The sequence below is a fragment of the Enhydra lutris genome, unplaced genomic scaffold (genome assembly GCF_002288905.1).
Source record: "Enhydra lutris kenyoni isolate GAN:26980312 unplaced genomic scaffold, ASM228890v2 scaffoldscaffold13, whole genome shotgun sequence".
NCBI lineage: Eukaryota > Metazoa > Chordata > Mammalia > Carnivora > Mustelidae > Enhydra > Enhydra lutris.
Genome location: NW_019154097.1, coordinates 8,646,030 through 8,706,977, shown reverse-complemented (window position 1 = coordinate 8,706,977; position 60,948 = coordinate 8,646,030). Strand labels below are relative to the sequence as shown.

The window sequence follows — 60,948 nt, the reverse complement described above, 5'->3', positions numbered from 1 at the left end:
CTTTGTAACCAACAACAGAAATTAAATTATATAGATTTTAAAAATCTTGTTACCTCTGGTGTTTACCCTGTATGATCAGTTCCTACCTCTTTGCATGTTCTTATTTAGGGATCAAACGCTTGAGACTCACTGAAAGCTCCTGGGGCTTGTGAATGAACGTGTCGGTCAGCTGCTATTAACTGAAGCAAGTTTAGGGAAGTCTGTCTGGATTGACAGAACACAGCTGAGATGGCTGTATGCATTCTATTTTGTGATCTGAGCCCCTTGCAGGACAGCTGGACAAAGATCTGGATCCATTTAGAATGACCCAAAGTCTTGGATGGACTGTACCTCAGAAGGGTTCTACAGATGGACAAAGCCTCGCTAGGAAAATTAACATGTGTCATTTGCCAACACGACTGCCTCCTTTTTTTTATCTCCATACGAAATAAAGGAGAGTTAATAAACACGATTCAGCAAGACAGCACTTTAAAAATTGCACTTGTATATGGAAACGAACAGCCGTTATCATTTTGCTATGTCTGATTTCTAGGTAATCGTCATCTTTCACCTTTTGTTAAAATAAAATAAAGGAAGAGAGAAATTAAGAAGAGAGAATTTCTGCCTCATTTGCATCACATATATACCCTTGATACAGGAAGTGTATTCTAAAGATCAACGTCAAGATACCTCCTACCCTGGCGAACAACCCTTGGCTGTTCTTGTTTTTAAATACAAAGCAACTCTAATTGTATTCCCCAAAAAGTTTTAAAACAGTTGTATTATCCTTTTTTTTTTTTTTCTCCTGCTGGGATAGCATCGTCCAAAAGTGCTTTGTTAGCAATTTCTTAGAAAACCCTCATGAACTATACCCTCCCCTCCCACACCAACCCCAAAGCCTAAATATAAAACACAACCCCAACACAATACTCTGCAAGTTTTCTGGCTTTAGGTTGTAAGGAAAAGTGCCAGAAAGAAAAAAAAAAAAAAGTCTTTTCTACAGGAGCTGCTTCTCCTCTTAAGGAAGGACAGAAAATGGTAGGTGTCCAGACCCATTCCTCTGCTGCTTAGCAAGAAGGTGCTGGCCACTGAAGCGGCTCCCCGCTCTGGCTGCTCCTGTTCAGAAAGGCAGGGTGTCCAGGAAGAGCTTGTCGATGATGGAAGGTGGAGACACCAAGTCTTCCAGCTTCAGGTAGAAGATGCGCTGGAGGCCCAGGGTGCAGAGCTTGCGCAGTTCCACCAGCGCGCCCAGGACCTTGGGCTCGCTGGGCTCCAAGGCCTGTCCCTTACTCTGGTGGTCTTTCAAGCTGCTTGTGATCTTGTTGCATAGCTCCTCCACTCTCTTTGGTTCTTTTAACCCATGTCGTTCTGCAGAGGGAGAGAAAAGGATAAGTTGAGGAGGTGGTGACATCTTAAGAGACTTTGTTGTTTTGTTTTTGCTTTTTTCTTTTCTTAAAAGTAGGCTCCACACCCAACGTGGGTCTTGAACTCATGACCCTGAGATCAAGAGTCAGATGCTCTACCGACTGAGCCAACCAGGCACCTCATTTTTTTTTTTTAGATTTTATTTATTTATTTGAGAAAGAGAGAAAGGGAGGGATAAAGCATGAGTGGGGGTGGGGAGGGGCAGAAAGAGAGAGAGAGAGAAAGAGAGAAGTAGACTCTCTGCTGAGCAGGGAGCCCTATGTGGGGCTCGATCCCAGGACCCTGAGATCATTACTTGAGCTGAAGGCAGATACTCAGCGGATTGAGCCAGCCAGGTGCCCCAGGCATCCCCATCGTAAGAGGCTCTGAATCTCGAATAGAGGCCCATGTCTTCTTCCACCAGTTGGGATGGCATTTTACAATCCAAGTGCCTTCCTCTTAGAGGTCACTCATAGCCTTTGGTATCAAACGGCACCAGGCTTTGAATCCCAGTCCTGCCACTTCCTCGCTGTGTTCCCCTGAGTTAGCCTCTTAATTTCTGAGCCCCCGTTTCCTTATAAAATGAAGATAATAATTGTTCTTAATTTTCTGGCAGTTTCTGGGAGTACCGGCTTAGGGGAAGCACACCGTTCCTGGCACACAGTCACATTAAATGAATGACAGAGAGGTAATTACTTTGCATACATCGTCCTACAAAAGCCTGGTCAGGAAGCAACTCTTTATCAGAGTGATAGAGAAACACATCCAGGCAAATGAATTAATGTTCCCATCTTAACAGGTGGAGGGGGAGGGGTCCTGTTAGCTCCATTTGCTAATGCAAAGGCTGCCCCATGAGATCCAGCACAAAGCACATTTTTTATGTTTTCATGCTAACCAGCACTGAGAGGAATCCGGCTTTTCTCTTCCTTGTTTGTGGCCCCCCCTTGAAACACCTATTGACCGACGCCTGGCGCCCTGTACAAAATACACGTCTTCCTCCTGTGGAGATGGAAAAGTCAACAAGAAGGGAAGAGGCCCAGAAAGAGGCGCAGCAGGCATTTTACAATGTAGCAAGACATGAACACCTGTATCTCGTATTTTATAAAACAATACAGAAAAGGATCCCCATGTTAAATATTATGATCTCCTATTTTATTTTAAGTGATTTTCTCAAAGTCCCAAAGATTTTGTCCTCCTCCTCCAGAAAGGACTTACTCGCATCCAGTACCAATCACTTTGCTCTCCCTCAGCAATTAGATACCAAAGTCTCTTTCCTGAGAGAAGGGCTTGGCCCTACTTATCTCAGTCAGGGATTTTTATCTCTAAGTATATTTACATGTAAAACAATAACTCTTGTGAGATGGAAGACATCTTTCCAAAGGGAAATCAAGCAGTGGTGTCTCATTTTTCTTACAGTTATTTTTTTCAGTTGGATATATATATATATATATATATATATATATATATACATATATATATATTTTAATTTTTTAAAAAATTCCAGTATAATTAACATATCGCTTTATATTCGTTTCAGGCGTACAAGAGTGTTCAGCAATTCATCAATCCTACATGTTACTCAGTGCTCATCAAGATAAGTATTCTCCTAAACCTCAGTTGGGGAAATTTTTGTTAGGGAAGTTATTTCCTTAAAACAGAAACAAAAAAATAGTCAATTAGTAAAATGAAGCAAGATCCAGACATTTCTTCTCTTGCCCTAAATCAAAGGAGGCCGAGGGACCCGGAGATCCGCACTCTTCCCCAGGCTGGCTGGTTGTGTATGAGCTGGGTTGAGTCCCTCCCTCTTTAGGGCTTGTTTTAAAAGAAGGAGGTCAGACTTAACGACCTTTAAGGTCCCTTCTGGCTCTGATGTGTCGTATTTACATTAAACGACAACCATGAAAACTGTCAGCATCTCAGTTGGATTATAACTTGCAGGCATCTCATCTCCGTGCACCACAATATAGAGCAAAGGGCACTGGACGTGCAGCCAGACAGAGCTGGGCTTCAGGTCTGGTTCTGTTACGTACTAGCTATGTGACCTCATTTCTTTGAGGCTCAATGTCCTTCTAGCAAAATGGGGATTCCAGGGAGGTAGACATACAAGTCTTTATTGTATTCTTCATTTCCTTCTGTGTGTCTCTTTTTTTAAGATTTTATTTTATTTTATTTTTAAAGAGAAAGAGAGAGTGCGCACGTGCATATGCACGTGGGTGTGTGAGAGCGGGGGAAGGGAGCTTGGTGGGGGAGGGGCAGAGGGGAGAGAGAGAATCTTGAGCAGGCTCTATGCCCAGCACTGAGTCTGACGTGGGGCTCAATCTCACAACCTTGAGATCACAACCTGGGCTGAAATCAAGAGTCGGATACTTAACCGGCTAAGCCACCCAGGCACCCCAAGATTTTATTTTTTAAGTCATCTGTAGACCCAGTGTAGGGCTCAAATTCACAACCCTGAGATCAAGAGTTGCATGTTCTACGGACTGAGCCAGCCAGGTCCCCCCTTTTCTGTGTGCCCTAAGTATTGCACAATAAATTGAAAGAAAAATATGATTATAATAAAATCTACTTCCATGGATTATTGTCAGGCTTAATTAAGATGATGTTACCTGAAGACCTTCTGCCAGCTGCATTGTGCTACACACGTGGTACGGTCAGCACCCACAATGGTGCCTGCCGCCTGGCAAATGGTTGGCAACCGCAGGGTCAGACAAAAGGCAGTAAAGTCCCCTACTTCCCAAGCTTTGCAGGGCACGATTCTGCTTTTCCCAGGAAACTGTGAGCTAATCAGCCCAGGTGCAAACCTGTCCTCTCCATTTATCTTTACTGCATACATAGCCCCTTTGTTTAGTCTCAAAAGATGTACCCAGGACTGACCTTCAAGAGAAATTCTGCCTGCAACGGTGTTCTTCTTAAAGTTTTCCCCACCCCCCCCACCCCGCCCCTGGCCCCACCAAAGCACAAAAGCAGACTGCAAGTTTGGCAGTAACTTCAAGAGCTGTAAAATGTTCATAGCCTCTGACCAAGTAATGCCACTCTTGGGAATTTATCTGAAGGAAAAATTCAGCAGAAGACTAAAACTGTATGCACGAACACATTTGGGGGTAGCAGTATCTGTTTAAAAAAACTGGGAAAAAGTTAAGAGGTAGAAGAATAGGGATACTGCTAATGGCATACGCACATAATGGAAGATTCTGTAAACATCAGAAAGGACAAATGGGAAGGCTGTGAAGCGACATGGAAAACTATAAAATATCCCATTAAAGAACAGAATATAAAATGGTATCTAAGATGTGATGACACCTATACAAAATTTATTTCTGCATATAGAAAAGGGTGAAAGGAAACAGAAAAGTGAGAATATTTATGAGCTTGTCATTTTGCTCTTTTCCTTTCTTTTAAAATTTCCAAGTTAGCAGTATTTGTATATTAAACCGCTAGCCTAGAACGATCTGGGATTTGGTCTCTCTCGCAGCTGTAACATGATCAAACAGTCATCTTGCTGATAGTAAATTCTATTAATACCAAGCTATATCGAATTAGGTTCACTATCCGGGGAGAGACGCTTTTCCCAGAATAAAATACCAATCCATTGATTTCAACTTTGCCTTCCTTCCAGTGCCCCATATCTTGCATTATATTCAAGATCCCATATTCGTCTTCAGGCAAAGAAATGGAGCACAGTGCTGGCTGGATTTGGGGAGGGGGTTGATTATGGAACCTAATAACTAGACTTTGTCATGGCCAAACTCACAGAAGGTGCCTCAGAGTTTTCCCTGCTCTCCAACCAGTTGTGACTGCTCAATAACTATGGCAACCATTATTTATTCAGCGAATTGAAGTGGAGATCGATACCTCCCTGCTAGCTGGATCAACCCTAGGCCTGGAATTCCTTGAGGAATTCAGAGACTCTCCTGTTAGAAGCCAAAGGCACCTTCTTTGTTGCTTTGAACAGCTACTGGATTTGTGGTTTCTTTACTTTTTCAAAAGGGCTGAGATAAAATTCAGTCTCCATGCAAACTACTGCCAGCAGCCAGCAAGATTTCCAAGTCACCAGGGAGTCCCTGAGTGGCAGGGACCTTCCTAGTAATCTGCAATTCCTTAAAACCCCAAACACGGATGTTTTCATTTAAGGGACCTCCTTTCTCTTTGGTGCCTGCTAAATATGGCTGCAGTGCTGACAGACAGAGACTCAACAAACCTGGGGAAATCGGACATTTGGATTTCCCCCTTCCTAGAGAATCACACACAGATTTTACTGTAAGATCTTTGTCCACCATTAAACAAAAACACAAGCTCTTTGGCATTTCTTGCTCTTTGACCTACATCATACTACATCATACTACATCATACTATAAATATTTTCGCATTTTAACTCAGCTCTCTCTATCCAAAACTTAAAGACACATCTTATAGAAACGGCTAAGTAATGGATTTATGTGTCAAAGTCATAGTACATATGAGTTGGGAAGGATTTGAGTCATTTAGTTCACACTCCCACCCAAGACAAAAATCCCTGTGGAGATGTCACAAAGTGCTCAGCACCAGCTAGTGCTTAGGGGGCGCCTGGGTGGCTCAGTTGGTTAAGCAACTGCCTTGGGCTCAGCTCATGATCCTGGAATCCGGGGATCGAGTCTAGCATCGGGCTCCCAGCTCCACGGGGAGTCTGTTTCTCCCTCTGACCTTCTCCCTTCTCATGTTCTCTCTCACTATCTCTCTCTTAAATTAAAAAAAAAAAAAATCTTAAAAAAAATTAACAATGTACTTGGTAGCACTTTATATTCTGCTCTTTTACTTAGATTATTTTATCACACCCTCTCAACATCCTTGTGAACTGGACAGGACAAAGATGATCTTTATTTAATAGATAAGAAGGCTCAGGCTCAGAGAGTTAAGTGACTTGCCCATAGTCAAATTTAGCAAATGGCTAATTTCTTTTGCTCCAAGTCCAGACATGTTTCTTTTATACCCGGATGCCTTGAACATCATACGAGAATGTTTTTCATCATGAGATGAATTCAGCCCCTATAACCCCTATAGCCCCTTCCTACTTTCTGTGTACCTAATTAATTAATTGATTAATTAATTCTTTCAACAAATATGTACTGAGTGCCTATTCTGTGCCTAGCAATGTTATAGTCATAGTCATTGGGGGTAGTACAGTGAACAAAACAGACAGACAACAGATCCTATTCCTGCCCTGTGTGGTATTAGTATCTAAAGAAACTGTTGAATTCCTATGCAATTTTAGCTATAAGGGCTGAGAGAGGAAGAGAGGCAGGTGGGAGGAGAAGAGAGGAGGGAGGGAGGGGGAGAGGGAAGGAATGGAAGAGAGGAAAGAGGGAGAGAGAGGGAGAGATCGAGGGAAATAATAGAGCTATTAAGGCCCATGCTCATGGTTTCCCCTTTTTCCCTAGTTAAGATCTACTTATCCTGTAGATTGCAAATCAAGTATTTCTTCAAGGGGACTTTCCTTTTTGCTCTAGTTTAGATCATGTTCTCCTACAGTGTTCTAATTTTTTTCCCTCTGAAGGACATAACAGGGCGAAATCAGATATCCGTCTGACTCTCGTCCGCTCCTCCATTAAGTGTAAGCTCCATGGGGGTATGGGCTGTGTTTGCCCACCGTTATACATGCAACACTACTACATACATACATACTACATAGGAGACACCAATAACTATCTGTTCAATGAATATATATATGGAGGAACAATGACCTGTAAAATACGATTAACTGATACTAAACATGTGGGTTGCTCAGAATAAATAGACAAGTTGGGAGTTAATGAGCAGGGCACAACGGTAAAGAACTTCACAAACGCTAAAACCTACCACATTGGAAGCTTTGGAGCCAGATTTCCCAGAGGGAGAACCTGGCTCTGCCACTTAATGAGCCTGGCTACTTCTGGTCTGTTTCCACATTTGTAAAATACGGCTATAAGGACAGCTACCCCTTGGGTTGTAGTGAGACTTAAACGAATTAACACATATGAAGTGTCTGGGACAATGCCAGCATAGAGTTAAGTACTTAAAAATTTTAGCAAGTATCCTCTATGTCTAAAAACTCAACTCATTAACATCCTCTTCAAATCAGCCACTTCTCTGAGTTTACCTATGAAGGATTTCACGGACCTCCCCATTGCTCTCATAACCATGTCTGACGACTCCTCTCCCCTGGCCATCATAGTTAGTTAATCCATCACAAAAACTCCGATTATTATCTCTGTGATGTGCCTTGCATTTAGCTCCTCCTCTCAATCTCACTGCCTCTGGGCTAGGGCTCCTGTAACTATTACCTACATTGTTTCCAGGGCTCCTGGCTGGTCCCTCTGCTTCCCATCTCTGCTGTAATCCATCCCAGGTCCTTCCAAATCTACTTATTAAATGACATTAAACAAAAGAGCACATGTAAAGCCCTTGGCACACTGCCTGGCACTGGGTATTTTTAAATGGTGGTTATTATTAATTTCCTAGAATCCTAATTACTCATAGCTTTCATTGCCCCTTGCTACTCAAGTGTAGTCCCTATACTAGCCACATCAACATCACCTGGCAGCTTGCTAGAAATGCAGAATCTTAGACCCTGTCCTGAACCAACCTCACCAGAATGTGCAGTTTAACAAGATGCTTAGTGAGTTCATGCCCACAAACGCTGGGGAAGCCTGGTCCCAATGAGATGCCTGAGCCTGTCTGTACCCAGCGTTCGTCCAGTCTCCATAAACCTAACTCCCCAAAGCCACTTGTCCCAGTATCAAATAGTTCTATTACAAAGTTTTTCTTTATGTTTTATGTTTATGATTTTACAGTTCCCAGTTCTTGTCTCTTGGGTACATACAAGAAACAAATTCTCTTCCTTCTGGCAAGCAGCAGGGAACGAGGACAGGGTGATGGTAGCCGTCAGAAGACCCAATAATGACGTGCAATTCCTTCGCTTTCTGAGCAGGTCTCAGGGCACAGGCCAACTCGGAGACAACTGTAATCCAGTTCCAGTCAAAGAGGAGTGCTAATACCAACCAACAAACAGGACCTTCCTGCTCCGCTCCGAGCTCCACTTCTTTCTTGGGGAAGTCATCTCACTGCTACTTCTCACTGCATACATAACATCCTTTACTGGAGGGCAGTCCCCAGAGACACCGAGCCGGTGCTCATGAGGAAGCCACAAGCTGGTCAGGGGTCTATGCTTAGGCTATAATACTGCTTTCCAGTCTGTCTGTCTTTGGTTTATTAGAGTATATGTCTGTCTCCCCAAGGAAACCACAAACTCTTTGAGGATGAGGGATTGTGCGTCTGGTGCATAGCAGATGCTCAATAAATATTATTGAATTAATCTGAATTGAAATATGGTAGTCCTCAGGAATTCAGACTATTTTCTAGTAACAAAGTGGTAGGTTAAAAATAATTAATTTTCCTAATATGGGATGCTTTCTGCAATTTACAATTAACCCATTCATTTGACCAATGTTTGCTATGTGCCAGACACTTAAATGCCAAGGTAATTATAAAGATGAATAAGACTCTCCCTGTCCTTCAAGAAACCCACAGTCTAGTTACAGAAGAAGAGACACAAATAAATTACTTAATACAATGTGTATGTGCAATTGTAGGGATACAGGAAATTGTTATGGATTCTCAGGAGAATAGCTAGCTCTTCCCAGAGGTAAGAAAATAGCATTTAACATAATAATAATGAAGTTTGGTCTAATATTTTTTCTCTTCGAAGTACACATTAGCTCATTTAATCTTTATAGGAAACCTATGAGTAGATGCAATTATCCCTGTGAAAAATGAGAAAAATGAGATTCAGAGAGTATAAGGAAAAAAGAGAGAGAGAAAGAGGGAGTGTGCATAAGAAACTAGCCCGACTGCACAGCTAGGAATTAGCAGAGTGAAGACTTGAACTCAGATCTCCAATTTCTAAATTCCAAGACAATCCCCACCCTTTTTAAAAAAAAAAATGATATTGTCAAGTTTTACACTTTGTTTTCTTTGCAATGCAGCTGATGGCTATACATGATATAAAAACAGGGTAACCAGGTAACCATTTAGAATGAGTGGGGTAGAGGATATGGCAAGAGCAGCCACTTGACTGGTCCTTCTATGTCACTGTTCATTGCTTTCTGTCCCTGGTTCAACCTTTCTTCCTGCTCTCCAATCTTAGAATTCATGTTCTAATAAGACCAAGAAAAAGACTCTAGGCGTAAGAGAAAGGAGTTCTTTTCTCACTTGACAGAAGATCTGAGCGGGCAAAGAAAGCCATGGAGAACATTCTTTTGGTGTAATGATGCCAAATGGCATTTGGACACTCAAGATTCCTTCCCCACCATCTGGTCTAAAATGGCCTTTCCGATTTTATTTCCCTTTTTACTGCATGGGAAAGACATTTTACTCGGATGCTAGATCATCATAAGATAAATACCATATTGAATCAATCTTTTTCCTTAAAATCCTTTAAATTCCCCCAAAGTGCAGCTTTCACCACCAGAAGCAGAGACCCCAGGACCCACTGTGGACACGATGTCTTCTGTCTCATGCTCACCGCAGGATCGACACTCTTCAAGTACAATAGCCTGCATTCTTTTTGGTTCTTCTTTCTAACTAGATTATATGTGGGTTTGGGTTCAACACAGGTGTAATGCAACACTGCTTACTTGTTCTCCCCAAAGGTACTGAAGCCTTTGTGATGCTATTTTCTTGATCTGGAATGTCCTTCCTCTGCATCTTCCCACGGCTACACCCTACTCCTTGGGAAGCCATACATGACCAGTGCCTCTACCTTTCTCTGCCCGAAAAAAGTGAACAGTAATCTGGACTTCCCCTGCACCAAATCTGTTGCTTTTAAGGACCTGGACGCTAACTGTCACACATTAAGTTCATTGCATCCCTAATCGCACATGACTTTCTAGAAGGTTCTACCCTTCCTAATAGTAGAATTGATGCATGGCTTATCTTTGCATCCTGAGAGACTGACACCAGCCCTGGCATATGGTAGGCCCTCAGTATTTAGTTAATGAATGGATACTTATAAAATGATAATTCCACACTAACTTTCTGTTTGGGGGGGGTCTTCTTATGTATGAAACATAATGAACTGTTGCCAGACCTCACCTCACCAGGATCCCATAAGAGGCAAAGCATTTCTGTTGCTCCCACGTCAGGGATGGAGCACGGGTGAAAGAAGACAGGGCAGATAAACTGGGGACTTAAAAACATTTGATAACCACAACTGTGGGGCATGGGAGTGATCTGAAACAAACCATTTCCTGCCCCACCTCACCACCAAGTTTTTCACAAGGAGGCCTAGAGACAGGTGGAAGAGGCAGATAAAAAGAAGTAGAAAACACAAGCCATGTGTGTGTGCCAACTTTTAATACTGCCCAGATTCTTAATAATTTCCCTGGAAAAGAGATTGGCTACACTTCTAACAGCCTGTTTCCTTTTCATGATTCTTCCCTGTGGTTTAGGAGCAGATAATTTGGGGATGAGTTTTCTGATGCCAGGAGCCCAGCTGATCAGAGCCCCACCATCACCTGGGACCATCAGCGGAGCTTATTCCAAAGTCAGGATTTCCTGGGAGGCCATAGTCAATTGGAAACGAAGATCTGGAACAATGCACACTGGTGTTTTCCGGACATCCCCTTTCCTGCCCTTTCCTGATGCTTTCATACGTTTCAAACCCCCTCCCAACCAGCAAATCACAAAGCACTGCAACGTGCGGAAAAGAGAGAAGAGGAGCTTATTTTTCCTGTGGGCATTCCTCACAGCACCTAGGATAGCTCTGCACAGGCTACCAAGATCAAGGGCAGGGACCAGGACTACCCCGTGAAGGACGGGGCCCCTGGTGCCCGAGTGCCGGGCGAGTGCAGCTTCATTTCTTCAATACTTGTGTCCTCCTTGGAGCCTCTCAAGCAGCCGAGGAGATATTCACCAAACATAACGCCTCCTAAAGCCACCACCAGCTTCCTCATGGCACCGAGTTCGATTTTGGACTCCCTAGGGCTTTCAAGGGGAAGGGGCAGGCATAGGCCAACTTTGAGGGGATCCCTGTCACCATCATTCCAGGATGGAATACAGGTGGAACGAGCGCCTAGTCCAAATCCAGTCTGGCTACATCACAAACCTTTTTCCCGAAATCCTTACTGCTATCTCCTAGAACAGGTATTGTTATCCCCATTTTACAGATTGCAGTCCGGAGAAATGAAATGCATTACTGAATAGCACATGCTTATTGAATACAGGGCCCCAGATTACAGCTTGGGGGTGCCGGATTCCATAGTCCATGCTGCTTCTGCTATGCCAAACTCCCTGAGCAAACCTCCCCATAGAGGGCAGTGGGCCGGGCAGCTGTAACCGTAGGGCACACAGCCGGCTGGAGGCAGAGACGGGACCCACAGCACCATCTCCTAATTTCTTCCCTGTGTTCTCTGCACTGAGCTGCCCAGTATCTCCAGGAGGAGGGGACTGTCTGGCACTCACGTGTCCCAGGCTCATCGGCATCTATTAATTTCTACTTAATGAGGAAAACAAACACACAAAGATGTAAACCTCAGTAGCTCTCGTCTAACCCCACAGCTCCTATACCTGGACTGGCCCTTTCCCTCTTACTGGTGCTCAAAACCAGCTGTCGGGGTAGCTCTTTCTAAAATGCAAGCCTGGCTCTGATGCTCCCCGGGTCAACACTTTCCATGGATCCCCACTGCTTCCTGAATGACCTCGGACCTCCTCACTGATGTACGAAAGGCTCTTCGTGCCTCGCCCCACCCTTCCCTGCCAGGCCCGGCTCCCTTCCCAGCACTCTATCTTTTTTACTCATTTCCTTCCTGAAACTTATGACAGCCAAACAGTCAATGGGTTTAGCAAAGTTTTATGTATCCCCAGAATTCTCATTACTCCCATTTTAGCCTGGAGATACCCTGTGATTTTATCAAGGACCATTCACGTTTGTAAAATGTTACCTCTTTTGAGAAGCACACCACCTTTGATGACTCGGCACTTTGTACCCATGCCCACAGCCTGCCCTGGCACAGCACCCTGTCTCCCATGCATTCGTGTGCACATTCTAGCTCCTCCAGGGATGCATGCTATCATCTCTGAAAACCCACCGACGTGAGCAGAGGGCCGAGATCAGTGAACACTTGTTGACTCACTCGCTGGACTCAACACTCACTTCCATAGGGATGTGGCAACGTGTTGGTTTTATTTGCCGCAAGCCAAGGCTGGTTCTAAGTGGCAGTCATTGCCCCAATTTTCTGGTTGTGTGTGTGTGTGACCGCCAACGCCCAAATGCACCGTTAACGTAGGAAAGGAGAGGAAGGGGACACAGTCACCTCGGTGAGCAGGGTGGAGCTTACCTGTGATCATGCTCAGTGCTGACAGGCATGCTAAGGCTTGGATATCAAGGTTCAGGCTCTGCAAACTTAAGGAAAAGTCTTTAATGGAGTCGAGCCACTCCCCAAATCCACGAAGGCACTGAAGTCGATGCAGGACAAGTCCATTGCAGAACACAAACTTATCTTCAGCAGTGTTTGACCTATAAGACAAAGTCGTGGGGGTGGGTGGGAGATGGAGACACATCAAACATGTGTTCAGTCAGTCCAACATCAGAACACAAAGGCACCTAAACAGTCATGAGGCAGCCTTCAGAACCCCCCGGCATGGTGCTGTGCAACCTTCCCAGATATTCTCGATGGACAAGACTGTGCTCCTGGGATGGACAGCCACTGCTACTTGTCTGCGCGAACCTTCTGAGGGGCAGCCCTGGGTAGCAGGCGGTGGAGCCCCTGCTCTCTTATTACTCGAATCAGGTGCTCGAATCATCCCTGCGAGGGATGGGACAGGGAGGAGAAGGCACTCAGGGAGGATGGACGTGAAGTCCCAGGCGCCACCTCTCTCTGTAGTGAACGTGAGGCTGTTCCCTTCAGGGCTCCTTGGCCAGGACTTCTCCCTTTTATTCTTAAATGTCAAAAACTGATAAGACCTGAGCCTAGACACTACAATTCCACTGTGCAGACTCTAAGAACACTTCTTGCAATTGCCAGAAGTCAATCCCAGAAATTAAAAGTGATCCAAAGTCCAAGTAATTGTTGTTGGAAGTCTCCTTCTGTCCTTTTAACAGCGGGGATGTGGAGGGCTGTTTCTAAATCGGCCTGATAGTTTATATTATGCCCATCACCACTCTGGAACACCTAGACGTCACCACTTAGCCATGGGCCTGGGGGGCATGCCTTTCATCTCTCCCTTTCCTTATCTATAAAAAAGGAAATTCTGATTACTACCTCCTGCCATTGTTGTGGGAACTCAATAAGGTATTTGAAAGCCCACGCACAGGGCCTGGTACAGAAGAGGAGCTCAATGAGTATTAGGTGTAATAAATTCTGACTTCTCTATGGTCCTTACTTGAATCTTACCTTTCCTTTCATTTTCCAGTCTCTTGCTACATATTTCTTTCTTTCAGCCTATTGCGTTAACAAGTTAATATCTCTTGATTTGGGCTTCTTGGATGAGTAGCTTTATTCATTCATTCCCTTAGCAATTATGTCCTTTGCCCCAGGTATATGCCATTCCTGGAGCCAGGCACTGAAGAAAATTTGGTGAATAGTACATACATGGCACCTGCCGGCATGCAACTTATCCCTTACTTAATCCATTGCTGCCTGCCCAACAGAGGACAGTCCCCTTGCTGGCTTGGCTGCTGGCTTGGCTTCTGTGCACATGAGATTGGCTATCATTATGCTAATGACTGACCCTCCCAGACGTAACTCCACCTCTGTCTCTCCTGCCACAGAGGCGTGCAAAAGACAGAAGGATTCAGCCTCAGAGTTTAAAACCTGGACCTCAGGCCACTGGCATCAGAATCACTGGAGCATGAGTTAAAAATGCAGATTTCTGGACTTCTTCCGAAGTAGCTCCAAACCAGAAGAGCTGAGAATGAGGCCTGGGAACCTGCACTTTGCACAAGAGTTTCTGGTAATAACACTTAGATATGAAAAGCTTAGAGAGAAGCTCAGATCCCAGGTTCCAGCTTTTTCGAAAATCACCCCCTCTTTGTCTTTGGTGTCACTGAGGAGGACAGGTTGGATCAAGTCTTGATCCAAAAGCTATTCTCTTGGAGTAAACACGTGGGGTTGAGAAGCTGTGGGAACTCTTTAGAGCCCCATCTGGTGTACTCTGAGCAGCCCCTTGTTAAATAGAAACCCGTGAGGTAAATGCTACGCTCAAAACAAATACCTCCTGCCAGGAAATGCCTCACGCACCATGAGAGAATCTTCCTCGAATCACAGAATGTTGGAACTGCCAGGGGCTTCAGAGATCAGCCTCAGAGATCAACCATGGGCTTCAGAGATCTGACCTCCTCATATCACAAAGCAAAGGGAGTATCAGGGGAGGCCAGGGACCGGCTCAGGGTCATAGAGCAAGTCCATTTTGGAACTGAGACTAGAACCTGGGAGTCCTGGCTCCTAGGCAAGTGCTCTCACCCACAGCCTAGTTTCATTCATGCCTGGCCATCTTTCCTATTTCCTTCCTGAGCAAACTTTTCACCGATGACTCCGTTACAAACCCAGCAGATTTCCAACTTCTCCTAAGCAAGGGGAGAACTTAAAAAAAAAAAAAAAAAAATCATAGTAATTACCTGATGGAAAGTCTGAGAACAAACAGCTCCAAAAAGGCTGATTCTATAAGCAACGTCTGATCTTCTTTGGGGAGATCAGTAAATCCGGGGATCTTTTCTGCCCAGCTTCTGGACACATCGATGGAGGCTGTCAGGAGGTTGTAGAACTGTTGCACGTGCTCAGCATCCGTGCCTGCTGCAGCCTGTTCGGCCGGACAGTACTAGAAGGCAAACCGCAGAGAGCTGCATTAGCGCAGGTCCACTGGGGCGGCAGCACCATTTGCAAATTAGCTTTTTCAAGACAGTCAGGGCCTAAATCCTCATTTTTAGGTCCCACGGTTGTAAAACATTTTTTTTTTTTTTTTTGCATTTAGTCTCATCTGATTCTCATAATGTAAACAGAGCAAATTATGTCACCTCCTTTTTTTTTTTTTTTTTAAAGATATTTATTTATTTATTTCACAGAGAGAGACACAGTGAGAGAGGAAACACAAGCAGGGGGAGTGGAAGAGGGAGAAGCAGGCTTCCTGCTAAGCAGGGAGCCCGATGCGGAGCTTGATCCCAGGACCCTGGGATCATGACCTGAGCCGAAGGCAGACGCTTAAGACTGAGCCACCCAGGCACCCACATTGTGTTATATCTTAACAGACAAAAGAAACCTGGTGACATCCATTAGTGCAGTGGTTTTCCATCCTGATGCAAGACTGAAATCAAGTTTTACAAAACACCTTGTCTAGCTCATCTGCACAGAGATTTGAATTTAACAGGACTGGGGTGGGGACTGGTCATCAGGAATTTCAAAGGCCCCCCAGGTGATTCCAAAGAGCTGTTAAGGAGAATCATTACCCCTGAGGTCTGTGTCCAACAGGCCTCCAGGGTCTACTGATTCCACCACAGCATAGCTGTCTCTGGGATGCTGATTCAGTCACAGTTCTCCAAGTGTAGTCCCTGGGCCAGCAGGACCAGCAACACCTGGGAATGTGCCGGAAATGAACATCTTGGGTCCCCACCCAGAACTATAGAAGCAGAAACTCTGAGACTAGGAGAGACTGTTTTATGGAGACCTCCAGCTGATTCTCGTGCACACTGGAGTCCAGGAACCACAGAATTAACCAATAGGAAAAGAGAATGATTTTTGCTTGTTGCAGGTAGATTTCTGTAAGATAAAACAAACCAGACCAGAGGAGGGGGGTGTCTCCTTAGCAGGGCCCCGGCAGTCATGTGCTATCAGACTCAGGACTTATGGCTACTTAAATTCATGAAAACTAAATAGAAAGCCCAGTTTCTCAGTTGCGCTGGCCATATTTCTAGTGCCCTAAAACCATATGTCAGGTGGAATATTTCAATCACTGCAGAATATTCTACAGGACAGCACTGATCTAAAGGATCCCAGGAGAAGAAAGGTACAAGTAGGAATACAGTCCTTGTCCAGCTTTTGGATATTCTGGTAGACTCAGGGTTTTGCTTGAGTCACTAGAGGAAAAAGTCTTTGCTGCTCTGGGCAGGAAGATTGATAGAGCAAGATAGTAATCAAGGGTCAAACAACAACAGAAACGCAACAGATCTGCAGAAATACTTATGGAAGTACGCACACCATTTCCTTCGCCCTCACGCAGCCTTATGTGTGTTTGTGTCTTTTGTCTCAATTCCTGCGGGGTATGGATTTTAATCCGTATTTTACAGGTGAGAAAAATGAGGCTCAGGGGGACTTAGGAAGGTGAAGACTTTCCCAAGGTACACAACCAATAGTGGTCCAGCCAAATCTTAAACATGGCCCCATGACTCCTCCTTCTACACTCCTTGGCTATTAATATGTCTGATGTTCCTAGCTGGTAGCCTGTGGGATAGTTTTAAATAGTGTTTTTGCTTTGCTCTAATCGGAGGTGTCTGCGTGTGTATTTGGTCCCATGTTTTTGTCAACAGCACAGTGACAGCACATAATTGACCTCCAATAAGTTGTTGAATATTGCTCAGTGAAAAAACAGTCAGGGGAGTGCCTCGGTTTGTCACAATGCCCTAACCTGGCTCCCGGAGGAACAGCCAGGAAGCGCCAGGAGCTGACTAAGGAAACACTTAGGAGGAAATGAGGTACTTGCCTTAACTGGGTCTCTCTCTCTTTTTCCCCTTTGTGCTTTCCCAAGAGGCATCATGAAATACCAAAAGACACCATCAGACAAGGGGCCCAGATGCTTTAATCCTAGATTTGTCTAGGCCCCTAATTTGTGAAAGAATGTAGCTCTGTCTGTAGTTACCTGGGATAAATTACTTCACTTTTCTGAGCCTCGGTTTTCTCCTCTGTAAAGTGGGGATTAGAGCAGAACCCCCTTTAGAAAGCTGACAGTACTACATGTGAAACTCCCACGTGCTATCTGGAGTAGAGAAAAGAATTTTGGACCAGGCAGTAGGTCAATGGGTCCTCCTCCAAGCTCTGGCATTGACTTGCTATGCAGCCCTAGCCAAGTTACTTAACTTCTCTGGAGAATGAAGTGACCGGGCTACCTGATTTTTAAGATATCTTCTGGCTCTCTGCATTCAGCTGTCTTTCTCCTATTGATTTCTAGTTTAGTTACATTGCGGTTTGATGGCACACATCGTCTGTTTTCATTCTTTTAAATTTGTTAGGGTGCATTTTATGGCCCAGACTATCAACTACCCTGGTGAATGTTCCATATGATGGCTCTTGAATTCGATGATTCTACATGTTGTTAATCATACCAGCTATGCTGTTACTGCCTAGAATTTGGCACTGATTTAGCATTATTTTGTCTTAAAATAGTGTGTTAAATGGAGAGAAAAAGACCAAAGGTTGTAAACTTGTCCCTGGGAACAGGACCTAATAGCGCCCTTCTGCACTGACCTCCCTGAAACCATGGCTCACAACTCCGTAATCCCTCTGCTCAGAATCCTCCGGAGTGCTTAGCTTCCATCCAGCATTCTCTGTAGGCCTCATCCCTGCTGGGCTCACATTTCATGCGTCCTGCACACAGGGAGGTGCAGACCCTGCCTACTGTGTTTGTGCAATTGTCTCCGATGGAGTTCAGCAAGGAGAAAAGCCAGCAGGCCCGGCATGCTGGACTCCAGCCAGACCCTCCGGGCTTCACCTGCAGTGATTCTGGCCCACGGTCCGGAATTTTGGGGACAAACTGGAGTCAGCCTGAGCCACCACTAACTTGGGGTTGACTAGAGGAAAAAACAAACCAAAGGTCCCCTCTGTTGAACGTAAGATTTAAAGGAACAGAACAAAACATTTTGGATCCTTTCTTACCTGGCCTAGAAGTTTTTTATAAAACCTTGCCAAGGCATACTGGGATTTGCAGGTGGAAGAATCTGATCCACATTCTCAGCTTCTGGGCTCCCCTACATCACTCTGTTTCTGGGCGAGGCAGTTTTGGGGTTCACCAGAGAGAATCCAGAAATGTTCATTTATTGATCATTCCCATTGAATTTAGGTCAACTAGAGAAAGACTTAAAAAAAAATAAATCTTTTTTCCTGTTTAGGCTTTTTATTTCAGCCTGTGTGAATAATCGATCCATCTAAAATCTGCTTTACCTCTGGCCAGAGACACAGTATGACATTTACTAACCATTTAGAAGAGGCTATCGCTGTCTGATGGAAGTTTCTCTGAATGACCTAGAGTGAGAATCTCGAGCTGAAAGCATCCACAGAAGTTACTGAAACAAGTCTCCATTCTGCATATGACAATACTAGGGCTGGGTAGGTCAGACTTCACCAACAATCCTAAAGGCCTAAAATAAATTGTTTGAATGCGAATTAAGTGAGAGCCTCCGGGAACGCCAGCCCCGGCACATGAGTAATGTGAGGTTTTCAGAGCAAAATGGAATCTGGTATTTACTCCACCTCACTGCTAGTCCAGGCTGAATATGTAGAATGTCCTAAGAACCTTTATTTCCCTTCAGAATGTTACTTCCCCCTGGGTCTTTCTATTTCTTTATACATTTTAGATGTGATCATTACATGAGACAACTGTGCAGACATATTCTTAGGTTTTTACACTTTAAAAAGTGACACTTAAAAAGAATTGGCAACAAGTATGTCCCCCTCAACACCCGCCCTGCCGCCATTTTTCTTTTCTAACCCCCTCCCCTGCTAAAAAACAAAAGAAACAAAAAACCCTCTTCTCCTCCCACTAGTGGCATCACTACAGTGATACCTTTGCTTACTTTCTCTCTCGTTTAGGCTATGTCAGCTATAGGCAGGGGATTCTCTTCAACGTGTCCACTGCTATAGAACAGTACCTGACACCCAAGAGCCCAATCCGTAATTATTTGTTATACGATTTGGTTACTCTCCGAAAATTTATATGTCTATCCCTCATTCCCTCTAGCCTCCAAAAAAAAAAAAAAAAAAAGCTGGGAAACATAAGATTAGAGGTAAAACTGGATTGTTTTTATTAAACTATACTGGTGGTTCTCAACCCTTAGTGTGGCAACGAGTCACCCAAGGCACTTGTTAAAATGCAGATTCCTGTCTGCCTCATCCCCCCGTCCCAGTTCTGATTTGGTAGGTCTGGGTGTGGCTCAGGAATCTGAATTTTTAAGCAAACACCCTGGGTCTTCCTGGGCACCACACTCCGGGAAATGCTGAGCTCAGCCCATAGCAGAATTAGAGCGTGGCTAACAGTCAGAGGGTCCAGAAGGAGAAACCTGGGAGGGATCATGGCGGGGCATTTAGTCCCATCTCCTCACCATTCAGACAAGGCAGCTGAGGCCCGCTGTGGCACAGGGACTGGCCTGAAATCTTGTTAACATATTTAAATGCCATTTGCTGGTGCCTGGTTTTATCGGAGCGGCATCTCTTGTTTTTGGAATCTGTTACTACCCTAAGTGACACCAATTACTGAGAAACATCCCAGTTTGCTGAAGAATACTTAAAATAACCAACTAATGAGAACGTTAAGTATATTTTCTCATTAGTAATAATGCAGGCTCCAAAGCCAAACCCCATATCTATATATACTTGTATTGCTAAATTAAAAGCAACTGTGGGGCAGAGAACAGCTACATTTCGAGGAGAAACAAATCAAACGTGACATGTTTTGACTGCACTGATATACAATGATCTGAGCTCACTTTTGAAGGAGAGAAGTTTGGCCCAAAGGAGAAGTGAAGGTCCCAGAGCCAGGAACACTTCCCAGAGCGAGAAGCTCTCTTTCTGGCCTCTCACACATGCATGCATTCCCTCTGTGACTTGGAACCCAACTGCTCCACCTCCCTTTCCCACAATCGGGGAAAACCACTCACTCATGACCTTAGAGACATACACGCCGGAGCAAGGTTGGAACATACCTATCTGGCAAACATTGTCTCATTTCTCCATTTGCCCAATTCAAGGGGGAAACTGGTATTGTCAACAAATTGTCTTGGTCAAATCAACTGTCTGACTCAAATCCGACAGGGCAAATTCTTATTTAAAATGTAATAAACTATGGACACACACTAGAATGTTAACATTTGTTACCACTGAAGAGTGGGATTAGTCAGGAATAAATGAAGAGGAGAATTTCATTTTTCACTTCGTCCTCTTCTAAATGGTTTGCCTTTTAAAAAAAACCCAATGGGTATATATTACTATTATTGTCATTTTTAAAAACCCAGTAAAGCTTCTATTTAAAAAAAAAACTAGTAAATTTTCATTACAGAGACAAGGCAGTATGGTGAAATAGGAACTTAAGACCTTGAGTGATGAGATTCAGATCTAGCTCTAGCTCTGCCCCTGACCTTAGGCAAGACACTTAGGCTCTGTAAGCTTCTATTTACTCCTCTGAAAATATGGTGGTTGGATTAGATGATCTCAAAGTCACCTGCAGTTCTATCCATTTGAATATATATATCAGGAGAAGATATTATGAAAACTGAATTTCAATGAATGACATTCTTAAAAAAAATGACTGAAACAATAAATTACAGCACATAAAGCTGTGGCTTAAGTGAAATTATGTAAGAACATATGTGATCTTGCCTAGCTCAAAGTAGGCACTCAATAAATTCATTTTGCTTCATTCATTTTATGGTAATGTTTTTTAGAGAACAAAGCAAGTTCAATCCTGTTAAATAACAAGTTTCTTAACATATATTCACATACACATTCACATATATATCTAAAATCATATAAATATAAAATTACTTGCATTTAGGAATAATAAGGTAAACCCCAGAATCATAAAATCTTAGAGTTGGAAGGAATTCAATATTCAAAATAACTTCTCTGCTTGTGAGAAATCCTGTTATGTGTTCTCCTTATTTACTTCATGTGTTGATGAGCTCATGCTTCCACAGTAACTCTTGTAGCTAAGAGAGCTCATCCTTATCTTCAGAATGAACTGGATGGGGCCCCCCCACTTCTTCTTCTTCTAGATCTGCCCTTGGGAGCAGCAGTCCTCTTTCCACAGGGTAAAAGAGTAACCCAATCCTGCCAAACCTTCTCACTTTCTGTCTAGATATTTTCGTTTCCTCCAATCATCCCTTACAAGTTTCCATAAATGGTGTGTTTCCACGTCCCTCTTAAACTCCAGTTTGGGAATGGACTTAACCCTTGAAATGTAGTCTCATAGAACAGAGCCTGTGTGTCCACTCCCAACTTGGTTCTGGTCCTGCATTTCTACTATAGCAACCCAAGGTAATTCAGCATCCCTTCCTTCCATCACACATATGTTTTGTTGGTTCATATTGAGAGTGTATGGAATAAAGTCCCAAGATCTTCTTAACAAGAACTACTGATGGGCCAAGGCTCTTCCATGTTTTGAAATTCTAAATGCTGAGTTTCACATTTATTTTTGTTAACTTTCTTCGTGATGGCTTCAGCCCATCCTGTTCCAACCTGTCGAAATCACTCTGAATGTTGATACTGACATCCATCATATTAGTGATCCCTCCCAGATTTCTGTCATCTTCAAATGTGATCAGCATGCCTTCTATGCCTTCATCCAAGTTTTTGATGAAAACTCACTGTATTTTTAAAAAGTCTTTTAATTTAATTGATTTTGGTCCAAGTTTTGATAATTTTGTAAAGCTATCTAAAAGCAGGAGAATCCAACTTATGAGGTTCAACCTGATTCCAAAACAATGCAATTAAAATAAATATGCTTTACAAAATTGGGCAAGGCACCAAAAGATAGTATCAATGTGACCCAGACTCTGGCATGGTCAATCTGCTATTTTGGACAAAGCTAACAATTAAATTGGATAAATGTTTGTTGATGAGGATGGTGACTCTAGTCTAACACACTGAATAGTGCAGAGGCAAGCAAACACACTGGATTGATTTTTCCATGTGGAGACAGTTCCCAGCTGGGACAACTCAAAGTGCTGGGGAGGGTTTGCCACTGAATGACTAATTAGGCCACGTAGGCCAATAATAGGGCCAAAAAATCACTCTGGGGGCCCAAGTTCTCTGGACTGACCATCAGTAGTGATTTCCAATGCCTGGAACAACGTCAGACCGTCCTACAGGCTCGGCATAGGCACTGTGGAGCAGCTTCATGAATTCAGACAAATTGCATGTGGGGAGGCCCAAAGGTGCTTCAGGGAGGGGAGGTCATTATTTCTGAATGCTTTTCTAGCACCCACTCTCATTGAAACCAAAGACACGGTGAAGCATGGTATCTAGGAACACAGACTTTGGGGTCTGTGGGTCCCCAGAGATTGTTGGGGTGTTGGGTCCAACACCCTTTGCTTCTAATTCTCTCTTTGACAAATGTCACCTATGTGACTTTGGGCATGTCACTCCCTTACCCTTTCCCAGTTTTCATCTCATCATCTTTGAAATAGGTGATAACGTTTACCTTAATGATATGGCTACATGACCTGTGACATGTGTAGTTCATACATTCAACAAATGGTAAAGGAAGAAAGGTTGGTCAGGGAGATAATGTACAGGGCACTGTGCTAAAGCTTTGACAAGTATCATCTTATTGACTCTTCTTCACAGACCACCCCAGAAAGTAGATATTATTATTATCACTCCATAACACAGATGAGGAAACTGAGGCATTACAAGGTTTCATTGGTTGCTTAAGGTCACCCATCTACTAAATGATGGTGTTGGGATTTTCTTCTAGGCCTGCATGGTTCCACAGCTTAAACCCTTAACCACTGCATTATTCTGTTAGACTATTATTTGAGACTTGACTTTAGTTAAGAGATGCTACTTGTAATCAGAATAAGAGTCCTCAACCTTTGGTGCTAAGGGTCTACCATGCTTCTCATTTGACGTGTTGTGATTAGGTGTGGAGAGGAAGCTTCACAGCCTATAATGAGAGTGAGGATGAGGGAGGGAGGATCGCAGCAGGTTCACCAATCACCCCTTCATTTCTGTCAGCATCGCAGCCCAGAAGGAGGGCACACAGCAGACACACAAACACACTCTCTTTGCCAGCTCTTCCATCAGAAGTCTGAAATACTGATTAGACCTGGGGAGGGCAATCTGGTAGTCGCTGCCAAGTCAGATCAACCAACTGGAGATCCCTGGATTGGCCCTTCTCTCTCATCTGTGTGCAAACTGTGTTTCTAAGTTTTCTTGGATTAGAGAGTGGGAGACTATCCTCACTGTTCACCGTTCTTTAAGTGATGAGACGAGATAATAGAATGCAATGTCTAGCATGCAGAAATAACCCAATAATTGTGGTCTTTTTCCTTCCTTTCCCTCTCTGCTGAGACCCCGTCTTATTAGAAGCTTGCTTTTCTGAGTCCAGTGATGTTTATACATTTGCTCAGAAAATCCCTTCTCATGGTTCCCCTCTGTGTTATACAAATTTCTGGGAATTTTCAGAGTTCAAACTGATGATACTTGACCACATCTTATGAGAAATAAAAATAGTGATATGCTTTGGTTGATTTAAATAACAGTATTGGTACTCATTTACGGTTTTCAAAGCCATCATTCCTGTGTGACTCATGTTCCAAACATCCCTCTGGGGTTAAATATTATAATCATCTCCACTGTAGGAATGAGAAAGCCATGAGCAGGAGCCAGGTGACACTGGCAGGGAGCAGCAGAGGCAGTGTTTCATCCCGATACCCCTGACACCTCCCAATGTCAAGGCCAGAGCTCGCTCCTCTCCATCAGTGGTCTAATCCCCTGAATAAGCAGCAGGTCAATCAGTGCTGATGCAATAGGGTAAACTGGTAAGGGATAACTTGAGGCTCACCCAGATGGTTTGATCACAATATGAAAAAAGTGTTGGTCCCTTCCTCTAAACCATGAAAGAAACCTACACACTGCAATTCACCTGTGCAGATTTTCATTGACACAACCACCAGGAATTCTGCAACAATGGTATGACAGGTGCAGCACTGTCAGGGTCATTTGTTAAGGCATTCAGAGACCCAATAAGGCAAAAATGATTGGGCGCAATGGATGCACCAGAATTGCTAAATGAAGGGAGAAATATAGGAAAGGTATGAAAACTGTTCAGTCCAGTGCCAGGTGCAAAGTCATTCAATCAACTCATGTTACCAGTATCATGAACAGAGACCCGATCATTCATTCAAAAAGCAGGACATCATAAAACTTACTCTGGAGTAATCGAGATCTCTGGGTGTTGAGTCTGTTAAAGCTCGGACAAGGGCGTTCATCATACAGATCGGAGGAGAAGGTGGAGAGGGCTGAGAAGGTTCCTGCTGTAATGGGCTCTTTGGTTTGGAAGGCAGCCGACCTCTCCTCCCTTTCAGACTGTCTGTACGGACAACTGATGCCAAGAGAAAGAAAGAAAAAAATGTCTTCAAAGATATCCATAAAGAGCCATAAATCACAAAAAAGAATCAAAACACATTACAGTTGAGCAATCATTAACGAGAGCAACATTTACAAGTGGCAATGAGTTTGGAATTCTATCCCCACAATGATTTAATGAGAGTTGAAACAAGCAGCATAAAAATCACTCATACTTACATCTGGTAATGAATTAGCCCTGAAAGTCTCCTTCTTAAATAGAACAGAGATGTATGTACACAAGCTCTCTATTGATTTTGAGAAATTAGAATAAGTAGTCCTCGGCTATTTTTAAATGGTAATACACACCATAAAAGTAAAATGTTGGGAAGAAAAGGCAACTAGGAAAATTCACCATCCCAACATTAATATCAACATTTTTCTCAGTGATAGAATAGGTATAAGCAAGCTGAATAAAGAGCATTATATCCGTACCTTCTTTAACCATGCCAACACTGAGACACTTCTGAAATCGACAGTACTGACATCGGTTTCGACGTCTCTTGTCTACAGGGCAGTTTTTATTTGCCAGGCAAACATATTTTGCATTTTTCTGAACCGTTCTCTGAGAAAACACAATACAGAGATAGTCAACTAATAGTTTCTGGAAAGAGGTAGGACCTGACAAGATGTATTTTAATTACAATGTGAAAAGCGACAGTGCAATTCGTATAATTAGATAAATTTAATTTCCTAACACGCTAGCCTGCAGGAAAAACAATTTTATTAGTGTTAGCTGCTGACAATGAAAATCATCTCGGATTGTTCTGAAGCAAGTCTCAGGAGACACCCAAGTCTGAATGATAAAATCATATCTGAAATTACCAGGTCAACATATCATACCTTGGAGGATTAGATTATCTCCACTTTTAATATCCCTTTGGGAACAATTTTCTACTTGTTCCACTCCCCTGATTATTGCTGACCTTATTAAAATAAAATCAAAATTATCTGGGATGTACTTTGTTGGCTATCACTATTGTAAGTCAAATATCACAGTAACTGGCTTTGTTCCCCAATAGAGATGAAATCATAAAAAGCAAAATCAGGACTTGACTAGTTAAAACATATAGGAAATGTTTTTATGCAAAAAAAATCACTATCGCTTAATCTGCCTATATCATTTATTTCATCTTTAAGATATTAAGATAATATATATTAAGAGAATATTTTAAGAGGATATCTAGGGTAAACTGATTATTTCTGACTTTTGAAAGTAAAATCTTAAAATTGGTTACTAAAAACCACACCAAAAAAAAAAAAACAACCCAACAAAAAGATTAAAAAAGAAAAAAAAAAGGAAATATGAGAGCCATAAATTTTCAATAAAATTTCCTATTAATAGGTTATCTCATAAATGACTACTGACATAGACATCAAAATAGCCATATTGTAAACAATACAACATAAACCTTAGACTTGGATATAAAATGATGTTTTATTCTTCAGCATCACATATGATTTGAAAATAACACATGGAGAAATAATGAAGCATGTTTTATGCTCCAGATTTTAAAAAATGTTTTTAAAAAATTAAAAAAAATTGTACAAGGGGATGTGTAATTTACTACTTAGGGTGAAATTATTCAGAGATTACGTGAATCTATACAACTCCAAATAGAGCAGAAAGTTGGAATTTATTTAGTAAGCCTGGACCGCATTAAAGAAAGAATGAAAGAGAGAAAGGAAGGAAGGAAGGAAGGAAGGAAGGAAGAAAGAAATCCAGATAATTTAGGATTGGTGATCTATTTTGGGTCCAAAATTCTAGATTCACTTTTAATCTTTTACTTTTAGCAGTTCTCAAGCCCCATAAATTAGTTTTCACACCATCACCTTTTAATTTCATTTTAGGGAATGGTTTCTAAACTGCTTCTACGACTTTAAAAATCTACCAAAGCCAGATCCATTTAGTTTAAAATGCAAAATTCCAAAACACAAACACATCTCTGAGTTTCCAGCATTTAAATTCTCAACAGTCTGTAAGGGTAGGAAACTTATGTTTCCTGAATGAAGCTCTCTTTCATTGGACATGCAGTAATTTCTAAAACTCTCTTTCTTGCCATCATCCTCAAGGCTACCTGCCAGTTTGAGTGCTGGTGGCATTTTGCTTCAGGTATACATCTTCCCAATAACCTGAAACCTTCCCCACATTTGTGTGTGTCTGCACAGTTTAAGGACAGGGAGAGATCGTTATGGTTCAATCACTGAATTCCCATCATTAACTGCACCTCATGTCACATTTTTAAAGAATTCAATTTAATGGTAGAAAGCCACTGGGTAAAACCTGCTCCTGTTCCTTTAATTAACAGATCTGTGGGGTGGTTCTCCCCCATCCTACCCCCACCCTTTTGAGTATAGATTTGTTTTCAAGGCATTGCTGCAGAAAAGGGACGCTGTTGGGGAACACTTAATTGACATTTCTAGACGAGGAATGTATTACCACTCCTGTATTTTGGTTAACTCTCAATTATTCAGAGGTGATTATATTCGTGGGTTAATCGTACTTCTCTTAATTGTTTTTCTTTCTTTTACCCTTTTTGGCTGCCTGTTTCATTGCCCTTCAGCATTTCCACTGAAATGCTGTGAAAATGAAATCTGCTACAGGAATGTGGTTAACTTGGAAAGAACCCTGGTAAAGCGTGAGCAGTTCAGACAGGAGAAAAAAATGGCTAAACTGAGGGTTCTACATTTAAAACATTATATTTCTGCATACCTCCTATATGGCACTAGACATACTACAAAGTCTTTCCACAGCATTTTCTCATTTATCTGCAGAATTTAATTAGTTGCATGATATAACCCCAGATCAAAAATAACTGTTGCTTGCTGGTAGGCATACCAATCCACACACATGTGCATTTTAATAAATACTTGGTAGTTTTCATTTAATAACGAACTACTATTTTATGGCCCTTTAAATAAATGTGTTCATAACTGCTTTATCTAATTTGATACTCATGGCCCTTCTCTGAATTTTTATTCACCTGATTGGAAAATGGAAGCCTAGAAAGACATACCATGCTCAACATGGTATTTTGGATTGGTAGATGACAGATCAAGGACTCCTATTTGAGTGTTCTGACTCCAATTTTAGCACACTCCCACTCCCAGATATATCCTATTGGCCTCCAAATACCAGTTACCCAATCAGCATCTAGCTTCCCTTTTCCTTCCACCCTGCCAGGCTCTGGAGGCCAGGGAGTGGCCAGGTGCGAGAACATTTGTGGGTTTGCAAATGCCTGATATAATGGCCAAGGGAGTAGAGAGGGTGGCACAGAATTAAGGGTCTGAAGAAGTCTGGGAGTCAGTAGCAAACGTTGAGTGGCAAGAGAACAAGGCCTCTTCTCCCTCAACAGTAGAAAGAGCACTGACCCCAAGTGTTGAAGGAAACCAGCCGGAACGGCCAAACATGCCACTAAATCACCATTTATAGAACGCACAAGGCTTCTCTTTCTAGGCTTCAGCTTACTCAGGGGTAAGTTATGGAGGAAGCCGAAGACCCTATAAAATTCTCCTTTGGGTCTATGAGATAATGAACAGTGTCCACACCTGGCACTGTGTGTGGCAGAGAGATGGAGGGGACTGGTGAGACCCCAGCTTCTGTCTTCTACAGAGGGAGCTGCCCCAGCCTGCAACCAGCCAGTTGCTCCTGTCTATTCTGCTGGTGCAGACCTGCAAAGAGTTCTCACAGAGTGTGTGTCTTGGGGTAATTTCAATAACCTCTTTGAGTCTCCACTTCCTCATCTGTGAAGCAAGGATAATTAATACCTACCTTCAAGATACTATTAATAAAAATGGCTAGTGGGTGGTCAGAATTCAATCTCAGGTCTGTCTGCTTCTAGAGTCCCAGCTCTTATATGAGGATTAAGTGAGATATAAATGTCCAGGGCCTGGAACACAGACCCCATCCCCTCCCATACCCTGCATGGACAGAGGAGGAATACAATGAGGCTTCTGCTTTTTTTTTTTTTTAAAGGCTAGGGATCCTTTTGAGAATCTGCTGAAGGCTCTCCAGAAAAATGTTCATAAGGTAAAGCCAAGTCGGGAGGTTCACAGCTCCCTGGAGTCCAGGTCTGCCTCCGTTCATGGACCTCAAGTTAAAAACCCCTGAGAGAGTGGGTGTGAAGGTGCTAGGAAAGGCTACAGGCACGCACGGTATAATAATGCCACTTCTGGAAGGGGAAGGACCCTCTTGGACGCTCACTTGGCAGGTGGCAGAGAAGGCTGGCTGCAGAGGGGAGGGGGCGCCAGGATGAGGCGTGCGCTCACCTTGAAGAAGCCCTTGCAGCCCTCGCAGGTGCGCACTCCGTAGTGCTGGCAGGCGGCGTTGTCCCCGCACACGGCGCACGTGCCCTCGCCCGACGACGAGCTCCTGTTGGGCGGCGACGGCAGGTTGGGGCTCTCGCCCAGCAAGCTGGACGCCGTGGGGGAGGCCGTGAGGCCGAGCGGCGGGAAGGCCAGCGCAGCCGCCCTCTTGGCCAGCGGCAGCCCGTATGGGTGGCCCTCGAGCGCGGCGGCCTGGCTGCTGGCGGCGGCGGCGGCGGCGGCGGCGGCGGCGGCGGCTCCCAGCGGCAGGCTGAGCGCTGCGGCGGCCGTCGGGTCGTAGCCCAGGTGGTGGCCCCCGGCCGGGCTAGGCGCGGGCGGGTGCGGCGGCGAGGGCTTGAAGTGGAAGAGAGGGAAGCGCGCGCCGGGCACGGTGGGCACAGCCTTCATCGGCGGGTCGAGCAGCGGGCCCGGAGCGATGCAACCTTGCGCCGAGGGCAGCGCGTCGTCCCACAGCGCCCCCGCCTGCGGGGGGAAGCCCGGCGTGGTGGGCGTGGATGGCGGGGACTGTTTGAAGTACATGGAGGTGCTGGGCAGCACCTCGTCCTCCGGGCCGGACGGGGGCGGAATGGATGGCTGCTGCTGGGGCTGCTGTTGCTGCTGCTGCTGCTGGTGGTGGTGGTGATGGTGGTGATGATGGTGATGGTGGTAGTCGTGCGCGCGGCCCTCCTCCATCTTGATCAGGGGCCGTGGCCCTGATGGCTGCATTTGGTACAGGCAGGAGGGCTTGAGTTCGTAGTTGCTCGAATAGCCTTCCATGAAGGTACTGAAGCTGGGCAGGGACGTGGTGGCGGTGGCCGTGATCTCAGTGCTGCCAAGGTCCATGGTCAGTTTGGCGTAGTCGGGGTTCATAATCTCCGTGGTGTATTCCGAGCCGTAGGTCTGCACTGCATAACTGGAACCTGGAGGCGAAGGGCTATACTGGGCTTGCACGCAGGGCATATCTGCAGGACAGGGAAAAGGGTCTGTCAGAAGCAAGTCAGCACTCTCTCCTAGCTGACAGGTACCACTGGGTTCATTGCTCTCTCATCTGGGAAATGGGAGGGGAAGTGCCATCCTTTTCTCCTTCCGGTAGAGTAGATTTAAAGCTTCATGCTTACTTTCTTCCTTGGAGAAAGCGGAATTCCTGAAAGACTGTCTAAGGGGCCACAGGATGCCAAAACCAGGCCTCGTGGGGACCTCTGCCCACCTTCTCTCTCTTGCCCTTGTTCTCCACCAGATCCGGGAAATTTGACTCCTTCTTTCATAAGCCCAGTCATGTTTTGACGAAGGGGTTTTGAACCCTATAAACTAATTGGGGGTGGTCTTGGCCACAAGTTGGGAGGACAAAAAGAAAGCCAGTGAATGCTCTGTTGGTTTATTTTTGGGAAAGAGGCCACTAGTCCCCAAAGTCACATGCATTGATTTAGAAATCTGAGTTAAAAAAAAAAAAAGTGTCCTTTGCGAGACTTACTGGCCAAGGAAGACTGACATTCTAACATTTTATGAGTGCCAACTGAGCCTACCCACACATATTGTGGTCGCTTTCTCCCACCCCCTCCCCATTTCTCCAAACACAGCTAACAGCCTACACAAACTGGACCCCTCGTGATGACTTCAGCCAGTTAGGTGGAGAGGTGGGAACACAGGCCCAGGAAATGGACTCGGGGGAGTTTGTGCCATCTGCAAAGAAAAAGATCAGCAGCTGCAACAAAACACCCACCGCACATGCTCTCTGCGGTATACAGTATGTATATACACACACACACACACACACATATATGTATGCCCCAATTCTGACTAATAAAATATATCAGTGGCTGTTTTAAGACAACAGTTTACAGCTGCTATAAGAGGTGAGGTAGCCTACAAATTTTCTTATGACAGAAGAATTAGTACCTCTGCAAAAGAAAGCAGTTCCTTAGTAGGTTCAATTTCTCTGCCAGTTGACTATGTTGAGCCCCCGTAAGTGACTAGTATCCCAGATGCTTATTATTGTTCAGAGAAGTTGAGCTGGATGAGAAGGCCTTGGGAATTACTGGATCTAGTGGCTGATTTTTTAAAGATCTTATTATTTCTCTTTCTCTATGGCTAACTAGAAATAGTAAAATGGGCAGTTTCTGGGGGTTGGTTTTTATGAACCAAAGGAAAGCAGGTGCTTCACCTCTGTTTGGAGTCTATGGTCTAGAAGTTGTGACTAATAAAAAAAGTGAGTACTTCATATTTCCTTTGACATCTTTCTCTTACCCACGTTTCCAAATCTGATTGAGTCATGCATGTATGGGATGAAATCTTGACTTGAAAAAAGGTGATGAGGGCCTGTGGGAAGAAGCGGTGATGAGAGGCCAGTTCAAGCCTTCATTTTCCAAGAAGGGCCTTAAAAACACTCACTAGTTTGAAGTTCAAGGATTACTTATCCTGCTGTCTTGTTAGGGTGAAATGAAAGGCTAATGATTTAAAAGAAAGAACACTGCCCAATGTTCCATCTATTCTTCCTTCAGCACCTCTAGGATTTCTCCATTAATCTTCTGTCATCTTTCCTTGCCAGTCCCTATGCATTGCTCTTCTTTGTGTCTTTCTGGGGTTTCCAGCTAGAATATGAGTTTGCTTGCTCCTAAGTTCTATTGATCTGCGTATCTTTGGTGATTACACAGTCCAGGCACCTGATATCTCTTTAACAAAGGCATAAAGAGGTGTTAAAAGCCAAACCTGCAATCCTTTCTTTTGCCCAATTAGAATTTACTCCTTGGTTTTCAGCTCAAATGCTTTTTCTCTTTTCCTCTGCACTTTAATAATCCAAACTTCTGCATCAAATGATTTGGGTTCTGTACAAACATAAATGCTCTGTACTGCTCAAAGAGAGTCCATAACTTTTATATGCATAAACTGGATATAAAAGGAGAGCAAAAATGGAGACATCAAAATGTATAATAAGATCCTAATCTATTGGCGTATGACATTTTTTTTTTTAGGAAAAATATTTTTGAGAAATGCAACGCTTAATTGAATCTGGCTGCTCTACTAGGTAGCAACAGGGTGTGGTATCCAGAGGAGCTTCGTGCAAGGAGGCCACCTGTTCTGTGAAATGCATGGTCAACAGTCACTGCCCTGGTGCTGGGCAAGTGGAACAGCCCTCCTGCTGGGTGTGTGCATTCCCCCCCGCCCCCACCTCTCCCAGCCTGAGAGGAATAAGGCGCCAAGCCTTTAGACCTACCTGGAGGATATCTTGCGCGCTGAATGGTGGGGCTGTGGGTCTCTCCAGCGGAGGCTGAGAGGGTGGGAGGCGGGGACGTCCGGCGAGGCGAAGCGGTGGCAGTGCTACCCGGCTCCGCTGAGGGTCCAGGCTCAAGACCGGGGCTTGCCGAACTGCGCTCTTCCGCAGGAGGCTCTGCGGGCACCGGGAGAGACAGAGCTTAAAGTGAGACCAGGCTGGTCGTCGTGGCCGGGGCTGGGCGTATTGGGAGAGGGTGGTTTGGTAGGGGGGTCACTATGAATGCTACGTTAATTACAAAGAATTGTAAGGGCAAAGAAGCAGTGATTAAGGTGAACGGGATTCCTGGGCAAGAAGCATCACACCTCCTTGGGGCGGGGGGGGGGGCGCAGAAATGTTGTCAGGCACCCACTACGCTCACTGCCGTTTTGTGGCACCCAAATCTAGGCTAAAAATACGTGCATTCTGTCATCGCCTAGGAATTGATCTCTCTTGTCCCCACAATTGGTTCTGAGCTCGCCAAGTCAGGAAAACCAAAGAAAGAGCACCTGAGGAAGAGTTTCGACCGAATTCGAGGAGTCAGTGAGTGTTCACGAGCAGAAAATAGTCATTTTCCAACTCCACTGCCCCCCCCCACCCCGCCCTCCTCAAATACAGAATTTACACGTTGCATAGGAAATGCACAAGGTCCGGAACGAATGCGTGAATGCCCCGGGGAATTAAGAAAGTCTGCGCTTTTCATTCTAAATGCTAATGGAGCTTAGCTTCTATTAGCCGCGAGTTTTGGGGGCCAGGGGTCAAGCAAACAAAAGGACACAGTGGAAACAGCCCCGCGCTGGAAACAAGGGGACCAGGCAGTTGGAGTTCCAGGCTGGTAGGGTGGGAGGAGGGAGGCCCCCTGCACCCAGCAGGAGGTATCCCTGAGGGTGGGCGACTTCGAGGCTCGGGGCCATCCGGCGGCCCCGAGGGGGCACATTCCGGAGGGCGCCGAGCGCGGCTCCGGGGCGAGCGTCTCTGCGCACAGCCTCAGCGAAACTTTGTAGCTGGAATCGCAGGTCCGCGGGCCTTGGGGGAAAAGGTCCACTGCCCCAAACTCTGGTCTACAGCGCCCCCTTTGCCTGGACCCGTTCATATCTCGAGGGTTGGGAAGGTGAAACTGAAAAAACCCAAAACACAACCCCCCAGAACCTCGGGAGTGCGCGGGCCGAGAGGGGCGTGTTAAGTTTTGTCCCCCGCCGCCCCTGCGCCAGCGGCTTGCCTGAAGGAAGAGGGAGAGGGGGTATCGGAACCCCCGGGTCCGGTAAGCCCTCGAAAGCCAGGAAACTGGGGATACCCTTGCCACCCCGCCCCAGCCCTGTCCCAGCCGATCGTACGGAAATCTTGCGCTCGCTCTAGCGCAGGCACGGGCGGATCTTCCCACGGCTGTAGCAGGAGCTTCCCGTCCACCCAGAATTTGCAATACAGGACTCCAGCAACCTCCCACCACCTCCTGCAGTAGGTGCCCTCATTCCTGCCCTCCCCTGGGTCCTTTCGAGCGGAGTGTTTCTCCTAGGATCGGCGAGGTTGCGTCTCCTTAAGGAAAGGGCTCCCCTCGAGCGCCGCGCGTTCGCGGAAAGAGCCACACCACGTTTCCTGCAGCAGAGCCAAAAGCCCCAACGCTCCCCCCCGCCCCCACCCCCGCCCACTCCCATGGACGGTTACCTAGGCAAAGCCTCTGCGCCTGGAAACACGTTCCGCCGCTCCGGCTCGCGGCCGCCAGGGCCGGGAGCACTGAGCCTCGGGGTTGTAAATTAGGTAGAAATAACTACCTCTGTCAAAGCTCCTTTCTTTCTCGTAGGCAGACGAAAGGAACACCCCCATGTTCCCCTCCCCGTGGTGAAGTGTGTGGAGGAAACCGTGAAACGCACCATTGTGACCGGGGCTCCTCCGCGGAGTTTCCAAACCTGGGGAGCGGGGGCGGAGGTTGGGCGGGGGCAGTAGGAGTGGAGGAGAGACCGACAGAAAGGGAAAGACAGAGATTCTCAGAAAGACCAAGGGAGAGGAGACAAACCGCGGGGGAGAATTTCTGCGAGCGCGCGGTCTCAGGGAAGGGAGTGGGTGGGTGCGGAGAGGAGGGAGCCGGTGTGGAGGTGGCTTGGCCTGAGCAATCTTTGATATTCACAGTAGAATCACCTTATCCAGGTAAGATAACTCGAATGAACTCCAACTTCATTCATTGTGCCCAGTAGCCCCGTTGGGCAGCTTTTTCTTTCCTCTCAACTCAGTTCTGTAAAATATTTCTCCGTCGTAGAAATAGAGGATTCAGGACGGATTTGCCATTCACCTCTCTCCTGGCACCCTAAGACTCTGGGATAACAGCCCAACATTTGTGATTACCAAACTCCTTGCAGCTCTTCCCTCCGAAGAATCCGGAGGCATAAGTAAAAGACAATTTCCAGGAACGTTCTTTAGAATCAAGGGACAAATGCTTTCTCTCTTAGTACTGACCCAAGCTTCCAGTGGGTTCGAGAGGTGCCTTAGGTAGTCATTCTCCCTAGGCTGCGCTCTCATAACCGCTCTCCGCTCACCACTGAGAACTTTCATTTGTTTCTATTAAGAGTAAAACACTCAGAGCAACTTCTCCAAAAGCGCGAGTTCTGTCAGTTAAGAGTAAAACATGCCCACACCAAGCCAAGGCCCGAAGGAAACGAACACCATCCCCACGCGTGTCCGGGCTCGGGAGTAGGCAATTACACCCGATTACCTCTGAAGGGAAAAGTGTACACGGGCAAGTAGGCTACGCCAGGCAGACGTGCCTAGTGGAGCCCTAGGCTCATTTCAATACAATAAGCCACATTCCTACAATTACGCCCTCTTTCCAGAGATCATCCGAGAGACTTTGCGAACTCCAACCACTGCTGCCCATGCCCCTTCCCTCCCAAGCTTCCTCCCAGTCAACCAGATGGAAGTCACCATTAGGTATATTAACTTGGACCCACCGGAGCCCCTATTTTCAATCCTGGTTAAAAGGCAAGAAAATTACTGCCGTTCATCACCGGAGCTGCAACTCCCTGCCGCAGCCGCTGCCGCCGCCGCCGCCGCCGCCGCCGAGAGCATCATTACCATGACAACTAGAGCCGAAATACCCTGAATTACATCGCTGGAGCTGCTACTGAACAAATCCCGGTCCTCCTCTTTGTTAGAGGCTTTTCGCCTCTTCGGGTGGGGGGAGGAATCCCACGAGCTCCAGAGATCCCCGTGGGCCCGCAACAGGGGAAAAGTTTCACATCAGAACCCACCGGGCCGCTCGGCGAGCAAAACCAGAGCAACGAGCCGAGGGGGAAAAACCCCACACGCAAAGTTGTCAATTTCAGGAGCGACGCTTCCCAGCGCGCCAACTTTTTAGCAAGTCCCCCAATTAACTGGGCGAATCTCATACGTACTTGAGTGCTGTGGCGGTTCCGTCTTTAGAGCGAGTTTCTAGAGAGCTGCCCCGAAATCTTCACTGGGGGGGAGTCACAGCTGCTGTCCCGGAAGGGCTGCTGTGTACACGCCCAGCGGCTCCCAGAGGTGGTGAGCGTCTGGCAGGGGATGCTGCGATCCAGACTCATGGGAGAGTGCCGGCGAGGGGTTCCGCGGGCGTCCTGGCTCCGGCCGCGACCAGGGGGGAGGATGCCGCCGCAGTTCCCACCTCCAAGGCCACCGCCGGCGCTGTCAGCGTTGCAAAGTGAGTCCAGGAGGGGCGTCCGGCTGCCGCGCGGCTCGGCACCGGCGAGGGCGCAGGGCGAGAGGGGTGTGAGCGCGCGGGAGAGAGTGGAATGTGTGTGAGGAGCTTGTGTGCGCGCGTGTCTGTGTGTGCGAGTGAGGGAGCGGGTGTGAGCTTGTCTGTGTGTGGGGAGCGGAGGAGGAGCAGGAGCTGGAGGGGTGGGGGGCGGGAGGCAGGAGACTCCGCTCTCCCGGCAGCGCGTTCGCTCGCTCTCTCGGCACGTCATTTATGCCACAGGAGCCCTAGCGGCCTCTCCATAGAGTGCCTGGAATGCGAGACGTCAATGTGACGCCATGGGACGCTACGTCACCCTCCTCCTCCCTCCCCTGGCCCAGCCGGTTCCGCGTGTGCGAGGGAGGGTGTGTATGTGTGTGTGTGTGTGTGTGTGTGTGTGTGTGCATGTGCGCGCGCGCGCGTTCCCCGACCATTCTCAGGGCTGCACAATGGAAACTGCGCGGCGCCGCCAGCCCCGGCAGGGGGGCTCTTTGGACTCGCGCCGCCAACCCTTTTGCCGCGGTGCTGCTCGCCAGGGCGCAAGTCGGCTAGAGGGTGCCGCGGCCCGCCCGCGGGTCAGGCGGGACCGCCCAGCTGTCAGGCTCGGGTGGAGTAGAGTTGGAGGAGTGAGGCTGGCGGCGACTCCGAGGCTGCCCCGAGGCATGGAGCCAGGGAGAGGGGGTAAGGGAGAGGACAGCTCTTCCGAAAGGGAAGGCTCCGCCAGCCAGCTTCTCCGAGTGACCTGGCAGCCGGTGCAGGAGTCAGGCACCGGCCCGACGACTCCCTGAGGTGCAGCTGCGCTTTCCTCAAGCAACAGTTCCAAAGCTGTTTAAGCCTCGCTGGCCCTCAGCGTCTAGGCTAATCCATCTCCTCCTCGCATCATTTGCTGAGTGCGTGTTTCGCACAGGGATGCAGATGGCTCCGGGAAGATAAGGTCTTATTTCATTAAGCTAAGGTGTGGGTTTCCTAACTGGACCCACTGTAACCCAACTAAGAGTGCACATCCATCCGTCATCCACGTGCGCGCTGCAGCAGAAACTACTTAATGTGTATAAAACAAACACACACGTGTTGAACAGCTGAGCGGGTCTGACTGTTGCAAATCACCCCCCCCCCCGCAGAAATGGAAATCTCAGCTCGCACTTTCACTTTTTGATGGTTGCCCCCCCCATCTCCCAAATTAAATATTTCGAAATCAATCAGCAGGATTTATTAGTCAGTCCCTCGCCATGGGATTTGCTCTGGTCTTCTGGGACACATTTGTCATGAAATAGTGTGCTGAAAGCCTGGGCGACTGTGTGAGGGAGAGCAATGTCTTCCTGGAAATGATGAATTTAAGTGTGAATTTCTCGCTGCAAACAAAAACAAAAATTTATCAAAGTTAAAGTCTCCAAGTTCCAAAGTGCAGCTAAGTGAAAGCAACCTCTTTTAGGTATGAATTTCTGAGGAGGAGAAAATATTTGAGTGAAACAACGCAGACAGGAAGGGTCTCCCTGTAGTCCGCTTAAATCAGATGTGACATTCTATTTCTTTGACATGTCCCAATGTTTGCGTGTGTGTGTGTCGAAACTTGAAAACAAAACTATTATATATATACAAAATGTATATTTCTTAGATTCCATTTCCACTTCAGACAGGGTTGTGTGGAGAAGACCGTGGGAGGGTGCTCCGCAAGTTGACCCAGCGGAGGGGAACCGAGCTTCTGCACTGCCACGGGTTCCAATCCAGTCTCGGAAGGAAGGAGGGCGCTGCTACATTGTATCCATTCAAAGGCTGGGGGGTGGGGGGAGCAGGACCTGGAGCCGCGCGGCGCTGACGCACACGAGGCGCGTGATTGACGCAGGCGATGTTACTAAATTCGGCGGTTGGCCGGGCCCCGCCGCCGGCGCGCGCTGCAGATAGCGGAGTAGGTTCCCCTCGGTCACCCCCGCCCCTTCTCCATTCAGTGCTGAGCGGGGCGGGGCGGGGCGGGGCGGGGCGGGGCGGGGCGGGGCGGCGGGGCGGGGCGGGGCGGAGAGCGCGGGGCGGGGCGCGCGGGGCGGGGCGGGGCGGGGCGGGGCGGGGCGGGGCGGAGTGCGCGCGGCCGCGACGGGATCCGGCAGAACCAAATATAGTCGAGCCTGGATATTTTTAGCCGGGCCTCGGGCGCGAGCCCGCCGCGTGAGGGGGCGCCCTGACCCCGCCAGGAGTGCGGAGGGGGCGGGGGCGGAGTCGCCATCTTGGACCCGGCTCGACCCTGTCTAGTGACCGGCGGCGCTGGGCCAGGCTCTGCGCAGGGGGTCGGGGTGAGTGGGTGTGAGCCTTGGGAGAGAGGGGGCGCGGGCTGTGACGGGAGACGAGGGCGAGGCGCGGGCGAGGGAGCGGGGCGCTCGGCCCGCGGGGCGTGCGTGTGTGTCGGAGACGAAAGCCGTCTGCCAACTTGCTGGGCAGTCCTGCCACCCGGCGGCCCGGCCAGCCCCGAGTCGCGTGGGGGCGGAGCCGCCCGCGGCCACCACTTCCTGAGAGCCGGGGATACCCCTCCCGGACGTCACGGAGGAGCCGAGGCGGCGGTGGCGGCCTGGGGCTCATCCTGCACTTGCATCACGGGTGCAGCAGCAGCTGCTCTGCTCCTTTGTGGCTTTTTCCCCTGTTGAGTAACTGCTTTGTTAACTGAAAATACCATGACGGGCCAGTGTGATCACCAGCTCAAGACCTCAAAGAAAGTGAAGCTGTCAGGCAAGAAGAGGGAGACTCCCCAACCCGGCTGCGATGGTATCTGGTGGGTGGGTGTGTAGAGAAGCACTTGACAGTTTCCACGTATTACTTCTTGCCTAATTCTTCACCCCCAAGAAGGTTTAAAAATACTTTTATTTCCATGCTGTAAAATTTTCATGTGTTCTGCACCCCACCCATTCCCTCTTCAATTTGAAATCTCACGCAGAACTGAAATCACGGTAAAGCAGGAGCCCTAAAATTATGTTCAGTTTTTAGGGAACAGGACATTTTTTCATGAATTTATTGAACAAACCCCATTTTCTAAATGTTAATATATAAAACGTCCATGCCCACTCAAGGTAGTTGTAAAGCTACTAAGTTTGTTCATAGGAATTGGGCTCCTTCAGTGACAATTTGAAACCCGTATCCTTGTTTACCTTAAAGAAAAAAAATCCATCCCTGGCCAAATATCTCCAGGTAAAAGCATTTCTTTCTTTGAGAGGCTATGTCTTTCTGGACGTCTGTATTGGTTGATTCGGTGCTTCCTCCTCCCCTTGCCTCGTTTACATCCTTTCCTTCCTGAGTATCAGGTCGCCAATCTTTGTTCCTTGACTGCTGTTGAGCTGAGGGTTGTTGTCTGATTGCACTGAGCCAATCAGCGGGCTTAGTGCTCCTTTGGGTAGGAAGCTGGGCTGACTGTTGGAGAGGTTCCAGTGGTCACTGATAAGTGGCAACATTTTTGCACTCAAATGGAAAGTCATGGAAGCAGAGACAAGGCTCTCTTGCAATCTGGGACACTGTCCTCTCTTTAATCCTAAATCCCTAAACCTATGCAGTTCCTCAAACAGAATAAATCATCTTTTTTCTTTTTTTCAAATTACTCTCTATTGTTCTATATTTTTTCATAAGTTTGATTTACTAGAAATTAAACATAATATTCTGTAAAGCATGTGTAATACGACTTTCAGTAATCTAAATTACCTTTTTGATAACTATTTTGGATTAAATGAAACTTAGTACTTTATAAAAGAAAGCTCTTCTTTTGGGAAATCAAATAGAATAAGACGACCTTAATCTCTGAAATGTTGAAAATTTACTTGGTTTCGTCCTTTTTCTAGAAGAGGGACGTTTACATGTGGCCTAGTTTACACACACAAAGCAAAGAAAGCAGTTAGTTTCTATTTTCATGATACTTGGGGCAGCCAGTCTGTTAAAAACTCTCTATGAAGTAATTATGACAAATTCACTGGATAATAAATAAACCTTCATTTTGTTCCTGTTTCTTTGGTGTGGTCTGCAAGAAAAGAAAAGTGCTCTTTCTCTTGGAAAATAAAATATGAAATTTAGGGGAGATTTATTGTGTGTGATATAAAACAATTGCTTTAACAAAGTGGGATTTAAAAACATTGCTTTAAATGTTCTTCTGAATAAGCAATGACATTTAATGTTGTTGATTTTGCTCATACACAAAGAATGAGGATGAGTAGTATTAATGTGAGGATTGGGAAAAGAAAGGTAAAATAAAAATTTCAAGCCAGAAGTTGTTACCTAAGGTGAAAATAGGAAGGGAAAATGAAAGAATTATGTAAGTCCAAGTCTCTAGAATCACTGTAGAAGTTCTATGTTATATATGAATATATGTGTGCATATATATAAAATATAAAAAGTATATATAAAATTTGGTAACTGCAGATGACATTGACTTACAAACTTAAGTGTTCTGGGCCCAGGAACATGGGACTATTGTAGTAATTTTCTGTTTGATCGGCCTGCATACCATGTCTTCCATATCCATTCTATCGTTCCTCAAAAATCTCCAGCAGCTGGATGTTGTCTTCAAAGTAAAACCTGAGAGTCTCCACATCCTGGCTTCTTTATTTCCACAGAATTTCCCCATTCTAGTCAAACTGGTATCTTTACTGTTCTTCAAACATCTTTTCACCCTCCCACATTTGTTCATAGTTTTCCTTTATATGACATTCCCTTCTTCCCCTTCTTCTCTGCTTATTGAAATCTTATCTTCCCTATAAAACTAGCTCAAGAAATGAACTCAGATTATGCTTTAGTCTTTTATAGAGTTCTTATTTTACTGCTTTCTTTTTCTGCTTTTATGTCCATAGTTTATTCCCCTGTCAAACTATAAGCTTCACATGCTTCACATATCTTTGAAATTTCTGTGGCACCTGTTTAACATGGATAGTAAATATCCATAAAATATTTCTCCCTTCTCAGTTTGAATATAAATAGAGAGCAGCCATAATATAAGTCCCAAATTGCATGGATTAGGAGATTCTTGGCATGAATGGATGTAAATGAGATCATATGTTAGTTGTTTTTGTTAACCTCAACTTTTGACTCTCCTGATTGAAGATAACTTGTCAAGGTACCTGCCACAAGCCCAGACAGTTGCATGGTAATATGAGGAAATTGTAGTTTGGCTTGTACCTGTTATATCTGTGTAGGAAGACTTGCTCTGATTTTTTTTCTTGATTGACTTTGGTTTGATTCTTATTCTTCCCTCTTTCTCCCTCTAATTGCACTTTCTCTTATGCTGCTTTTTCTCAGCGATGAACTGAATGCTGCAGGCTAGGAAATGTAATGTCATTCTTCTTTTGTAAACATTTCTTAAGGTTTAGAAAATTGAGAACTCTAACATCTGTGTATAATGAGTTAAATATAAAAATTTCTTAATTTCCTACCTCTTCCAAAATGTATTGAACTAAATTTGTATGACACTATATATATGCCGGAGTAAATTAGGCAAGGAGATTTTGGAATTACATTTGTTGGAAGTTTTAGAGAGAGACCCATGTGACTTAGGATATTAAAATTTTCTTTAAAAGGAAAAAAGCAATATAATAGATCAGGGAAGACTTTCTATGTTATGGAAGATTTTGGAAAGAATAAAAACTGAGAAAGATTATTTAATAGTGTAAGTGCAGATAATATTTTAAAATCTCATGAAATAATTTTTTTTTTTTGCTTTTGTCCATTAGTAGATAACAGGCTTGCGATGTGGTTAAAAAGAGAGTTTATTTCTTAGTCATGTTTTCCCCAGTTGCTGGTAAACTCTGGAAGACCACGGTGATTTGGGGAAGATAAGTTATTACTCCTGTGTGATCAGTCAATTCAGGATATCATGTATATCTATAAAATAAGATCTTCATTTTAGCTAGAAATGATAGATGAAGTTAATATCTCTTTCCAAAGATAACCACATAACCCTTTTTCTTATTACCCAACTCTGGAAAAGAAAAAAAAAATGATTTCCTCATATGTACTTTAGTTGCTTCAGCATATTCTCTGAGAACGAGATGCCGTATTTCACAAGGAGCTCTAGATTGCTTCTCAGAGGACTGGGTCTGGCTTTGCTGCCACGAAGCTGCCCAACTTTGGGTAAGTTTATTAAGCTTTTTTGGGAGACTTAATATCATTATCTTAAAATGACATTGTTGGGCTCACTATATGACCTTTCAGGATGTTTTGGTTCTAAAGTTGAAGCATTTTTTAGGCCACTTATGTATTATGAATCAAGAGTCAGCTCTGGTCTGGTCTTCTGTCACTACCTGGTTGCTGTAGTCAGTAGGCTCAATAATTTTTGTATATAATGTACGTTTCTAATAGTAATATTATATTAAACTGCTTTGGCCTGCTTGGTAATTAATTGTACCCATGGAGTGGGATCTCGGTAGCCTGAGAGAGAGTTAATGTACTTGCCAGCTTCACAGCCTTCTCTTATCCACAAAGTAGAAACAAGCAGAAACCTGGGTAGTCCAAAAGTCATTTTATATTTAGCTATGGAGTTTGTTTTTGTACTTTCATTTGAATATGGATGAGTAGCAAATTGACTTCATACAAATTAGTAAACTTTCATTGGAATGGATAGTGTTGTTTGTTTCAGTTCCTTTCTGATCCTCACTGCATGCTAGGCATAAACCATTTCTTCTTAGAAGTAGCAGCCAAGGAATAACTGTCCTTTTCTTTTTTTCATAGAGAATGATTGGTGATGGTGGGGTTGTAAGTCTTTATATCTCTTTGTAGAGTGTAAGTAAATAGGGTGAAATATTAAGAAGACTGGTCAAAAGGAAAGTACCAAGTAAGTATTAGGTTGAAAAAAATGTTAGCACATCAGGCAGAAAGAATACAATAAATTCTGTTTGCAAACTTGTTACATTTGCAGTTGGATACATCTTTATGGATATGTAAGAGTCGACTTTATAGGCTTTGAGAAATACCTGCATTTTAACACATTGCAGGTTTGTGTTTTATCTGAGGTTTGGGAAGTAAAAACATGGTTTGTCCATTAATTTAGAGCTATTTTTTAAATGCCTGTTCTACATATTTAGGTATCTGGTTTCCTGCTTAGATCATGCAATTAGTAACTGATTCTGATTTTTTTTTTTTTTTTTTTACTGTAATACATTTTCCAGTATTTATTCCACATGTTTATAGTTCACTACTGGAAAAATTCCTCCCTGACATCTGTTCTGAATTAGTTTCCTTTTCCAGTTATGTTTTCCTATTTTATCAATTTTAGTGATGAGAATAGAAAGCTGTATTTTAAAGATTTATCCTATTGAAGTTTAGTAAAATTGAAACAAACTTCTTCATTATTTATAATTTTGGAGAATGATTGTCTTATTTTAAGTTCACATGTTAAGTCAGTGTTTTCACTCTTGAGACAATAGAATAAGTTGGATAAAAATTGAAATTCATTTTCCATAGTTTCATAGCATTTTATAGCTGTCAATTAAGTGACTTTTTCATATTTCACAAAAAAATTTTCTAAGAGAAGCTTTTGTTATCTCAAAATCTTTTAAAATATCTTTTTGTTTGTTAGTAATAATTAACAAACAAATTGAAAATTTGTTTAAATGATTTCCAACATACTTATTTTGGGGGATGAATTTATTGACCACTTAGAGCAGTTCTTGGCACAGAGTAGGTGCTCTGTAAACATTTGATGAATGAATGAAAGTAGTTTTCAGGAAGTTTATCCCAAATATTCTGTTTTCTTTATTCTAACCAGCCTTATGACCTTACTAACTTCTCTGAGAGTTTTCCATGGAGTTTAGGCATAAGAGAGCAGCAGAGGAGGCCTGCTGACCGTCCCCGTGCCACTGCTACCACACTACCCTGGCTCACCATGGACCCTAGTCAGCAGAGACTTCTAGTTGTCCTGATCGAGGGCCAGACACCCTGAGTTCTACCACTCTGTGACATGCGTTTGAACTAAGAACTCATTCAGTATCCTAAGGAATTGGACCACCTTTTGACCTCAGCTACCCTAAGAATTAATCTTAATCTCTGGCTTATCTCTTTTGATGGGCCTCTTTTACTGTGGTACTTTCACAAGACTGTGCTCTTCTGTCTTTCCTTCGTGGTCTCTGCCCTGGGCATAAGCAACCTGTTCATCAGTGAGTTCTTCACTTCTAGTCATCAGGTTTCCAGACGGAACCACGTTTGGCTTTTCAGTTCTGGATGCTGCCATTTAAGGCCTCCCCAAGCGCCCTTGTTTGCATCTAGCACCCACTGACTGAGGGGCCCAAATGTAGAGTATTTTGTAGATATAACTTGAAGTATTTCATCTACTAAACATTTACTATATTAAGCATTTTAAGTGTTAAATTTTGAAAAGGTAATGCATTAACTTGATTCAAACAACAGAATGTTTAGAAATGAAAATTTCCCTTCCACCCTGTTCCCCATCTATTCAATTTCCATCCTTCCAGAGTTTCGAAATACATATTCAGGCCAAAACAAATATAAATTCTGTTTTTCACTTATATAAATGAAGCTTATATGCATTATTCTCCCTTTTTCACTTAACAGTGTATCTTGGAGTTCTTTCCATTGCAATGGGAAAATATCCCAGATAGATTTTATTTATTTATTTTTGAGATGGGGAGGGGCAGGTGGAGAGGGAGACAGAATCTTAAGCAGGCTCCATGTCCAGCGTGGAACCTGACGTGGGGGTAGATCTCACAACCCTGAGATCATGACCTGAGCCGAAATCAAAAGTTGGATGTTTAGCCAACTGAGCCACCCAGGTGCCCCTCCCCCAGATATATTTCACTTTAATAATATATTTTGGAAATCTCTTCCACATCATTGTGTGGATATAGCATCTTTTTTTTTTTTTTTTTTAAGTGAGTCCCATATTGATGGGGATTTGGGAAATTTTCAGTCTTTTGCTATTAGAAACAATACTGCAATAAGTAGTTTTGTTACATAGATTTTTCATACTGGTATAAATGTATAGGATAAATTCTTAAAAGTGCAGTTGCTGACCAAAGAGTATATCTCATTGTAGTTTTATAGGTACTACCAAATTGCCCTCCATGGATGTTATATGCTTAGATCATGGAACCTCCATCAGATCATGTAGACCTCCATCAGAAATGTATGGGAATGCCTTGTTACCCATATTCTTGCCACAAAATGTATTATTGAACATTTGGATTTTTCCAGTCTGATAGGTGAAAAACGTTTTCTTGATGTAGTTTTAACTTCTGTTTTTCTTACGAATGAGTTTGAAAACCTTTTCATATATTTGTGAGCCAGTTATATTTCCTTTTTTGTGAAATGTGTCTTTAATCCTTTGCCTTTCTTGGGTGGATATGGGGGGTTCATTTAAAAACCACCTTGTAACTGATGTGTATAATATTTGCCCTTTGTAATATGAGTTGCAACACGCCCCCCCCATTATCGTTGCTTATGATGTTTTTGCTAAGTAGATTTTCCCTGAAATGTAGTTGAATTTGTTAATCTTTTATAACTTCTGGAATTGGGGTCATAGTTGGAAAAGCCTGCCCCACTTCAAGATTATGAAAGGATTCTCTCACATTGTTTTCTATGGTTTTATGGTTTCTATTTTGCACTCAAGTTTTTGCTCATTTTTCTTGGTGTATGGTGTGATGGGAGGGTTGGTCCAACTTCATTTATCTCCAAAGGGCTCCTCAGTTGCTCCAACAGCGTTTGTGAATAGTCCATCTAAGAAATTGTTCTGCTTCTTACCAAAACTGGGACTGATTTTTCTATCCTTTTTTCACACCTACTTTGTTGTAATTGGATATATGTACAGTTCTCTGTTTTCCCTCCTATAGGACACTTTTTTTTTTTTTTTTTTAATGGCAATGATGTCTTTCACCCTCCTGCCTCCCTGCTTACCTCAGCAACACCAACAGCCTGGAAGCCAGTTAGTATTTGAGTGAATACAGACTGCTCAGAAGGCTCTCCAGGACTTTCCCCTGAACAAGTGGCTAAAAAGAAATCCCAACTATAATCACGTTCCTTTGAAGACTTCACACTAGAGATGTCTTCTAGCTCTTTCTAGCCATATGACCAGCTATTGTAGAAGCTGAAGTCCACTACCTGAGTCCTTTACTCCCGAGGCAGTACAATTGGGATTGTTTTTTTATGTACAAATTCCCATCATCTGCCTTCTCTACTTTGTCTGACACTATGGGGTATTACCTTCCAGAATTTGGAATGGGAACCATAATATGTCAAAAACACTGGTTTGGATTCCCCAATCACACAGTGGCTAGCTCCAGAACCTCATTTACTGGGAAAGTGTATCATTGTAGAGTGATTTGGGGGAACATTCATCTTCAATTTGAACCCCAGGCAGATTAAGGTTTCTCATAGGGAACCTGGGGAAAACCTTAGCATTGTCTACCCAAGGAGAGAATTCGAGCAGGTGGATGAAACCTAATTAACTTGGTATCCTTACTAACATTTACTAAACTATTTGGGTTAGTTTTACAGCTCCTTGATAAAAGATTTTCTTCTACTCTTGAACCATTGCACTAGGTGATTTTCTTTTTTCATACTTGTTCAGGCCATCTTGCTTGTTCTTTATTACTGAATGTCGTGTAGGGATCCTATTTCTTATCTCTGCCTTTAGACTTTCCCCTGATGCTGGTAGTATGTTCTTTGTAAAATACCAGTTTGACTTAAAAGTTATTTTGGCCAAATACAATTTAGGTGAAAGCAAACCGGCCAACTGGCAATTTGGGTGAAAAAATGATTTGACTTTAAAAATATGCTAAGTTATCAAATTTTTAAGTAGTGATAATTTCAGAATACTATGGGGGTGATTACACAGTTTTGATTCATTTTTTAAGGGATTTTTCTAATTTTTATCCTTTTATGTTTCAAATTAATTTTCAGCTGCAAGAATACTTTGTTGCTTGTGATATCAACAAGTTAAAACAACCTTGCTTCCCAGCCATAGGAGAATAGTTGGACAAGCTTGATCTTAAAACTACAAGGCAGTTAGAGGTTAATTGGAACAACCAAAACATCAAACGATAAGATAAAAACGTATTTCCTTTACTTTTTCCCCCTCATTAAGAAGGCAGTGTATGTGCAGTACAGGACACTCAGAAAAATGTAGATAAGGAATAGAAGGACAAAAGAAAAAAACCGTAAGTTAATTCATCCCAGAATAACCACTGTTGCCCTTCCCTGTCTTTTCAGATGCATTTTACACACATAATCTCTGCATGTTGTTTGTAGTCTGTCATTATTTAAGGACCCTCCACTTATTGATCAGTCACCTTTGCCCAGGATTAGATTTTAGTTCCTTTCTGGTTTTTGTCTGGCAACAGTGGACTCGTCCATTTTAACTGGGAATAGATAGCCATTCTCTTTTTCCATCTACCTCTCAATCCTGCCTAGGCCTACCTCCAGACTGGGTCCCAAGGACCCTCTTTTGCTTCCTTTACCTCAGACAGTTTGTAAGTGAAGCCATTCTGCCAGGCCTTTCTATGTACTTACAAAAGGGGTCAGTTTTTAGAATTCCTGTGGAACTGATTATATATAAAGTAATTTTTGGAGTTCATGCCTGAGGTATATTATGTGTATATATATGTAAATTACATGAGGAGAATGAAGAGATGGGAGAAGATGGAGTGGATCCCCACTAAAATAAAAAAGAGGCATTGCAACAGAGAAATCTACTATTACTGAGGATAATTATTTAAAGAGATTTTCTCTATACGGGGGTTGGCAGAAATACTCAGTGTATTGTGCCCAAACCCAAGTCATGGAAGATAGCACTAATGAGTCATGTCACTATTTTTCACTGGATCCAAACTCAGCTTTGGATCTGTCTTGAAGTGGGGTTCTAGATAGCTGTTTCTACTGGAGTAGATGTGAGACACAAACCTGTTTGCCATTCTTGCTCTAAAATGTTGCATTAAAGACTGAAAAAAAAATAGGGGATTGAACAGGAAGGTTTTAATAAAATGTTTTATATCTGAGGAATAAGTCTATGATGATAAATATGAGATGTGAGCAAGGAATAATTATTTGAGTCTCAGGCAAAGCACATGCCTCATAGTTATGATCATGGAAGCAGCATAATTAAATTACAGTTTTGTTCTGGAATGAAAACAATGTCATAGTAATACTCATCATTATAAATTGTCCATGGTATGGTCATGGTGATTGACTCTTCAGCATTCATTCTACCCCAGATGATTGGTCTAAGCAATTATGGTTGATCCCATTTCCTTTGCCAGTGAAGGGTTAGGAATAGCCTGTAACCTATGCTGGCCAATGAGATGTGAAAGGAAGTCTGGAGGAGGGCCAGAGTGCTTCTGGGAAAGAGTTTCTTGTCCCTAAAAAGAGTTAAAAGAAAGAGATGGTACTTCTTCCTCTGATGATATTACATGTGAGTATGTTGGCTGAAACTGCTCAGGCCATCTTAGGACAATGAGAGAAGCTAGCTTTGGATGAAGCTCACCTAGAAGTTGGCAGAATTAGAGAAGAAACCTGAGCCTTTGATGACCTTGCTGAATTGCTGATTGTACTGTACTGTACCTGGTCTGATCTACCTCTGAACTTCTAGTTCTGTGAGATAATATAGTTCCTTATTGTGTAAGCCAGCATGATCTGGGATTTTGCCATTTACAGCCAGAAGTATTCTGAGTGGTTATACCTACTTTGTCTCCAGCAGTTTCACATCAGATGGATTTGATTTTATTATGATAGATTTGGTTTTATCAGAGCTCATCTGGCTTCATAAAGTGCACGCAGATTCTGACTGGCCAGTTCTTGTCTCAGTCTTCTTTAAGGGGCTCTGCCTCAGAGCAGGGGTCTTCACAGAAAGCAGTAAGGAACTGGTTTATTTTCTCATCTCCTGTCTTTTACTCATGGCATACACTAAGTAACACCAAAAATGTCTAGGGGTCAGGGTACTTGAGTCTTCATTATGGCTTTACTATTTGACACCTGTAATTGGGCAAGTCACTTGAAAACAGTTTCTTCTTTGAAAAGTTTGTTAATAATTGTCTTTTTTTTTCATAGTATTATTGCGATTCAAATGAAAGCATATGACTATGGCATATAAAAAAACCCTGTTTTTAAAAAACAAATACTCAGCTTTGGTTGGATTTTCTGATTATTTTCCAGGGAAATAATGTCGAAGTCTCTAGAATCAGCTCTGTGTAGCTTGTTACTAGTCTGTGAAAAGGCAAGGAAGTGTGATATGGGGCATAGTAATACAAGTAATTAGGGATTGAAGTTGATATTTTAGTGGCAATGTACAGCCTGAAATAAAATGAAAGGACCACACAATATGAAGGGGAAATAAAGGTCAGAATGTTTATCTTGAGGCTTGTTTCTAGTTCAACCAGAAATTCTGGTGAGCCAAATTAGGGGGAAGAGAAACCAATAGAAGAAACACCCCCCTCTAGTGGCGAGGGGCCAGATTCTATACTTTGGTTGCTAAGATGGGGGAATGGGTGGCTTTTTAAGATGTTTTTTAAGTTTCTTTCTTTCTTTCTTTTTTCTTTTTAAGGTTTTATTTTTAAGTAATCTCTATGCCCACCATGGGGCTCCAACTTATGGCCCTGAGATCAAGAGTCACATACTCTACTGACTGAGCCAGCCAGGCAACCCAGAATGTTTTTTGAGTTTCTTAAAAAGACTTCCAAGGATCTAGAGTTAGAACTTTTAAGCAAGATCTTCCTTATCAGGGGAGTTAACACATTTCACAGAATATGTAGTATTTTGGCAGTTTCATGTGGAACTGACTGAAAAATGTGGAGGCTACAGTTGGAAGAGGCTTACAGTTTACTTTTTTGTAGGCCATTAAGAGATCATGAAAATTAGGAGACTGTTGTTACTATATTTCTTATTGATTTGAGATGATGCAGTAAGTACCTTTATAAATCCATTTGTAGGGGGATAAAGCCTATATTTGAAGTTATGGATAGTGCCATATGGTGATATTCACCTATATACACAAATAATGTCAGTGGATATCCTAAGTATAATTTTTGATTTGAAATTTTTTAGTGACCGTCCTGAGAACTGAATGCTTAGCATGCATATTGGTGGTGATTTAACTGTTCCCTATTGAAAGGTAATGAAGTAAGTTATATTAAAATAATGTATTACCCACAATTCAATGGCTTGGTAGGAGCACAGCATTCTTGAAGGATGTCTCATTTTAAGGATGTATGTTATTGATGATAATAATTGCAAGTGATTATTACATTTACAAATCTCAAAGTCCATTAAAGTTTTTATCATTCAACTGGTTTTTGGGAAGCATTCTTTTACATTTACATAAAGATCTCTAAAGAGGCAACATTTCAGACAATAAAATTTTTATGGTACTTTGAGTTAGATCTTAGGAAGATTTGAATGCCATTCAACTCCAATATAGAATAGAATGATTAAGACACAAGGAAATACATTCTGAATACATTCTGGTACAAGACTGCATTATCAAAGTACCTTTTTTTTTTTTTTTAATGTCAAACTTGCCCTGAAGGAAAGACATTTGCAGCTTGCAGTAGAACCAACCTCTGAATAATTTAGAATGTGTTTGAAGATGTTTTATGTGAAATAAAAATGGAAAAATTCATATATAAACATACATAGATAAAGTAAGATTATAGAATTATGAAACTAACTTTTGTGCATAACTTGTGGAACCAGTATCCTTAGTTTATGGTTATACTTCATAAATATACTTCATTTTAGGAAAGAAGAACTAGGTCTGGCAGTAGATCAGGATCTACCTATTGGGGAAAAACCAAAATAGGAAGAACAGGTTATTAATGGTTCATTCTTCGCTGAGAAAAACTCAGTATGGGATAATTAAGGTCAGCTAGGGAAAGAATTATGATTATGTTAAGTGAGTTCACAGATATTGTTGAAGGCAAATCAGCTCGAACTGATTTGTTAATATATATGGGGCAATAAACCAATTAGATGGTCTCTTTACTAAATTAGTATGACAGTAGTAGAAGATATCTGGAGGGAAATAAAATAGATGATAGGGTTAGTGGTAATTAGACCTTCATTAAATCCTAGCACTAAAGAGGTATACCATGTATATTAGTGATAGCTTAATTCTATAAATAAAATTTGATATTAAGAATTGATAGAATGTTGACATTGTTAAAATTAGGCAAGTATTAATTTGCATAAAGAGTTGCAGCGAGAGGGTTTGAGTAAAAAGCCTAGGCTCCAAATCTCATTTGGAATGCCAGATTAAGTGTAGTAGTAATAAAAAAAAAAAAAGATAATACATCTTTGCATAGAATTTTACAGCATTCTGAGTGTTTTCACAGACATGATTTCATTTTAGTCTTATCAGAACTCTGGGGGATGGTAGCACAGGTGTGATTATCCCATTTTTTTACTAATAAGGCTGTGGAGGCTCAGGGAGGCTAAGGGACTTGCTAAGGACTGAATGGGGACTAACTGCCAGGTGTGGAACTTGAACCCAGGGTTCCTTACCAAAATGCTTCTGTTCACTGTCTCCTGGGGCTGCGGTAACCAATGATCACAGACTGAGGGGTGTAAACAACAGAAAGGTATTTTCCCACAGTTGGGGATGTCAGAAGTCTGAAAGGTTCTTGGGCTCTTTCAGCTTCTGCTGGCTGCTGGCATTCCTTGACTTGGTTGGCTCCGCTCCAGGCTCTGCTTCTGTGTTCTCACAGCTTCCTTCTTTTCTGCTCTGTGTCTTTTCCTCTTCTGTGTCCTTTCTCTGAAAACAACTCTTACAAGGACTGACTTTAAGACTCCACTTGTCATTAGATTTAGGCATACCCAGATAAGCCAGATACTTTCCTCATTGGAAGATCCTTACTTACACCTGTAAAGGCCCTTTATTTCAATAATGTAATATTCACAGGTTCTAGGTTTTAGGGCATGAACATATCTTTTTGGGGGGCCACCATTCAACCCACTACATTCATTATATGCAATTCCTTTTGCATTGAAGAAAGAATCTTCCATCTGAAGATAGATAGTAGACTAGGAAATTTTTAGGTAACATCTAGAGAGAAACATTTAAAATATTTCTGGCTGGTGCTGAGTGCTTAGTAAATAGAACCGAACTAGTTAATACAAGAGTTCCACCAAATTGTTATGCTAGCTTTTGCATTCATAGAACTATAAAAAATGAGACAAATTAAGTTAAAGTAACATTCCACTATTCATGATTAACTATTGAAAGTTGACTTTTTGTTTTTGTTTCTTATGAATTCAGCTAGAAGATTGTGTGTGTGTGTGTGTGTGTGTGTGTGTGTGTGTGTATGTGTGTGTGTATGTTTAAAATTTTTTTAATGACTTTTGTTAGTATGATCAGTTTCTTACATGGGCATTCCAATTTGGGTGATATCAATCAAGATTCATGTATGTATACTCTTTGAGGGAAGGGACGTAATGTGTCTTATTCACAGATCCCCAGTATATTGCCTCACCCATAACATAGATAGATCCAAACAATTTCCTGAATGAATGAAATAACTTCTTTATGACACACAAATCAGGCAGCCACAAATCCCGTACAAGTTCACTTTTTGGAGGGTCCTGCATGGCAAAAACAATAAGATCTATTCATTGCAGGAGAGTCCTCAGTGACTCAGATTCCACTGTGAGTCCGTTTACTCTTGACAGGGCCTACAATTTTTTTCATCTCTGATAATCTTTAGCTCCAGGCTATAAAAACTGTCATCCTTGCCCTGCTCACCTTAATTAAAATTAGTGAATGAGATTCTTTCTGCCCATCAGTTCCCTTCTCACTTGCATGAGCTCAGGTAACATTAGAGGCAGTAGGGTGGGGCTTATCCTACAGCTTTTCAGATCAGTAGTGCTAAATAAACATTAAGCCCTGGGGAGGGCTCAGACTCCTGCCTCCTCAAAAGTCTACACAGTTTTCACTCTCTTATACAGCTTCCAGTATTAACAGGTCAAAGTCCAGTGATTATAATTGACTATGTGCTGGACTCTTCCATGTATTATCTCAAATACTGCCTCCAGCCAACCTTAGAAGTTAAGTATTGTCATCATCACTGTTTTAACAGAAGCACAAAGAAGTTAAGTAACTTAACCAGGTGCACACCAAGATTTGAAGCCAGGTAGTCTTACTTCATAGCCTGTGCACTTAGCTGTGTCCCTGTGGCAGCCTCATGCTCATTCGTTTGTAAGTAACCTGTTCTTTCTTTTTTGAAAGTTTATGTTTTTTCTTTATTAAACTTGAGAAATGTTGCCAGGATATATCTCCGTGCCTTTTTTCATTTATCCTGCCTGGCATGCAGTGAGTGCTTTTCACCTAACAACTCTAGTCTCCTCCTGAGGGAAGTTTTCTTGCACTATGTTTTGATTATTGCTTTCTCCAATGTGGTCTCTCTTGAATTTCTTTTATTTGCAATGAGGCCTCCTAGACCTGCCCTCTAGATCTCTTTTCATTTGGGAATTCCATTTCTTTTATTTTTGATCTGGATAGTGTGATAACTCATTCACTTGCATTTCCAGATAATAAATTTGTTCTTCAGAAATGTCTGTTCTACTCTTTAATTTCCCAATTGATATTTGAAATCTATGAATCATTTAAAGACTTTCCCAGTGTATTATTTTTTCTTGGTTATTCCTTTATATCCAACAGCATATAAAAATATCATAACCAAGTAAACATTGTTTATTTCAGATATGCAAGGGTGTTTCAACATTAGGAAATATTAATTTAATGTATTACCTTAGTAGAGTAAAGGAAATAAACTTTAGGATCATTTCTACAGATATTACTGTGGTATTTGATAAATCAATATTCATTTGTGATAAAACAAAAAAATAGAAAACAGTTCTTGGGTAATCTAGGAGATGATACTTTCCTAATAGCTATTGTCATACTTAACACTGACATACTTAAGGAACATTTCCTAAATGTGTCCTTTGAACTGTGGATCTGGGTTTTTTTATTTATTTGTTTTAGTTTTATTTCATTGATTTATATTTATATATTTTATCAATACCACGTTGTCTTAATAGCTTAGTTTTTTGTTTTTGTTTTTAGAGCGTGCACGTGCACCAGTGTGAGGGTGGGGAGAGGCGGCAGCAGGGAGAGAGAGAGAGAGAGAATCTAACCAGGCTTTGTGCCCAGCACAGAACCTAGTGCGGGCTCAATCTCATGACCCTGACCTGAGCCAAAAACAAGAGTTAGATGCTTAACCAACTGAGCCGTCTAGGAGCCCTGCAATTGCTTAGTTTTATATTAAGTACAGAAATCCTCCTTCTTTATTTCTTTTTCTCAAACTTGTTCTACCCATTCTAGGCCCTCCACTTTTCCATGTAAAGTTTAGAATCAGTCTGCCAAATTCTACCAAAAACTATGCTGGAATTATTTTTGAGATTGCATTGAATATATAGTTCAGTTTGGAGAAAACTTGACATTCTAACAATATTGAGTCTTCCAATCCAAGAACATGTTATATAGTGCCATTTTTTATTTATCTCTTTAAAGTTTTGTATTTTTTTAAGTATACATATTTTGCATATATTTTGTTAGCTCTGTCTTGTTTTTTGTTGCTATTTTAAATTATACTTTTTTAAATTAAGTTTTTAATTTTAATTCCGGTATAGTTAACATACAGTCTTATATTAGTTTTGTGTATAAAATGTAGTGATTCAACACTTCCATACAATTCCCAGTGCTCCTCACAACAAGTGCCCTCCCTAATCCCCATCACCTATTTCATCCATTCCACCACCCACCTCCCCTCTGTAACCATCAGTTTGTTTTCTATAGTTAAGAGTTTGTTTCTTGGTTTGTCTGTCTCTCTCTCTCCCTTTCCTTTGCTTGTTTGTTTTGTTTCTTAAATTCCATATATGAGTGAGATCATATGGTATTTGTCTTTCTCTGACTGACTTATTTTGTTTAGCATTATACTCTCTAGCTCCATCCACGTTGTTGCACATGGCAAGATTTCATTCATTTTTTTTTTAACATTTTATTATTTATTTGAGAGAGAGAGAGAAAGAGAGAGTACACATGTGTGGACAGAGAGAGGAGCAGAGAATCTCAGACAGACTCCGTGACATTGAGTGTAGGGCTGGATGTGGGGCTCAACCCCACAACCCATGAGATCATGACCTGAGCTGAAACCCAGAGTCAGACACTTAACTGACTGAGCCAACCAGGCACCCCCCACACTACATCTTCTTTATGCATTCATCAGTAGATGGGCACTTGGGCTGCTTCCATAATTTGGCTATTGTATATAATTTACAGTAAACATAGAGGGCCATGTATCCTGTTGAATTAGTGTTTCTTATTTTTTGGGTAAATACCCAGTAATTCAATTACCAGATCATAGGGTAGTTCTATTTTTGACTTTGAGGAAACTCCATATTGTTTTTCCATATTGGCTGCCCCAGTTTGCATTCCTACCAACAGCGCATGGGGGTTCCTTTTTCTCCATATCCTCACCAACAGTTTTTGTATCTTGTGTTTTTGATTTTAGCCATTCTGACTAAAATCAGAGGTGATATCTCATTGTAGTTTTGATTTGTATTTGTCTCCCTGATGATCATTGATGTTGAGCATCTTTTCATGTGTCTATTGGCCATCTAGATGTCTTCTTTGGAGAAATGTATGTTTGTGTCTTCTGCCCATTTTTAAATTAAATTGTTTTTTAGGTGTTGACATGTATAAGTTCTTTATATATTTTGGATACTAATCCTTTATTTGATATGTCATTTGCAAATATCCTCCTGCATTCTAGCAGGTCGCCTTTTAGTTTTGTTGATGGTTTGCTGTGCAGAAGCTTTTTATTTTGATGTAGTCCCAATAGTTTATTTTTGCTTTTATTTCCCTTGTCTCAGGAAACATATCTAGAAAAACGTTGCTGTGACTGATGTCAGAGGAATTACTGCCTGTGCTCTTCTAGGATTTTTTTTTTTTTTTTCTTTTTAAGTAGGCTTCATGCTCATTGTGGAGCCCAACATGGGGGCTTGAACTCACAACCTTGAGATCAAGACCTGAGCTGAGATCAAGAGTCAGACATTTAACTGACTGAGCCACCCATGGACCCCCTCTTCCAGGATTTTTATGGTTTCAGGTCTCATATTTAGGTCTTTAATATATTTCGAGTTTATTTTCATATATGGTGTAAGAAAGTGGTCTGGTTTCTTTCTTTTGCATGTAGCTGTCCAGTTTTCCCAGCACCATTTCTTGAAGAGACTATCTCTTCAAAGAATATTGTATATTCTTTCCTGCTTTATCAAAGATTAAATAACCATATGATTGTGTGTTTGTATTTGGGTTTTCCATTCTGTTCCATTGATCTATGTGTCTAGTATCATCCTGTTTTGGTTACCCCAGCTTTTTAATATTTCTTGGAAGTCTGGAATTGTGATACCTCCAGTTTTGTTCTTCTTTTTCAGGATTGCTTTGGCTATTTGAGGTCTTTTGTGGTTCCATGCAAATTTTAGGATTGTTTTAGTTCTGTGAAAAATGCTATTGGTATTTAGGTAGGGCTTGCTTTAAATCTATAGATTGCTTTGGGTAGTCTAGACAATTTTAACAATACTTGTTCTTCCAATCCATGAGAATGGAATGTCTTTCCATTTGTTTGTGTTGTCTTCAATTTCTTTCATCAGTGTTTCGGTTTTCAGAGTACAGGTCTTTCATGTCCTTGGTTAAGTTTATTCTTATTTTATTATTTTTGGTGCAATTGTAAATGGGATTATTTTCTTAATTTCTCTTTCTGCTGCTTCATTATTAGTGTATAGAGATCTGGGATTTTAAAGACTTCATTTATTTATTTGTGATAGGTAGGGGGAGGGGCAGAGAGAGATAGAATCTCAAGCAGGCTCTGCACTCAGTGCAGAGCTCGATGTGAGACTTGATCTCATGACCCTGAGATTATGACCTGAGCCAAAATCAAGAGTCTGTTGCTTAACTGATGGAGCCACCCAGGTGCCCCAGGATCTGGGATTTTATATAAAAAAGGATATCTTGGTTTATTTGTTACGATAAAGCAAGAAGTTTTAACAAACACCGATATTTCAACAGCTTGTAATACAGTAGGAACTTTTTTTCTCCCTCAAGTAATAGTCCCATGTGGGTATTTCTGGTTGATAGACAGTTTTTCTCTGTATGTTTTCAGGGACTCAGGTTCCTTGCATCATGTGGCTCTACCATGTCTAGGGCCTTGATATCTTCTCTTTCCAGCTGGCAGAAAAACAAAGAGTGAGGATGCACCCTCTTTTCTCTATTACTTTATCCTTGACGTGATGCTTATCATTTGTGTTCATATTCTCACATTCCATTGGCCAGATAGGTGATCTCACCTGTTTCTAAGATGTGTTTGTATTGGGGGTGGGGGAACATGGGAGAATGCGAGATAGTTTTTGATTGGGCAGCCACAATTAAGGGAAAGGGATAGGTGTTTTCCTTTGTAATTGGCTGGAAGACCACTTGAATGGAGGACACTGTGGTAGTATCTTTCAAATTTTAAAATATATATATCCTTTGAGCTTAGACTCCACTTCTAGCAATTTTTCCTATAGATACATTTACAAATGCATACATATTTACATTTTAAGGATACATCTAGCAATACTGTAAAAGCAAAATATTAGAACTATTCTAAATGTCCATCAAAGGGGACTGGATGCAAGTTATTATATTTTCATATAATGGTACACTTTGTAGCTATCAAGAAGAATAAAAGTGATATGTGTATTGTCTGGGGAGAGAAAAATGAGGTACAAAATTTTGTGTGCATGACTACCACTTATTTAAAAAGAAATATATACACATAAGCAAAATATTTGTGGAAGGATCACAAGAAACTGGTAACAGTGGTTGTTTTTGGTAATGGCAGAATGGGATGGGAGAGAGACATGCTTTTGTTGTATACTCTTTTATACCTTTTGATATGCACCTATTTAAAAATAAAAGTCAGTTGTAGAAGTATAGTAAATTACATGGAAAAATGGTTGTAATATATTGTTGCCTGAAAATGCTGTTTACTGAAAGGAATGTACAGTATGGTTTCATTTTTATAATAAATAAATTTTTAAATGGCATATACGAAAATATAGTGGTTCATTTGTGATCTTTTTCTTTTCTGTATTTAGAAATTTAATATAATGAACATTTATCATCTTTGTAATTAAAATATATAAATAAAGAAGAAACATAAAGAAAACTTTTCCTGGTAGTCCCTTAAGTTAAGCCTGTCATGAAATCTTTCCCCCTTTCAACTTAATGCCTCTTGTTTGCTTCCATGCTACACTTTTCATACATTACCTGCTGAATTGCATTGTTATGTACACATTGGCTCACCTACTCTGTACATTCCTTAAAGGCCTGGATCTTCCCAGATTCATCCAGGATTCCCTGTCTGTGCCAAGCACAGTGTCTTTCTCATAACAGGTGTGCAGTAAATATTGAGTTGGTGCTTGAAGCAGGGAGCACAGTGAATAAAGTGGTTGTGCATTTTGTTGTTATATGATACAACCTGTATTCAGTACTGTACCAGATTCACTCTTCAGTGATGCCAGGGTCTTACTAGGTGCAGTGCAAAGCATGTGGGCCAGAGCATTTCCTTCCTAAAGTGATTCGGTTGCCTTTAGAGATCTCTGTCTCTGCATCTTAGATGTGTTAATGTGCGTTGGTTGCAGAAATATATATATATAGTAAAAAATGACAAAGTTAAAGAATAATCAAATTACTGATGACATAGTCTCTGCTGTTCTAGGGGTAAGACACTGCTATCTGCTCAGTACGTTAATTTAGGTCAGTTTCCTCCTATTTTTCTCTCCATACTATTTTCCCTTTCCTGTATCTCTCCTTTCACTACAACCTTTCCTTGTACACATAGCTGTAGTTCTGATACGATTATCAGGGGTCGGTTATGAACGAGTGAGAAGAAATACAAATAGAAGAATTGGGAGCTGGTCACATTACTTAAAGCAGTAGGATTTTTTAAAATTGAAAATTACTTGAGAATTACTTTGATGGTCTGGCTTTCCTCCAAGTCCCAGTTTTATTGCCATTTATCTCTTGCCACTTTATTGCCTTACTCTCCATTTTTCTTCCCTATGTTCTAGTCACAGAACTTACTTATTATACCTCAAAAGCTCCTTCTAGGACCCTTCCTCAAACCTTTTCTTACTGGGAGGTCCTCTGTATATGTCATTAATTCAAGTACTTCCTGCCCACAAAGAGTCAGTTCAGATGCCACCTCCTCAAAGAAGTCATCACAGACCCTCTTAGTCAATTTCACTCTGCTCATTCTTCCATTAAATCGTTATACCCTCATTAGAGCACTAATTAAAGTTTATTTGTTGATTTGTTCATTATGTACACATTCATTGAGTGTCTACTGTGCATAAAACTGTTGTGGGAGCTAGGTTAAGAGACCACTAAGAAGTCTTCAAGAAGCTAACAGAAAGGTGGTGAAGGCAAATGAGCAGAAGTGTTTCAGTACAATGTAGTAAGTGCAGTGAGTGTGTGCAGGGTTCTGTGGGTGCACAGAGAGGCAGCAAGCATCTCATGTAGTAGGGGTTGAGGAATTCCAGAGAGATTTGAGTTGAATATGGAAGTTGGAGAAATGGAGGTAGGGGAAGGAATTTCCCAAACTAACGGAACAGCACATTGTGAGTTATTGAGATGTGAAATGTCTTGCTCATCTGAAGATTAAGTAACTCAGGCTGGAGGGTGGATAGGGGAAGTGGCAGGAGATACCTTCAAGGAGGAAAGACAGGGTGGAGTTGTGATGGGCCTTTTGTGCCACGCTAGGGACTTGAGCTTTCTGAAAGCAATGTAGAGCCTTTGAAGGATTTTGTATAGGGGAGCAGTGTAAGTAAGCCTTGAATTCTGTGTTTCTTGACGGCAGGAATCAAGTCTTATATGTCACTACAGCACCTTAGCACCTAACACAGTGCTTAAAATTGAAATGGGTTTGCTGGGTACTGCTGTAATTCTTTTCAAGAATTAATGATCTGAAATAGTAATAGTGTTGAAGACTTTTGCATTCTGTCAAATCTGTAAGAACTATCTGATCCTTACTACTCTCTGATGTAAGTATAGTGGCTTAGAGGTTTAAGTGAGGGGACTAGTGTAATAGTTAAGTCTGCTTGGGTTTGAATTTCAGCTCCTCCACTTACTAGTTTTGGACCTCAAAGTTATACATGTGCCGCTATTTCCTCGTCTGTAAACTAATGATGATAATGATACCTCATACCTTATAGGGTATTATGAGGAATAGTGAAACAAGTAAATACATGTAAAGTGGTTGGCCCTATGATTGCTAAGTGATTACATGCTCAGTAAATGTAATTCTTAGCTATTATTAAGAAACATATTCCAAAGTTACATGAGCGATTAGTGATGAAGCCTAGGATGAACAAGGCTGTTTGATTTCAGAACCTTTAATTACTATTTCTTGTATGTTATAACCACTTCTGTAGTTATAGTGAGATGAGTAAAGATAGGTTCTAAGCCGTGAAACAAAATGAAGAATTTCTGTCAACATGGGAAATACCATTAGGGATAGGGAATTCTTAGGGACTCTTCAAATTGCCCCTACTTAAGGAACTCTTCCTTTGCTATCCTGCCTCACATAAGGAACTTATGTGAGAAATATCTCTCTCTAATTTAGATAGATGAAACTAATTCCAGATTCATAGTACACATGTCTAATGAACCTAAAGATTGTCTTATAAAGGTCTCCCTCTAGGAGTTTGTCTGCTGGTGCTGGCACCTGGTATACAATGTCAAGTCTTGTGGCTCTCTCCCTCTTCTCCATACTCCTTAGATTTTTCCAACTTTAGGACCCAAGTGGGAGTCTTATGTTGGAGAATGTTGTGCAAACCACATGCGTAAAGAAAATAATTTACATTTTTCCTTTCTTAGCTTCTGGAACATCAGTGATTCCATCCTCCCACTTCTATTGGGCAGAAATTGAGGTATTCTCCTTATGCTCCCTCATCTTCTCCAAAAGGCACCACACACACACACA

At 42.8% G+C, this 60,948-nt stretch overlaps 1 protein-coding gene across 2 annotated transcripts; it reads right to left on the bottom strand.

The window, feature by feature from the left end:
- Positions 1-360: 360 nt before the first annotated feature.
- LOC111146169 (nuclear receptor subfamily 4 group A member 3) lies at positions 361-32,332 on the bottom strand. 2 transcript variants are annotated; one of them, XM_022501603.1, is made up of 7 exons: positions 32,236-32,332; positions 28,989-29,986; positions 25,155-25,284; positions 24,524-24,696; positions 15,011-15,210; positions 12,732-12,910; positions 361-1,347 (listed from the first exon to the last, which is right to left on the bottom strand). In XM_022501603.1, the coding sequence occupies exons 2-7, from the start codon at positions 29,982-29,984 to the stop codon at positions 1,100-1,102; spliced, it is 1,926 nt and encodes a 641-aa protein (XP_022357311.1). In that variant the 5' UTR covers positions 29,985-29,986; positions 32,236-32,332; the 3' UTR covers positions 361-1,099. The 2 variants fall into 2 exon arrangements, with proteins under 2 accessions (XP_022357311.1, XP_022357310.1); XM_022501602.1 differs by lacking the exon at positions 32,236-32,332 and adding an exon at positions 31,269-31,299.
- Positions 32,333-60,948: the final 28,616 nt, after the last annotated feature.

Coding starts and splice junctions, on each gene's coding strand:
- LOC111146169 (XM_022501602.1), bottom strand. CDS start 31,299: ATGCATGACTCAATCAGATTTGGAAACGTGG. Junction 15,211..24,523: donor GAGATCTCGATTACTCCAGA/GTAAGTTTTATG, acceptor TTTGCCTTCTAG/TACTGTCCGGCCGAACAGGC. Junction 12,911..15,010: donor GTTCTCAGACTTTCCATCAG/GTAATTACTATG, acceptor TTTGTCTTATAG/GTCAAACACTGCTGAAGATA.